The following is a 70,477-nucleotide window of genomic DNA, read 5'->3' as shown; positions in this document are numbered from 1 at the left end:
CCGCTGGTTTCCAATTCATTCCTAATAAAACAGGCCAATAAAATATCATACTTAACCAGAAACATACAGAACTTTTCAAGAGTGTTGCTTACCTGGCAATGGAATCAAGAGAACCAACGTTTCTTTTCTGTAGATCAAGAACTGATTCTTGGGCATTCCTTAACTGAGAAACACCCATTCTTGCCTTTGACATACTAAAAGATCAATAATAAAAATAAAAATAAAAATGGGATATACCAGAGCTCCAATAGAATGCTTAAGCTTAAGGAAATGCAGAAAGAAATCCCCATTTTATAATAATTGTTGTGATGTAACTAGATACCATTGTTGAAGGCATTTTTCAAAACCATCCTTTCCGTTATCCATCACAGCTGTAGCAACAAGATAGCTGGTTGCTATTGTTTCCATGTAAGTTGTCAATTCAGATTTAACAGAACAGGAAAAATCTTGCAGATTTGACATCTCGTTCTGTAGCTTGCAGGTTCTGCTGGCTGTACTCTCCAAAAGGCTATTAATTGCTGTTTGAACCTGAAAAGAAAGAACGAAAGAAAGAAAAGCCTAATTAATAAAATTAGTCCAAATATACATAAACTATACTTTTGAAGACGAAAAGGCCAGCACAAACTTATCTGTGAGCTAATGCCAAAAGAAACTAAAACAGTATTTGAAGAAAGAGGGGGAGGAGGCTGGGGTGATTTGGTTCATTCGCTGGTTTTTTCCTTTGATCCAATGAAACAGCAGAAGTAGGAAGCTGATGATTTCAAATGAATATATTTAAATTACTTCTAAGCTATGAGCCATGATTTGAAATTCAAGTTACAGCTTTATTGATTCCATTAAGTCTTCATTACTAGACATCCGACTTCTTTATCACTCTCTCTACAACATATAACAACAGAACTCATCGGTCTATTCTACAGTTGAAATCAAAGCATAGGCGCAAACCAGGTTTTTCTTCCTGTCATTTGATATATCCAGAAGCTCAGCTACTTTTTCCAAGAGTTGCCTTTTCTCAAAAGCAGCGCAATCCTACAGATGCAAGTCAGTTTATTAGATGGTTGGGTCAGTTAAGTAACCTTAAATGGAAGATGTTGCACCGAAACTAGTGCGTATTAAATGAAAGAAAAAACAAAGTAACCACCTCAAACTCCTTTGCAAGATCATAGAGTTTCTGCCCATTTATTTTTTGGGTCCCTTCCATAATTCGGGTCAAACTAGAAGTGTGTGTGCCTAAAGTCTCAAAGAACTTCATCATAGCTTCAGACATAGAACTTGTCAACTGCAGTGTTTTGGAATGACCCTGTAGACAATTTCATTTCATGGAGGAAAATAATTTGATGAAAAAGGGATTACCCACAGCTCAACAAATAAAAAAAAGGAAAGGAAAGGAATAGAAGAATCAAATAATAGAAACAACAATTTGGTCCTAATGCACATCACTGAAATAAGAATTTCAGTCAATAACCTGGCGTTGCTGTTCTGCAAATTCAGCAAGCTTTTCCTGTTGATTAAAGAGATCCCTTTGTACATCATCAAGAATGTCATTTATCTCCTGAAACTTCTCTTCCAAAAGCTGTATAAAAATAAAGGTAAAGCACACAGACAATAAGATTGCAATCAACAGGAGCTTCATTAACATAGCAATCAATACCTACACCAACAAGAGCAGAAGAATTCCTTGACATTTCTGAAGTCAAATTTGAAAATACTGATCGATAACTCATATCAAGCTCTTCAGATATATCATCCAAAGATTGAATGCTAGATTCATGCGTGTTTTTTAGATGTCTGACTTGGGTTGTGAGTTCTTGAATACCCTGCAAGTAGCCAGAACCACTAGCAAACTTATTCAAGTCATGTCTACTAAAAAAGGACATACACAAGAGACATCCTACCCCCATTTTTTTAGACAGAGAGTAATTGAAATCTTTTTCCATTGATTTCAGGTGCTCCTCCTGTTGTGTTACGGAGGCTGCAACAGTTAGATGCAAAACATCAAGTTGCTGAGCTAATTGAGTTTGGAATTTCTGGACAAGAATTTTGTTCCCATTTTCCAATTTATCCTGCAGTTCTGTAAAGTGTAAACCAGAGACAGAGTAAGATGTAAGGATTCACTTTTTGGCATGTATAACATGTAAAACTGAGCACAGACCGAGTTTGGAAAACAAGTTGGATGCCTCAGAAGCTGCATGCTCCAGCTCTTCCCGCAGCTCCAATGCCTGTTTTGTAAGGGATTTTTCTAAACAAAATATTAACAAACATTATTTTTGGAAAGTTGTCATAAACATAATCAGAACTGTTTTTTTTTTTCCATTAAAAAAATGTAGTTTTAGCTTCTAAACTCTGAAAGCAAACATACAAGTATTGGTGTCTGGCTTGGGACTGCTCATGAAACAGGTTTATTCAAGTTTGTTATACTGTTATGATTTCAATACTATATGCTCTTCCCATTCAAGAAATTGCCATGTATTATCAAAAAAGAAAAAAAAAATAATTTTTCTTGTGGTAATGTTATACCAAAAGAACAAAGGAGACAGAGAAGACTGACGAGCATGTGCTATGTTCCTAGTCTGTTGACCTAATATTTGTCCCCATAAACTCTTCTTGTGTCCTTTCCATTTGAATGTAAGAAATTAGGATAAAAATTTTATACAAGTGATGCCGAAAATTTCCTAAGAATTCCTGTGGCCTTTTTCTTACCGGATTGGAGAAGATGAGAAATCAAGTGCTCCTTTTCTTTTATCATTGCATTTGCCTTTCTATTTCTGCCTTCTATTTCGAGCAAAGTATTTTGAGTTTTCTCAAAATCTTTCTGCAGTTAAAAATTGTAAGAAAAGGGAGTTGATTAGTCCCGTCAGAAAACTAAAGATTTATCACTTTCAAAGGGTTCATTTACTTGTGTCATTTGGAGTTTTTCACTTAATTCAGCTGTCAAAGTTTGCTGCTTATCATAAAGCTTCTGAAGCCCGACGAGTTCCTGGTCAAAGCATAATTTGTATTATTTCCTACACCCTCTATATAATAAGGGTACAGCATATTTCTCCAAAATAAGGTGTTTACCTTGTCTTTAAATACTAAGTCAAATTCCATGTTCTTAATCTGCTCAACCAAGGCCTACACATGAACATGCAAGAGATAATACAGTGTCTCTTGAGTATGGAAGTCATAACAATGGTGAGAAATCAACAAAATTTTGTACCTTCCTCTCAGCTTCTTCACTTTGGAAACGGTTGTGTGGTATATAAATGCCATTCTTCTCCCTTTCAGCATATATTTCTGTCCATGGAAACAGAAATTATCCCCGACACATTGATGACAATTAGGTTTTTATCATAGTTTAACAAAATAGCTCTTAACAACCTTGCCTATGGCGGTCTATCTCTTTATACAGATCCTTGATCAACTCAGATTTGGCCACCCTCTGATTGACCTAGAGTAGTAACAAGATGACATTGTCATTGTTGGTTCGAAGATGAGAAGGAAAACTAGAAGACATGGGATGAAAAAACAGGAAACAAGTGAAGTACCTCTGGTCTGTTCTTGATTTTTTTGGCACGATGAGCATAATCTAGAGTGTTGAGTGTCTCTTCCAAAGAATGGATAGATGGTGATACTGTAGCAATTATGCACGTCTTTGTGTTCCCACCAAGCGAATCTCTCAATAATCTTGTTAACTTACTGTCCCTGTTGTTACAAGAGTAACAAAAAAATCATTATACTAAGATTTCAGCAGGGCATTCTCTGTTACATTAACTGCCAATATGATGTACCTGTATGGAACATGTCCAGAGTGTTCAACTAGTGCATTAATAACTCGACCGAGCGTAAGCAAGCTTTTATTGATCTCCCCAGCTTCCCTAACTCTTCCCTACGAGATTGTGTGTCAAATGAGAAGATGCCACAATATAATGGAAATAGATTACAATTACAATGAAAATGCCAGTCAAGCATACCTGACATATAAATACCACAGAAATCATATACTGAGACAGTAGGCACATCTAAAGCAATTAAAATACAAAACAAGAACGATAATGGTAACTTTATAGTGTCCATACCTCTTTTGCACCAGACCGCACTACATTCTCAGAACCAGCAAGATCAACAAGATTAAGTTTTCCGCACTTCATTAGCTCCTCCCCATTGGAAGAACTCTCTTTGACATGAATAGTGATGGAAAATATCGTGTGAGAGCGGCTGCTTTGCATATTGAGCAGAGAGTCAGCAGTGTGTCGTTTTGCTGACCCTTTCTCCAAGATTTTATATATTCCATCTGCAGTGCAAACAACTTCCTGCTCCAAACCCCTTATAAAAACACCACCTCTACCATCTTCCATGAGAGCTATTGGCTTTCTGGACTTGTCATCCGGGCCATTTAAACTTTCATCTGGTGCAAGCAGGTCCATTATGTCTTCATTGTAAAGCTCTAGAAAGGTAACTTTCATGCTATATTCCTCATTTCTAGCTTCAAGAACATCAAGAATTTGCTGAACTGCCCTTGGAATTATTCCTACATCACTAGGAAATTCTCCACTCTACCAAGGAAAAGGAGAAAATAGATTAATTGAGATGCAAAAGTACTCAATCAAAACTAGTAGGAAAAAAAAATTATGAAGGCCCCCATGTAGGCAAACTATTCAAGAACCTCTACTTCTCCTACTCTGCCGCCTTCCATTGTGTAAGTTTTTCCCGTTCCTGTCTGACCATATGCAAAGATAGTGCAATTGTAGCCCTCGAGAACTTCATTCACAATAGGAGAGATGGCTTCATCAAACAGCTCTTTTTGCCGCGATGTAGGACCAAAAACCTAAACCAAAATATCTAAAGTAGAATTAAAAATGGCAAACATAATGCATTAATCAACACAGCTTAAGTTTTCCAATTCAAGAAATACAATAACGAACCGAACCTTGTCAAAGGAAAAGGTTTTATCTATCTGCTTATAAGCTGTGTTTTGGACCACAGAAACTTCTCCTTTACCCTCATTGCATGAAATCACTACAGGCAACTTTAGCTGCTTCTCGTCGTCATTTAATGGCCTGGATTTTTTTTAACATTAATTATAGGTATTAGTATTATTTGAATACTCCAAGAAAGCATGCAACAACTAGCAAGAACGCGCCGAGTAGTTTGTTTACCTGCAACGCAGAATGACCTCCACATTGACTCCTCTATCAGGCTTGATATTCGAACTCCACAGGTCCATCGATAACGAATACCTCAAGCTCCTTCTCACGCTAGATCGCGGAGTTTGAGCTGGAGATAGCAGGACTGTATTGCATCTCTTCTGCTGCTGCGACTGCGAAAAGTCCATAATTGATTGATCTTCTACACAAATTCCTATCTCGCTGCAATGATATCACAAAAAAGAAAGTCCTGATTAGAAAATTCACAAAAAAAGTAAATAATTGATCTCCTACTAAAAAAAGTCCTAGTTCATGATCATTAACCAAACAGCACTAAATCTCTGTACCTAATAAATAAATTTAAGAAAGAAAAATCGGAACGATCAATCTAAGAAAGAAAAGGAAAAACTAATGTGAGAAAAGTGAATTAGAGTCTAAGAAATAAATATTGAGACCTGGATGGTGTTGTATACAAAATTCCACTCGAGAAATCAGCTTTCTATCATTTCACTGTCTGCGAGAGAGAGAGAGTTACGGGGTGAATTGGAATTGGATGGCGTTATTTTTGGGTTCAGCGGAGAGAGGAGGGATTTTTATTTTTTATTTTTTAATCCTTAGACTAAAAAGCAATAAATGTGAAGGATTTCACTCCTTTCGTTTCGCTTTGATATTGTGATGCGACGATGCTTTCAAGGCTGAGGAGTTGAGTTTTGAAGTGATTTCTGGTTTGAGGAGTGCGCGCGCTTCTGCTTCTGTTCTTCATGAAACGGAGAGTTTTGGTCAATTAGTGGCAGGCAGCGTGATAAGTGTGATTAATTACACTGATGTGCTCCTCAAGAATTATTTCCCATAATTAACAGCACCAGCAACAACTCCCGCCGAGAGAGCGAGAACACAGCAAATTAGGGATTACAACCGCAAATTAAGGATTTGCTACCGTAATTATCATTTAAAAATAATATTTCAAAAACAACATTAACAACAAAAACTACATTTAAAAAAAAAAAAAAAAAACAATTTTCAAAGTGTATAAAGAGAATTTGCTACCGGCAATACATGAGGAACGTCATGACTACTGATCCTTTTTGGCTAACGGAGGCTGCTCCACAGGTTTTCCGACATCAATGAAGATCGGATCCCATTGTTCATGAGCCACCTTCACGATAGTCTCTCTAATGGATTATCTATTATATAGATTCTATATCATTTTTTCTTACTTCGTTAAAGAAATTTGTTGTGTTTACTATTTTTTTTTTAATTTGTCTTGGTGCACGTTTTGACTGTTCTAGTGAACTTGTTGCTTAAACATACTTGAGATTCTGCCAATAAACCGAGATGCCTTTGGATAAATTTGTCTCCGTTGCCAAGCTCGTGTGTGTCAGAACCTGATTTTTTATTTTTTTTATTTCAAATAAAAACATAAGATCCAAAAAAAATGTGTTTTTTCGGTGAATTTGGTTAATCTTAATTATTTTTATTGTTTTTGTTATTTTATTCATTTTTGTGTGGGTTAGAAATAATCATAAAAAAACAATAAATAAATAACAAAGTAAAAAAAAACATAGATAGGGTTGAAATTGGACCAAAAATTAAGAATCATGGGGGAAAATGAGTTTGAGAGTTTCTGGGTCATAATTGAAGATTTAATCAAAGAAGAAATTAAAGAAAATAGCTTAATTTAGTTTAATTTGACTACAATTGAAAAACATTGCAAGTTAAAGGATGAGTTTATAACAAATGACCAAATTAGAAAATCAATTAGGAGCTTAATTGGAAAAGAAAATTGAAGTTAGAAGTCGATTTGACTTGAAAGTGATGGATTGAAGAATCAAGGACTAACATGAAAGCAACGGAGAAATCAAAAGATATATTGTAATTTGATTCGGGGTGAAATTAAAAAGTAAATAGAGAAAAAGGTGAAACTTTACCAAAAATAAGAGAATTGAAAATCTAGGGATCGAAGTGCAAAAGGCATTGAAATGGAAGGACAAATATAAAGTTTGGCGTAATTCTAATTGAAGAAAACATATAGCATAAAGAAATTGTTTCAAATAAAGTAAAACGGTGTGTTTTGCTTGGAAAAGGGGAGAAAAGAATTTGAACATTCAAAGAAAATGGTCTTAATTTTCCAGAAATTCAGGGCTTAAAAATGCATATAGAAAAGGTTGATCTTCTAAATATAGTGAAGGGCAAGGGGAGAAATTATAATTTGTTCAAGATTTTGAAGAAAAAAATGAATATAATTAATTTAAAATCAAAACTAATTTTAAAAAATAATAATAATTTCAATCATACCAAATATAGTGAAGGGCAAGGACATTGTGTGTGTGTGTGTGTGTGTGTGTGACATTATGTATGCTAAAAATCAATGTGGTAAAATGGGACTTATACTTAATTTGTTTATCCTCTAGTAATTCGTTAAAGCATAAAATTTTAAAAAAATAAAGGTTATTGGGTGTTTATCCCTATCCCTTCAAATTTAATAAATTTTGGATGATTTTAAAACTAAAATAATGATTTAATAAAATAATTTATCATGAAAAGATTAAGAAAAAAAGAATAGTCGACACATATATATATGTATATGGATAATTTGCTTGACAAAACCATCGATAACAGAAAACAAGAAGAACCATAACATCAAAACACTATTGTAATATTTTTTTTCATCGTTAAAAGCAATACACTTATTATGTCCACATATAAGTTGAAAATTATACATTTTTAATCTATTAGGTTTTTAATTACCTGACCTTAATATTAAAAGATGGAAATTAATAAAAAAAAAAATCAATTAAAAAAAATAATTTGACTCGTTATTCAGGTTATAAGATAGTGATAATCTCATAAAAAAAAAATTAAATAAAAAAAGAATAAATTAACCCGAGTAACCTGCCAAACATGAGTTAGAAGACCGAAATAACTCCATCGAAAGAGAATTGAAAAAAATTATAAAGTTTAATTCTCAATCAACTCAATGTTAAAGGATGAGATTAAAAATAACTAATTAAAAATGAACAAAAAATTACTCAAGTCAACACGACTAACCTGTAAAACTCTTGATCCGGATCATAAAATCGAGATAACTACATAAAAATTAAATCAAAGTAAATTATAAAGACTTATACCTTAAACCTAATGTTTGAAGATGGAATTAAAAAAAAAAAAAAAAAAAAAAAAAAACCAGAGTCCTACAAAAGTTTTAGGACCATAGTTAAAAAGTATTTGGCTATCCATTGTTCATTGTTAGAGGAAAATGTCAAGCTCTTTTAGTATATGTTAATGTTGATTACTCTTTTAATCGATGACAAAAAGCGTGAAAATATATATATATTTTTTTATTGAGAATTAGATTTTATAATCTGTTTTATTTTGTATTTTATGAGATTATTATGATCTCATGATTTGAGTTATAGGTTTGGTCGATTGACTTTTGGTGGTTTTCTATGTTTATTTTTATTGATTTTTTTTTTAATTTAACCATTCAACATTGAGTTGATTAAAAATTGAATTTTATAATTTATTTTGATTTTTTTTTTAAGGTTATCCTGGTCTTATTACTTATGTTTGGCAAGTTACTCTAAGTTGACTTGACATATATTTTTAGTTGAATTTTTTTTTTAATTTCGACATTCAACAAGTTAATTGAGAATTGAGTTTATATATATATATATATATGCTTTCTATAACGTTTTATGACCTAGGTAATAAATTTGATAAGTTAACTCAAGTTTAGCCGAGTCGATCTAACATGTTGTCGTTTTAATATTTTAAAAATAAAGATGTTGTCTTGATTAATTTTTTTTTTTTAAATCAAGCTATATTTTTATCAGTTATTCAGATGATTTTTAAATTTATCAAATCGACCGGGTTAACTTCAATATACTTTAATTTTTTTGTTTTGTCAAAAAAAAAATTACAACATCTAAATAATTTTTTTATTTAAAAAAAAAAAAAAAAAAGATTCAATCCACAGCGAGCAGATCTAATTTAACACCTAATAGATCATGAAAGATACACCGAGGATTAAACACAGTAGGGTTAAACACGAAAGTTAACAAGCATCAAGAATTGCTATGTTAATGGCAAGATGTAGAAACAGTTCAGAAACCTAAGCCAAGGAAGTGAATCAAACTACACTTAAATTGTTAGTGCTCCAAGCACAAGACATATAACTAAAGAATTGGCGCTCTTTTACTAAGCATTAGCGTTAGGTTTCGGCAAGTGTACAATTTCTAAGAGAAAACCACTGTTAACGTATGAATTGATAACTATAGCACTTTTGCAGTTTTGCTTCATAAACCGTGTTTCTAAAATTTTTTTAAAAAAAATTAAATAAAAAAATTATGTTTTAAAATCATTTTAATATACTAATATTAAAAATATTTTTTTAAAAAAAATAAAAATAATTTTATTTTAATACATTTTTAAATAAAAATTACTTTAATTTACTATCATTACTACAATTTTAAACAGAGCTTGAAGTTGCCAAAAATAAACACTAAGCACAACTCTTTGCAAGGGTTGTAAGTTGTAACAGACCTAAACAAGCGCACATTGCAAAGCTGAAAAATTAACATATTCAATATCATTCTCAAGTTTTTTTTTTTTTTTTATCTTTCAATATTAGGTTTTAATATATATTGGACTTAATAATTGTTTTAATTTATTTTCTATATAGTTATTCTAATCTTATAATTTGAGTTTGATAGATTAATCATAGTTGATTTGGATTATTTTTTTATTTTTTTAATTGATTTTTTTCAAAATTTTATTCTTCAACATTGAATTGATTAAGAATCTAAGTTAGTGTTTTTTTTTTTATTTGCTTTTCTTTGGGGTTATCATAGTCTCATGGCTTGGGTTGTAAGTTTTATGGGTTAATTAGGTTGGCTTGAGTTTTTTTTGTCTTTTTTAATTGTTTTTTTTTTCAATTTCATCATTTAACATTGAGTTAATTAAGAATTTAACTTCATTTTTTTTCCTTTCTATAGAGTTATCATAAACTCATAATCTAGGTTTGGAAAGTTAACCTAGGTTGACTCAGGATAACTTTTGTGTTTTTGATTAATTATTTTTTTTTCAATTTAACCCTCAATTATTGGAGATGATTGAAAATTGTGCTTTATATTTTATTTTATTTTGCTTTCTATGGGGTTATTACAGTCGCATGACTTAGATCGCAAGTTAACCTGATTGCCTCAGTTTGTTTTTATTTTTAATTTTTTTTTTTATATTACATCCTTCACTATTTGAATTAATTGAGAATTAGACTTCATAATTTATTTCGTTTGATTTCTATGAGGTTAACCTGATTTCATGACTCGGGTCTCAAGTTTTGTTGGTTAACTTAGATGGTTTTCCAACTTTTTTTTTTTAATTGATTTTTTTTTTTTCAATTTTATCTTTCAATACTAGCTTGATTAAGAATTGAGCTTTATAATTTATTTTAATTTTCTTTCTATTAGGTTATCTAAATCTTATAATATTTGACAAATTAACTCAACTTATTTTTCTAATTAATTTTTTAAAAAAAATTTATTTTTTACATATTAAATTAATTAAAAAATAAGCTTAATATTTTTTATTTGGTTAAATTGGAGATTTCACAAGTTAAACCTTTTAACAAAATCCGTTTATCCTGATACACATTCGGTTGAAATGCACAGGTTCCATTCAAGCCTGAAATCTACACATCTATCAGAACTTGAGCACTGCGAGTCACATCAATGGGGCAAGGAGAACGTTGAATACATTAAGCATGTCCACAAACTAAGAATCCTTGCTAAAACTCGATTGACATTTTTAAAAATTATGGTAGAGTCTACAGGTTGGAAACCAGTAAATTGAACCCAGTTCAAGATGAAACAACAAAATTCCCAGTTCCCACTCAAAAATGCCCTTGACAGGGTTGAACTTCTACTTCTTCTCTTCCTTCTCAGCTTCTGCAGCCCTCTTCAATCTGGCACCAACATGGCGTGCATTTGTGCGCTCTGCACGAAGCTTGTCATAAGCCTTGAATGACTTCATCTCCTCAGTGACCTTCACAAGCTCCACGGATGGCTTCTCACATGCAATAGGCATAATATGTCCTTGTACTTGAGTAGCAGTTGCCAGTTCCTCAGGTGCAGAATCACCAGCCTGCAAGAATACATGTATAAAAATGAAATTCCAAGTGGAAAACCAGTCAATCATCATATTAGTCAAGCATACCCAAGAACATACCTTGAACTTGCGAGCACGTCTTGGGAAGACAACCAATTTGGCCTTGTATGTTTTCAGCCTCTGAATGTTAGCCTGGAGTCCTTCCAGGGAGTGATTCTTGCGACGGTGATCGACTGCAATTCCTATTGTTGGAGCAAGTTTCTTTGGAATACCAGCAGCCTGGACAAGGACAAGGAAAAGGAAATGGGTTATTCATCCTACAAAACTAAATAAAAGTATCCAATGCCATTGAACCACAAGTACCTAATATCACATAGAAAGTGAAAACAATTCCCAAGACCCTTACAAGGCCTCAAACAAATTCACATATCCTCCCTCAAAAAGAAATGTGTAATGAATACTAAATGCACATATATATCCATCTCCAATCACAGTTATCACAAAACACTTCAAGTACAAATCAGAAACTTGGCACAGATAAACACAGATCTTATACAAGTGTAAAATAGAAACACCATAAACTAGAGCATTAAGCAAATGCATGCAATTTGTTCTTCAATTAAGCATTTTGGAGACTCGAAGATGATGAAACGTGAAAAGGTACTCTGCAGAATCAGGAAAAGGAAAACCAACTAACCTTGAGTTCTTCAAGAGAAAACCCCCTACCGGCTCTCACTTTCATGTTATACTTCAAAGTCTGGCCATGTACAATGGGTCGAAGAGGTCCAGCAGTAGGTCGAGGAAAGATTTTGACCGCCTTCTTCTGACGAGCTAAAAATGATTTCATAGATAGCACAGACATGAATATTGTTAATAAAGGTACTTCCAAATGAGGACCCTAGAAACAATGGGTGCAGCACATGGGTAAATTCCATTACAAAATAAAGGCATAAGTAGAAGCTACTCACCAATGCGTCTGCGAGTCTTTCGAGCTGGTTGGTTAAACCATGTCTTGACATAATTTTGCCAGTGCTTCTTGAAGTGCCCATTTGGCACAACATTGTTATGCTTAACCATGCCTTACCTAAAAGAGTATACGAGTTAAAGAGTTAGAAAAATGACACTGTCTGTACCATTCAAAAACTGATAGGAATCAAGCTGACAACATGAAAAAGGTAAAACTTAAGCTAACTATAATACAAGCAGAGTACAATCTCAATTAGTTTCCATTGAAACACCATGAGCCCTTAAGTTAACCAATACAAGTCTTCCTATTCATTGATAGATGAAAATAAGAAACCAAAAAAAGCATTCAACAGCAGGCTGCGAAGAAAGCATCATTGATGCAACAAATAACTCATAGTCACTACAGCCAGTTCCACACTCACTAGTAGAAACTTAAAATTCTAACCTATTGTTCAATCATTCCAAAGCATTGGGAGTTTAAATATTGAGCTGAGACTAGCAGTTAAAATCTCTCCAGACATTTTTTTTCTCATTATTTATTAGACAATAACAAGCCGCGCATCAAAATCAAAGCAGCAGGATCAGAGACGGTGAAACAAATGTACAAAAAGGAAAATAACATATAAGGTTTATCTTGTATCTATTCAACCTTTCATTTTATCAGCAGCCAAACATGTAGAAACGACTGCAGAGACCTAAAAAGTAAGCATATGTAAAACAGTAAGCAGTGCTTAAAACTCATCAGATCCAACAATGTCCTTCGTTCGTAAAGCAAACAAGATACAAGACAAAGATTACCCCAAGTCCTGGGTTACTTGCAAAATACAAAAAACAACAAAAAAAGAATTCAACAGCGCAAGTGTGTGGGAAGGGAAGAAGCTAGGAGATGTGTGAAGGGAGAGATACCTGTTCCAGAGAGAGACGCAGCGCGGCTGTCAATGAGAGATGAAGGCCTACGGTTTTTCAAGGGTTTGAGTAAAAAAGAAAGACCTATTTTTGGGCCCTAGGTTATGGTGTTTGCGGTTCGGTTAGCGCCTCTCCTCTCCGGAGTTATCGAGTTCGGCCCGGTTCACCGTAATCCTTTTGAAACTTGGACGCTGTGTGTTTTACTGTTCATGGTCCAAGTTGGGGTTCGGGTCGATCCTAAAACAGCTTGATTAACTTTTAGCTACGCTCGAGTTCTGGCTATGGGCTTTCTGGCCGGACTTTTGGGACCTTCAGAAAAATAATGAACAATTTTAAAATTTTCTTAATATAAGAAAATATCACGTCATGAAATAGAATATTTGTGAAAATATGAACAAACCAGACTGAATCCGTATTTGATTTTGTCTAAGCAGATAAATAAATATAAGGATAAATAAAAAAGTCAATTTAAAAATCACAAAATCTATAAATTTTAGGGTAGTTGGGGCTATTAAAGCATCTTCAACAAAAAAGCTAAATAAAGAGGCAAATTTAAAAAGATATACTTTTAGTTTTTGTTTATGTTTTTATTCACTCCAACGACGCTCAGGTAAATAAATAGCTAAAATAGTTATTCATCCTTTGAAGAACTGGTCATTTCTACATTTCTCCGTGGAAATGGCAAAAGAAAATGATCGTTGGCCAATGATTATTTTTATAGTTGTTAAAAAAAATAAATTATAAAAAAAGGTTACGCTTTTTTTTAAAGAAAAAAGAAGGAAAGAAATTTGTAAATTTTAAAATCTTGTATTGTGTCTCACCCTTCTCTCAAATTTAGAAAAACAAGAATAAATTATTCTCCTGTTAATTAACAATATCAGTTGTGTTAATTAGCTGAAATTAAAAAGGTAGGCTTGTTTAAAAGCTTTTTCTATTTTCTCTTTTATATCTCTTGATTTTTAGATTTTTTGTTGTTAATTTGATATTTGTGATGATTTTTATTTCTTTATTATTCTATGTTTTTTGATATGGGTTAAGGAAGATAATTTTTATTTATGTTGTTATCTTTGAGAAAATTGAAAGGAAGTAATAATGGTGGCTGATATTGATAAAAATATAGAGTAACATATTTAAATTTTATTTTTGATTATCTGCTTTAATTTAAGGTTAATTATATTTTGTCTTCTTGAAAATGCAATTAAACTAGTGCAATTAAACCAGTATATTAATCCTCTTTTAGTTTTCCAAAAAATGGTCAAATTGTAATGTTAGAATAAGTATAAGGCAATACTTATTATTAATTCACATATATGGAAACTACAAAATTGCTAGACATTGAATGTGAGCTTTTTTTACACTCTCTTATAAGGTTTTAACTTGAGGGTTTTTTTTTTTTTAATGTAGATGGATTCAAATTTTCCAAGCTCTTTTACCAACTTTCTTATAAGTGAGTAAGCAAATATTCTCTATCAATCAAGTGATTTTAATCAATTAATTAATGACTTAACATACTCGAATTTAAATGTCCATACAATAAAAAAAAATCACAAAGAAGTAAGAACTTCTCACTAGAGGAAGATTGTTTACTTGTCTCTACATGGTTAAATACAAGCAAAGATCCAATAAGTGCAGTTGAACAACAAACAAAATAGTTAAAGGCTCGAGTACATGCTTACTTTTTAGAGAATGGAGGAAACTTAAATAATCGTTCTCAAATAAGCATCTCAAGTAGATGGCAAGAAATAAATAGAGATGTCGGTAAATTTGTTGGATTTGTTACTTAAATTGAAAATCGTCAGCAAAGTGAAATGACCAAAGAATTAAGGATAATTTTAATATTCATTTTTCATATTAAATTGTTTAACACATATTTTAACATTATTTAATTTTTCTAATTTTTTACCAGATTAATGATGCTCGACAAATATATACTTCTTGTGTTGGCGAACGATTTCAATTAGAATATTGTTGGGTTATCTTAAGAAAAGAACTCAAATGATAATTTGAGCGTGCAAGTCAACATCGAAGGTAAAACAAGAAACAAAAAAGTTATGTCAATGCAAGTTCGGCTCCATCAGTTCCATTTACCCCTAATTCTGTTAATTTAAGAGAAGATAGTGAATCGTTAATTTATCGAGATAGACCAATTAGTCAGAAAAATTGCAAAGGAACGACTTAAACATAAACAAGGAAAAGATAAAGTTGGGGAGGTGACTGTAACAAATCTCTTACAACAATTCAAGGGATACTCTAGTTGCAATTGAGGATAAAAAAAAACAAGATAGAAAAATTATATTAAAATAACAAGCTATGATGATTCAACAAAGTCAAGAGAAACAAAAATTGGACAGAATTGATAAAGAAGAACAAATTATAAAAATAAATATTTCTAATTTAGATTTAATTTCTGCAGTGTATTTTTAAAATAGAAAATTAGAAATCATACAAAAAAGGGGTTTTCAATTTTTAATTAACTAGATTGATTTATTATTTAATATAATTTATTTTTAATTAAATATATAAAAATTTCTTGGTTATTTTAAATATATTGTTATAAAAATAATATCAATTTATAATATATTTTTGAAATTCTTCTAATACTTAACAACAATAAATAATATTAATTAACTACAACTCACTCAACTCGCAACCCTAAATTAATTTGGATTAGAAAAAAAATTAGTTGGTCCACTCCCTCACTTAAGCATATTGTGTGAAAAGGTACAGTGATCAAAATGTATTTTCAAATGACTTGGGTCATCATGAGCAACAACCCATTCAGCAGATTAGTTGGATATGCAAGAATTTCTCATGGGTCGGTATGAATATTGTTTCTCTTCAGACACGATTTAGGAAGAAAGTCCCTTATGCCACACACCTTTTCCAAACTCTATCACAGCAGAGGCCTTTCTCTTCTCACAAATTCAGACGCACAACTCAGACCAAACGTTTAGACAAGGCACTCAGGATTCTAGACATTATAACCCCCAAAACAACCGCCCCAACAAATGGCCAGAACCATCTTCGTGTCATTCAGGACTTCTTACAAGCACATTCAAATAGAACCGGTGAACAACGTTTGAGCAACGATTTCATATCTCCGAACTCAGATAATGGAGACTTCAGCGTGTTTGATGAAATTCTTGAATCTTCTTTTATAAACAATGATGAAGATTCTAATGCTACGAGCTTGAGTTTCGATGCGAGTGTTTTGTCGAATGCTGTGAGTTCTTGTGCGTCCACGCGGGATCTTCGCGGTGGTATTCAATATCATTGCTTGGCAATAAGTACTGGCTTTATCGCTAATGCGTATATTGGAAGTTCTTTGGTTACTTTTTATGGCAAATGCGGTGAATTGGATAATGCTTACAAAGTGTTCAAAGAAATGCCTGTGAGAAATGTGGTGTCATGGACGGCCATCATTTCTGGGTTTGCACAGGAATGGCAGGTTGATATGTGCTTACAGCTATACTGTTTAATGAGAAATTCAACACTGAAACCCAATGATTTCACATTTACTAGTCTTTTGAGTGCGTGCACTGGCAGTGGAGCTCTTGGGCAAGGTAGAAGTGCTCATTGTCAAATAATTGAAATGGGTTTTGTCTCATATTTGCATATAGCCAATGCTCTTGTATCAATGTACTGCAAGTGTGGGAACGTCGAGGATGCATTTCACATATTTGAGAACATGGTTGGCAAAGATATAGTGTCATGGAATTCAATGATTGCTGGCTATGCTCAACATGGGCTAGCAGTGCAGGGGATTGGGCTTTTTGAAAGGATGAAGAGTCAAGGGGTGAAACCTGATGCTATTACTTTTCTTGGTGTTTTATCTTCATGTCGACATGCAGGTTTTGTTGAAGGAGGAAGGAATTACTTCAATTCAATGGTTGAATATGGTGTGAAGCCAGAACTAGACCACTATTCATGTATAGTTGATCTTCTTGGTCGTGCTGGATTACTGGAGGAGGCTCAATATTTTATTGAAAGGATGCCCGTATCTCCCAATGCTGTTATATGGGGTTCACTAGTATCTTCCTGCAGGCTTCATGGGAGTGTTTGGATTGGCATACAGGCTGCAGAGAACACGCTGTTGCTGGAACCAGAGTGCGCAGCTACCCACATGCAGTTGGCGAATTTGTATGCTAGTGTGGGATTCTGGGATCAGGCAGCTAGAGTGAGAAAATTGATGAAGGATAGAAGACTTAAAACAAATCCTGGCTGCAGCTGGATTGAGATAAAGAATGAGGTTTATAGATTTAGAGCAGAAGACTGTTCAAACACTAGAGTAAGTGAAATACATAATGTTTTGGATTGGCTGGTAGATCACATGATAACTTTAGGACGTGAGCCTGAAATGCAAGAGGTCAGTGAAGCTATACACGATAATGTGTGTCCATAAGCTCCCGTCTTCATCTGTAGTACGCATCATGCAAAATGACCCTCATGTGCACTTGTGTTATACCTTGTTTGTGGGAGCTGCACGGCGATGTCAAGATAAAAACCTGGGTTCTAGGTGGGTGGCCAGCAACGGATTCTGCAGTGGCGATACCATTTTGTCCAAGACGTTGAAAGGTGAAAACATTTGTTTTTGCAGCAAAAGAATGGAGCTTAATTTGATTGTTCTCAACCTTCGTGGAGTCAGTTGCTTGAGATCTCTTTTCCACCATCTCACTTCCAATAAAACAGCGCTTATTTATGGTTTAGTCTCGTTTTTTTGAAGGCTTCACATCTTCCAAATTGGATTTGTAACACTTAAGGTATCTTATAATTCACATTTCAATTCTTCCATTCCTATTCAGCATACCAAAATTCGATATGGCGTCTAATTTGGGCACTTCCAATGAGATAAGGGATAGCCGAACAATTTTGTTTGCCTCAGGTAACATTCTGGGGGATTATTCTCCGTCATTGTGCATCGTTTTATGCCTGTTATCAAGAGGAACAAGAGGCAAAGAGGGTTTTTATTTTTATTTTTTTCTCTCGTTTTCTTTTCCATTTTTTTCTATAAAAAAGTTTGAATTCCAACAAATATATCAGAAAAAGACGAATATCCAAAAAATGAAGAGGATTTTCAGGGATGGTATAAAGGGCTTGCAAAAGAGAAGCAATAGGACTCTTGCTGGAATGGAGAAAGAACCTCCAATAATACTCTGTACTGGAAACAGCCACCGGTTAATATTATTCCATGCCAATTACAATCAAAAGGTTCACCTGTCGAAACTCTGGGAGAAACAAGAATACAATAGCTGCCAGCTTGTATTCCTTGCATGATAAAATTTGGAACGTTAAATAAATTTAAGGAATCGAAATGTTAGGTTAATTTGAGAATTATTAGGATTTGGACACCTGCAATCACATTCCAAGGAATGACCTCAAGAAATTATAGCAATTTTGTAGCAGTTAATGCAAGAGACAGCAATCTGTAAATGTCAAAAGAAGTTCCCTAATGCAAAATGCAACCACAAAATCTGGGTACCATATCAAACACCAAAGCAAAGTTCAGCCTATTTGTGGCTTGATTCTACCATGGCAAAAGAAATTAGCCAAGCACACTTTATTTTAGTCTTAAACTCAGATTTGGGCATCAAGCACTTACTGAAAAGCAGATAGGTGAAAAGAAACAAAAAATCAAACAAATCTCTGGTACAAGCAGGTCTACAGACATAGACAAATCCAATAGCTACAAGCCTCGATCAAGCTGCTAAAGGGCTCTCGGTAGTTCACAATCAACCAATAGTATATATTAATAATGTTTGCTGCTGCAAATAACTCAGAGTAGCAATGGCTTTCTGATGATATTCCTTAAGCATAAATGAAAACAAATGCATTCAATGTCGTCAACAAACAGAAACGACCTTCCTTTTTCCGCCTTCTATGGGCTGATATGAAACTGCTTACAGTAACAAGTACTAGAGTCTTCATATTTAGAACATAAAGGAATTAAGGTCCCAAAACTGCTTCAAAATAGTACATGCTAACAGGATCTTGAGACAATTTATTATGTTTTATCTCTAAAACTGAAAATCTTCAACAAGAAGAATTATTTCCACAAGCACCTAAAAATTGAACAATGCACTGCTGCATGAATCATTTAAAACTGAAACTGGCAAAGCATCTTGTAAATCTGTAAGGCTCGGAGACCTTTTAAAATTAAAGAATTGGGGCATCTCAGAAAATTCAGCTAGATGATGAAGATCACGCCTTCTTTTCCTTAAAAAGTCTGCATATTACTAAAAAGAAAAACAACAAAGAGAATGCAGATGATAAAATAATATATATAAGCAAAATAACCTGAACAAGGGCTTCCAAAAATAACATATATAATATTGCATAGTGCAACGGTGAATTCTATGGTTTCAAATACACATGCTCAAGTTTAATTGACTATTAACGCATAAAACCCCCTTTTGTACGTCAAGATTTTGATAGCTAAAGTTTTTCTAAAAGCAATTGAAAAGGGTTTTTGAAAAAAAATGATTTTTTTTAATTTTTTCTTTGCTTTAAATTAATTTTTTTTTTATTTTCAGATTATTTTGAAAAACATTTAAAAAATAACAATGTTTGAAAATAATAAAGTTAGAGCACTGGAAGAGCAAGGAAAGAAACTGGAAGGTGCATGAGGAATTCTTACAATTAGAGGCAATACATCATAAACAATAGAGAGAACATGCTAAGAAGAATGATCAGTTCAATTTGAGATTGGATTCAATAATAGTTACATTAAAAAGCCTATTAAAGACTCGTCCTTGCTCCGCCGTAGACACCACCCCACCATTAGAAAGAGCTCAGCAAAAGGGTTTTAACACCACTACAAAAGGTTACACATCGTCACTAAAAAAGACTGCATGTGCCATCAAAGCAATAAGTTGGAATGCAAACCAAATAAAATATCATGAAGTAAATATCTTATACTTATATTTAATCAATTATTTTAATTTAATAAAAAAAAATAAAATTTCTCTTAAAAATTACTAAATCTAACAAAAAATGACAAACTAAAAGACTTGAGATAACCCAAATCATTTTCCAAACGAGTGAAATTCCTATAAAAAACAAATAAAAAATAATTAAATAAATGTCAAATGAAGAAAAAAAAAAAAAAACCAAGCAAACCCTCATGAATGTCCTAAATATGAGTTAATCCTTCAAACTCACAACCTGTGAAATCTTAGACTCGAACTCAATCAAGAAACTCAATTTCTAACCAACTGAATGTTGAAAGATAAAATAAAAAAAATCAATTTAAAAAATTTGCTAAAGTTTAAAAAAAAAAATAATCAAAAGAATGAGGTTTAAATATGATAGAAAAAAAAAACCAAAGGAGGATGAAATCATAAAAAAAAAAAAATTTAAAATCACCTTAAATAAAACTAATAGCAATCAAAAGAATTTAAATAAAATTTGATAGATAAAAAAAAATGTAATTGAAAAAAACTCGAATTCTATAAATTATTTAAAATAAAAAATAGTAATTAAAAGAAAAAATACCAAATATAAAGGAAAAATAAATTGAAGGGTTGCTTTAAAAATTTAAAGGGTCATGTGTGGAAATCGAGGATGGGAGGAAAAATAAGAAAAAGAAAAGAAAATGTTATTGATACTGAATTGGAGGTCTATTTTCCTCATGCGCTGCCCGGGAATAGAGAGGTTGTCGAGACTCTTCGAATGTCACCCTGAAAACCATTGTTTGACCACGAAAGACCAAACTACGCGAGAACTGCCCTCACACTAATACATGTAATGCACATGTCATCAATTTTTTATATTAATATTTATATATTTTATATGACCATAATTCCTCAAAGGCAACTTGATTATAATGAAAAAAAAAATCATGGGAAAAATATGAAAAAGCCCCTGAGTGTTAGTTAAAGAATTCTCGCTTATAAGGGTATATTAGTTATTTTATCGTGCTTAAAAAAATGAAAAGATGAATAAGCTCAGAAGCCAGTTAATTCTTGCTTTCAAGGGTTTTTCAATCATTTTTATTGTGAAAACAAAATTAAGAATGTCGATTTATCACTGATCAATTTGCTAATGATTAATAAATCCTAAGAAAAAGACTGAATTGTCCTCAGTTAATTGTTTATAATTTTATTGTGAAAGGGCAAATGTATCATTAAAAATTCCAATAAATAGTAATTTGTATCTATGTACACAGTAGCTTCGCTAGGAAATTTAGTTTTTTATTTTATTTTTTTAATGTAATAGATCTAAAAAAGTTTGTCTCCTATATTTTATCAGCTATTCCACTTCGACCCTCGTGGTTTTGAAATAGTTGAATGTCAATGTTGAAATTTTCAATCTTAATCCATGTATTTGCAGAATATTCCATTAGAACTATCGCACGTATACGGTGTCACGGCGAATAACGTCCACTATCAGGTGTATTTATCTATTTGGCAAATATGGGGAGATAAGAAATTCTTGTCTTTTATCAATGGAATGATGGAATGAGAGTCACCACCTAGTATTTTGATTACCAGGAACCTTAACTAGTCTCAGAGATTGGGTACAGAGACTGGTTGCGTAAAGAGAAGGTATTAGCACCCTTAATACGCCCTACCTAAGGTAAGCTGCATTATTTAATTGTTCGATATATGCTAAGGTTTTATTATGTTTTTTAGTTGTTGGTCTGTCTACGGTTTAAGAAAAGTTCTCCTCGATAAAGAGATTCTTATCTCATCGGGTAAAACCTAAACATTCTATGTCAACTAAAGAAACTAATTTGAATATCAGGAGTACGTCTTACGTGTAAGTTCATAATCTCATATATTTAAAAATATATATATATATATATTTTTTTGAAATTTTTGAAATATTGGCCTAGTTCTCATTACTTTAATAAACTGGTTATTAAAGCAAAATGCACGCTAAAAACACACACACACACACACATATATGATTTTTTTAGAGACTTGGTTGTATGGAAGAAAGCAAGACATTTTTTTTTTTGTTTTTATAATTTTCTTTTTGCAACATTTCAGAGAAAGCCGGGTATTTTAATACCGAATTTGTATGTTTATGGTATAAAAATATAAACCAATATTACATAAAATTGATAGAAAAATACATGAGAAAATCACAAATTTTTTTGAAAAGATTTTTGGAATTAAATTTTTTTTTTTTTTAGATAAGGTCAAACCCGGCCCAATGCATTTTGGTCTGGGTTGGTGTTGTCAGGCCCAGTGAACTGTGGAGAGTGAATTAATTCACTCTCCACTATTCACACAGAACAGTAAAGCAACAGGGGAATGAAGAAGAAGATGAGGAGGAAGAAAGGGAAGGGGAGGAAGGCTGACCTGCGGTTGCTCGCGGTGCTGCTGGTGGCGGTGGAGAGGAAGAGCAGCGCAACAGATGAGGGATTTTAGCCGGTGGTTCTTCTTTGTTTTTTCTCTCTGTTTCCTTGTGTTTTCTTCTTCTTCTTGTTTCTGTTCTCCCACTTCTATGTTTCTTCTTTAGTCTCGGACGATGGTTGAGTTGTTGTTTATGGCGGTACTGCTAGTGCTAGTGGCGGTGGACTGGGGAGTGGAGGGTGGCTAGTGCTTCTTCTTCTCTTTTTTTTTTTTTTTTGTGTGTTTTCCTAACCCTTTGTTTCTGCCCTCCATACTTTTCTTTCTCCTTTTCTTTGCTTTGTTTTGGTTTCTCCTATGTTTTTCTACTAAAAAACTCTCCTCTTTTCCTCCTTGTTTCGTCTATTTGTTCCCTATGTGTTTTTTTTTTTGTTGTACTTTGTTTCCTTCTCTCTAAATTGTCCCTCTATTTTTTCGTTATTTTCCTCTCTTCTTTCTCTTTATTTTTCCGCCTCTATTCTTTCTTCTTTTCTCTCCCCCTCCCTTCTTTTTTAACCCTCTCTCTCCACTAGTATTTATAAATGAAAAACAGGGGAGAGAGGGCTATTACCCCTGTCCAGTCATGGCATAGGGGTAGGGTGGCAGGGCGGCCATTGGGCACTTACCTCAGGGTTGCCTGAGGGGCTTGTCCCCTCTGTTTTTTCATCTGGTGGTAGACCACGGGTTAGAGTTTAGGCAAGTAGGGGTCTTTTGTTGGTTTTTTTATTTTTTTGGGTTTTGGGAAAAAGGGGGAGAGGAGAAGATGCAGGGGAACAAATGCTTCTTCTTCCCCTACCTCGCGCGTCCAGGGGAAGAAGAAAACCCACAGTGCCGTTCAAAACGGCACTATTTTGGCTTCTGTGTTTTTTTTTTTTAACAGTGGCGAAACGACACCAATTTACCCAAAATGCGTTGTTTTATTTAAAAGGAAATTGCGTCAAAAACATGTCAGAGTCCAAATCAGTCCTCAATTTGTGATTTGTTCAATAAAGTCCTTAATTGCAATCTTGATTTTAAGAATCAACTCAATTGCATCCTTGCCAAATTCAATTGTCGGCCCTGAAGTTGGCTACCTTTTTCACTTTAATTCTTGGTTTTGAATTTGTGCAATTTGATCCTCAATTGATCCATAAACTTTCAATTTCTTCAATTTGACCCCTAATTCGGACAAATTTTAGCCTCTTTATTTACACGCCTTTCCAGTTTGGTCATTGGTTTCAGATTTCTTCAATAAAATCTCTAATTGGCCATCAAACTTCAATATTTATGCAATTAAGCCCTTGATTTGACCAAATCAACTCTCAAAAATTATAATTTGATCCTAGAACTTTAATTTCTTCCAATTAAAGCTCAAATTGACTTAAAAATCAAATTTTATTGCAATCAAACCTTCCATAAATTCAATTAAACCTTTAATAAAATCTAATTGCGTCAATAAACATATGGTTTTGGACTTTTCTTCCTTAAATTGAATTTTCTTTGCCAACAAAGCTCTCATCAATTAAAAATATACTGTCAAATTTCAAACTTTGTATTTTTAAACCTCCTTAACTAATTTCTAACTATTTTATTGTTGCTCGGGCATCTTCTTCTCACTGCTATCATTTTTGGATTTCTTTCAAATATATATTTTTTTGTATTTTTTTTTATAGAGATCTAAAAATAAGTTACAACAAGAACTTACAACAGAAGCTAGCCTAATATCTAGCTAGCCTAGATTAAGGAATAATTATGGGTGACCTTGACCCATACAATTTTCTATGCACCCGATCATCAATCAGGTCTTCCCATGCAAATATGTTAAATGTTTTCCACCTCAAATGCCTACTTTGTACAATAAAATGATGTTATTTTAAAGAGAACTTAACATCTTATGCCAAAGATTTATAGTGATTTTGGATAGGGTTTAATCGAGGATATTTCTATAAATTAGGGACCCAAATGATAAAAAAAAATATGTGAGAATTCAATTGTTAAACGGTAACTAATATTTTCTTACTATTAAAATTCTTGATGACAAGAAACAAAAAGAACTCTTGATCATGAAGTTTCACCCCAATATATAACAACCCAAAGTACAAGATCCTAATTCATTCTACACCTTCAACAATAATTAAGGGTGCCTGAGAGTATTGTAGTAATTACAGTTAAAAGTATATTTTGTTTTAAAATATATTAAAATAATATATTTTTTTAAAAAAATAATATTAACATATCAAAACAATCTAAAAACATAAAAAAAATATAATTTTAAATAAATAAAAAAAATTTAAATTTTTAAAAATATAATTTCAATCTCAATCTCACATGAATAACAAGGTGATCACATGTTCAAGAGGGATAGCCCCAGTAACTATAATATAAACAAGCAAGCGTGCAGGACCACAAGAAACGTCTACCCACCTAATAGTTGTCATGTCACATGCAATTGGGTATTTTTTTTTATTTTATTTGTTTTATTACAAAGGTCCGTATTGATAATGCAGGTTACTTATTTATGTCTCTGGCTCTGGACTTATCAGCAATAATTCGTATCTTCTGGGGGAATCTTGTTTGCGCAACTCCCAAGACAAAAATCCATGGTCGGTGGGCCCTAAAACTGGCAGGCAAGCAGATACCTTCACCTAAAAGACTCGAACTCACCCCGTTCTCACGTGCCAGAATTACTTTATTGAATAGCACAAAGAGATGCAGACAAAGTCTCCGATATTATTGTTTGAAAACATGTCACACGGAATTTTATGATTTGATTTGATGTTTTAAAAGTATTTTTTTTTTTTTATTTTATTTTTAAATAAAAAATATCTTAAACATAATTAATTCTTGCTTTCGAAGAAGCTATCATGAATGCTACAACGTAGGATTAAGATAGAGCACGACCAGTTCTAGCCTGGCTGGTGTCACCCTGTAATTAGTGATGATACTGGCTAGGTACTCTCTCTGCGCTATGTTACAAAATATGATCCCAAGTTAATTTCTAATATAAACATTATGAACGTATTTTCTCGTCTTATAAAAAAATTTAAAAGTCGATGAGTTCATTAAAATATTTGATCTCACTTATAATGGAAGGTGTTATTTTAATTTTTTTATTTAATTATATGATAATAAAAATGATTTTTCATAAAAAATATTTTTAATTTAAATTCTATAGAAAAAAATTAATTTTAAATTTTAAATTCTCTTTTTTACTATTAATATTTTTTTTAACAAAAAAATATATCTTACGATTGTTTATTACATAGAAACTATAAGCAATTAAAATCAATGTCCAAAAATGTTTTAATAGTTTAAAATAAGTGAAAAGTATATATATCTCCTTAATCAAAATCTTTTTTAATTAATGAGTTCCTTTTGTTTTTACAATTTTTTATATTACTTTTTTTTTAACAAAAAAGTATCATAATATTAAAAGTAATTTTTAATAAAAAGATAAATTGATAATTTTGACGTGAATATATTAAAAAATATAATAATAATATACTTAATAAAAAAATAAAATAATATATATTTCATCCATATGTAGAAAACCATACGTTTATATATAATTTTTTGAAAAACAATTGGTAATATTAACATAAAAATGCTGCTACTGTTTGAAAATAATGGAATAATTGTATAATTATTAAAACATCGTTTCAGTAAAATTATTTAAAATTAATTTAACTATAAAAAAAATAAAAAATAATGAAAAAAAAAAAAGATGAAGGGCCAAGCATGCATAGGATGGAAGAATGGGCATGCATACCTAGCCCATATGATAACCCATGCGCACCTTCTTTTTATTTTTATTAAAGGTTTTTAAATAGGTAGATGACTCATCGTCTATAATGACAACCGACACATCGTTTGCTTTTCATCTTTTTATTTTATTATTATTATTATTATTATTATTACTAGAGGTAGCTCCTGTGATAAAAAAAAAGAAAAAGAAAAAAAAAGATCCACTTTTATGGACCCAAAAAATACAAATTCTAATCATTTTCACTCAAAACATAAATAAAATACCATGAGCCTCTGTATGCTCATTTCTAACGATAAAACAAATTCTAATTGGTATAAAAACTTAAAATCAAATAAAAAAAAAACTTTCTTAGTTTTTTTTTTTTTTTTTTTGACATCATTAAAGATTATAATTACCTCCATTGAGTTCCTTTACCAAAGCTAAATTTATAGACACTAGAATAAAATTTATTGGTGGCTAGAATCTAACCACCCAAAAATTTTCTTTATCCTCAAAAGTTTTTATGATTTTTCTTTTTCTTTCTCAAGATTCAAAAACTCAAATGTAAAATAAATAAAATCAGAGATCTAATAAAAATACCCAAAACACAAGGGATCAAATGTAAAAATTAAAAAAAAGGGACTAGAATGTAGATTGATATGCATATTGAACATTAAACATAGGAAAAATGCTATCAACTTTTCTCAATGTCAGTTTTGGTCTTCTTCGATTAAATTAGTTTTTATAATTACTAAAAATTCTCTTATGTAAAATTGATTTGTCATTTAATCCTTGTTCAATCTTGTACATCTTCGGTCTTTGATAATTAACTATAAACTAAAAGCAAAGTGGGTTTTACTATACTCTTTCTCACAAAATACTATTTATTGGAATAGTACTTTGCTTTGCTTTTTTTTTTTTCAATTAATATATTTTTATGTTTAATTTTTTTTAATATTATATTTTTTTTATTTATTTATTATATTCTCATGACACGGATCTCAAATTTAATAGGTTAACCTGATATTTTAAAAAAATTGGTTGATTATTGATCGATAATATGAATCTTAATTTTCTTAAGGGATGATTGATTTCAACTTTCCATTTTGACTTCTTAAAAAATACAAAGTGAACAATTGTTGTTCTTGATTAAAAACACACGAGAGTTTATTTTTAGTATAAACAAAAACTAGTGCTTTGAAGAATTTGTTTTTTTTTACACCAAACTGATAAAAAAAAGGATGCATATAGATCATTTAAAAATATTATTATGACTAAAACATAATATTAGTTTTGATCCATTCATAAATTAATTTAAAAACTCTTATTACCCAGGAAAAAAAAAACCATCTTAAAGACCTATATATTTGTTTATCTAACCAAGTCATGGACAAATAACTTATATGACCACACATATTATAATATAAACTAAAAGAGATGATTTTTTTTTTGTAGTACAAACACTATATACTAAGATTCAAAACAATATGGATTGTATTCTTTCCATATAATTATGATAGGTCCCAATCAACAACAGATACAATATTAGCGTAATGTGACTTTCTTAGGGTGAAAGCTAAACCACAATTGTTTCAAGAAATTCTCTGTATATTTATTTCATGCTAACATTCCAATAAATAGAGTTTTAGCTTAACAAATCAGCCTTAACTTCAGGAACTAACTAGCCTTATTTTAAGGGAAATACGTAACAACTTTTGAATGAGTAAACAATGCAAAACAACAGCAATAAAAAGAAATATAAAAGCTAATACTTGGTCTTCACTTCAAGCTAAAAACTTGGGATTCTTCTTAGGGATTCTTTTAGATCTTCTTGGCCTATCAATATTCCCCCCACTGACAGGAACCTTGTCCTCAAGGTTCAATGAAGAAAACTGAGTATGTATCAACGTGGTGTTCTCCCAGGTAGCATCGTCAGCATGCAATTGCTGCTATTTGACCAAACTTTCTTCCACAAATTTACCCCCTGTTTAATCCAACGTGTCTCAAGGATCTTCTTTGGAATTATAGAAACTGCTCCTTCATCTGAAATTGGGGGTAGCTCTAAGGTAACCTGCGGAGGATCCCCAATATATTTCCTTAAAAGAGAAACATGAAAGACGGGGTGGATCTTTGTGTTGGCTAGTAATTGTAAATGGTATGCAACATTGCCAATCCTCTTCTCAATGCAATACGGGCCATAAAACTTACTTGCAAGTTTCTGGTTAACTCGTTTGAATGCGGTTTGTTGGCGATAAGGGTGTAACTTTAAGAGAACCATATCACCAACTTGAAATTCAACAGAGCGTCTGGATTTGTCCGCTGTTTGTTTCATGCAATTAACAGCTCTGTCCAAATTCATTTTCAAGTGCTAGAGTAACTCATCCCGATGTAAAAGGCTATGATCAACTTCATTCACTCGAGATAATCCATCTGAATATAAAGGAATGGAAGGAGGAAGTCGGCTATACAATGCTTGGAAGGGCGTCATCCCCGTGGAGCTATGGTAGGTAGTATTATATCAATATTCAGTCCAAGGTAAATAACTATACCATTTTGTTGGCCATTGATGGACAAAACAACGGAGGTATTGTTCAACACAATGGTTCACAACCTCTGTTTGTTCGTCCGTTTGTGGATGGTAGGCAAAACTTAATTTGAGCTAAGTACCTGACATTGTGAAGAATTCTTGCCAGAATTTGCTAATAAAAATGGAATCACGGTCACTAATGATGGATTTCAGCATGCCATGAAGTTTGACGATATGTTCAACAAAGTGTTCAGCTACAGTCTTTGCAGAAAATAGATGGGACAAAGCAACAAAATGAGCATACTCACTGAGTCTATCGACAACCACCAGAAGACTATTTTTGCCATGAGAAGAAGGAAGACCTTCAATAAAATCCAAACTGATATCTTCCCACACCTGACAAGGAATGGGCAGAGGCTGAAGCAATCTTATTGGAGCAAGAGTTGCAGTTTTGGCGCGCTGACAAACTTCACATTGCATAATGTAATCCTGCACTGATCGATACATGGATGGCCAATAAAACTGTTGACTTAATTGCTTGAAGGTTCGCAACACTCCCGAATGTCCAACCATTTTATTGTCATGAAATTCTTGTAACAGCAGGTTGCGGATAGGTTGTGGAACTATCACTCTTTGTTTATAGAAACATAAACCATTTTGGATGGAGTATGGACCAGTGGGGTCAGTAGTTAGTCGCTGTGTAACTTGTTGCATATATGGATCATCTTGTGCAACTCTTTTGATGTCCTCCCAAAGAGTAATCTGAGGAACAAATAAGGAGTTAAGGAGAGGACCATCAGGACGCCTTGATAGAGCATCAGCTGCTGAGTTCTCACGTCTTGGCCTGTAGATAATTTCATAATTATAACCCAATAGCTTGGCAACCCATTTATGTTGCTCTAGAGTAGCCACACGCTATTCCAAGAAATATTTGAGGCTCCTGTGATTGGTTTGAATGAAGAACTTTTATCCTAAGAGATATAGCCGCCAGGACTGAATTGCTTCAACAATTGCCAACATTTCTTTAGCATAAATGGACCATGTTCGTTTGCTGATGCCTAAAGCACGACTCATAAATGCAATAGGCCGGCCCTACTGAGTAAGAACAACACTAATTCCATCACCTGAAGCATCAGTTTCAATAACGAAGGTGTCATTAAAATTAGGCATAGCGAGAGTGGGGGTCGTTGTCATGGCTTGCTTCAGCAGGTTGAAAGCAGTTCCTGTCTCTTCAGTCCAGTGAAAGTTGCCTTTTCTGAGGAGATTGTTTAGGGGTCGAGCCAACATACCATAATTTTAAACAAAATTCCTGTAGTAACCTGTCAAGCCTAAAAATCCACGTAGCTCAGTAATGTTAACAGGCTGTGGCCAAGCTACCATGACCTTAATTTTTTTGTGGTCGACCTTGACTCCTTGGTGTGTCACAATATGACCCAAATATTCTAGTTTTTTCTTGCCGAAATCACACTTGCTGGCTTTAATGAAAAACTGATATTGCCACAATATGTCTAAGGTAATCCTAACATGTTGTAAATGGGATTCCCAAGTAGGACTATAAACAAGAATGTTGTCAAAGAAAACTAGTATAAATTTACGAAGATGAGGGTGGAATATGGAGTTCATAGTGGCTTGAAAAGTGGACAGGGCATTGTATAAACCAAAAGGCATAACTAGATATTCAAAACGGCTGTTATGAGTTCTGAATGCAGTTTTTGGAATATCGAAAGCATGAACTCGTACCTGATAATAACCAGCTCGCAAATCTAGTTTGGTGAAATAGGCTGCACCATATAGCTCATCAAGCATATCATCTACGGTGGGTATAGGAAATCTATCTTTGATGGTGGCTACATTCGATGCTCGATAGTATGTGCAAAATCGCCAAGTGCCATCTTTCTTTTTCACCAATAAAATCGGGGACGAGAAGGGGCTGATACTGGATCGAATGACTCCCATGGTGAGCATTTCGTTGACTTGTTTTTCAATCTCTGTCTTTTGAAAATGTGCATATCGATACGGCCTCATGTTGATGGGTTCAGTGCCTTTTTTGAGGTTTATGTGATGATCAATGTCTCTTTGAGGTGGTAGTGTTGTTGGTTCTTTAAACACATCTGTGTACTCCTTCAAGATTTGTTGCATGTCAGGATTGTTGTCTGCCCTGGTGAACTTCTCATTGGACTGTATATAGATAGCAAATAGTAGTTGGCCCTTACGCATTTCTTTAGTAATTGATGCCAATGTTGTTGCTTGAATGGGTTGGCTGATTCCTTGTAATCTTCGTGCTTGATTATTCCAATGGAAATCCATGGTTAATTGTTTCCAATTGCAAATCACATAACCAAGCATCTCTAGCCATTGAATGCCTAACACCATATCCAGTCCTACTAAAGGTAAAGAATAGAGGGAGAGTGAAAACTGAATGTCTTGCATATTTACCTGTACGTCATCAAAATGACATTGATAGAATAGTTGTTCTCCATTTATTATGCGGACAGCAAATGATTTCGTTGGCACCACTGGAAGTCTCAGCAATCTAGCTATCTTCTCACTCAAAAAATTATGGGTGGATCCACTGTCAATCAACACCATCACATGTTAAGACCCGATGGTAACTGCTACTCGCATGGTTTGAGGTGATGTCCAACCTGTCAATGCATGTAAGGAGATTTCTGGTTTAGCTTGATCTCTCATGTTATCTGATATCTGAAATTCTTCTTCTTCTTCTTCTTCTTCATATTCTGCAGGTTGGCACTCAAGAAGCAGAAGTTGAGGCCCTTGGCACTTATGTCCAAGAGTGAATTTACTGTTGCAGTTGAAACATAGTCCTTGTGCCCTTCGTTTCTGCATTTCATCCCAGCTCAATCTCTTCGTTGCACTAGCTGGAATAGAATGATTAACTGGAGTGGTGGCAGTAGATATGCGGTTCAATAGTTGAGGTCGTGTAAACCTCCTTGTTCTGGCTAATTGTTCATCTCTCATTCTTGCTAGGTTGATGGCTTCCTTCCGTGTTCTTGGTTTAAACATTCGAATTCCATTTGCTATTTCAAACTTCAATCCTCCCATGAATGTGCCAACAAGAGCCTTTTGTGTCCAACTGTGAACACGGTTGCCTAATCTTTCAAACTCTTTTTGGTAATCTCATAGGGATCCCACCTGACGAACTCTAAACAGTGCTTCATCAAAGTCCTCACAGTCTGTTGGTCCAAAATGAGCCAACAATTCTTCTTCAAAGAACTCCCAGGTTACCAATTGGCCTTCCTCTCGGTATGTTCTACGCATCCATTGCCACCATTGGTTAGCTTTCCCTTCAAGGTGAAAAGATGCCAGTGATACCTTCTGATTATCATTTGTGCCATGAAATTCAAAGAATTGGGCTACCCTGCTCAGCCATTCGATTGGATCTTCTCCGGAGTATTTTGGAAACGCCAGCTTTGCTATAGTGGATGAAAAATTCTGCCTGTTGCTATTGTTCCCTTCTCGGATTGAATGAAAAGATCCTTCTCGCTGGTTGTTACTAGACACTTCTCTGGTTGACAGAAAAGCTTCTGATAACCTGTTGATAGTTTCTTCCAAATGGTGCAACTTGTCTGCTACACCTAACTCCAGCTGCTGCATTCCATCTTGGACTCCACCAAGTCCAGCTTCCAAAGCTTCAATCCTCTCTTTGTTGGACACCATTGTAACCTTGCTCTGATACTAATGATAGGTCCCAATCAACAGCAGATACAATATTAGCGTAATGTGACTTTCTTAGGGTGAAAGCTAAACCAACAAATCAGCTTTAACTTCAGGAACTAACTAGCTTTATTTTAAGGGAAACACGTAACAACTTTTGAATGAGTAAACAATGCAAAACAACAGCAATAAAAAGAAATATAAAAGCTAATACTTGGTCTTCACTTCAAGCTAAAAACTTGGGATTCTTCTTAGGGATTCTTTCAGATCTTCTTGGCCTATCAAATTACAATCTTCAAAAGTTAGATTTAGTCTCTTTAGCTTTTGGAAAAGTTTAATTTGGTGATGTTTTCTTTTTATATTTTTTGTCCTATAATTTTAGGTGTTTACATTTTGCTTCTAAGGAGAGAGAAGCGAGAAAATTGTTAAAAGAAAAGATGAGAAAGAAAGATTTTAGCTTACCAGATTCCAGCAACAAAAAAATCAATCTTGGTATTAATGAATTCTTCTTAAATATGAGAGTTCAACAGAGGTGGTTTTGCCTTTTAACCATATTAAAAAAAAAAAAAAATTGGGTCTATAATTGGTTTTTTTATGTAGTTTGGTTTTTAGTTTTTAAACTAAATTAGAGTTAATTTTAGAGTTGAAATGAGGTTATTAAGATTCCTGTGATGTTTCCCGTGAGGGGTGGGGGAGTTAGATGAAAACAAGTCAAAATTTATGGTTTAGGGGTCTTAAAACTCAAACCCTGATTTTTCAATCTTGATTAAAATATGTTTTAATTGATGAAATGTTGTTTTCCCACATTAATTATGTGTTGTCTATTCTATTTAAAAAAAACACAGTCCAATCATTAAAAAAAATAATAACAAATGCGCCTAAGCCCTTTTCTTTTACACTAGGTGCAAAAGTTTGGTCTATCAAATTTAATAACGTCTTGCCTCACCTTATAAGCATAAACATACATTTGTGAGAATTTGGTTGTTTTTTATTATAAATTTTTATATAGTTTTTATGAATTAATTATTAAAAAAAATTATTTTCAAATTTGATAAGTTATTTTTTTTTAAATCATCTTAAAAAAAAGATATGTTTCTGTCAAAGTAAGAAAATTAAATGAATAAGGAAAAGAGGATTTTGACTCAAGAAATACTTTTTTTTCTCGAATTTAAATTATTAAAATTCTTGCAAATATTTATTATAATTACCTTAATATTTTATTAAAAAAATCATATTGTTATTAAAGAAAACATGTTTTATCAAAATAATAAAAAAAAAAACCTCATTAAAAAAAATATGAGAATTTTGACTAAAAGAAAGTGGCATACATTCGATGAGCCTTCACAAGGGGAAGAAAAGCAAAAAAAAAAAAAAAAAAAAAAAAAAAAAAAAAAAAAAAAGGCTTTGTCATGTGACGGGCTCCGCCTCCGAGGGATCAGTTACGTGTCTTATTAAAGACGGAAAATCCGACAGAAAGGACAAATTCTTTGTGGACTTGGCCACATTTTCAGGACCCACAAGTCCATCAAAATCAATCATCCGTATTGATCCCAACTACCTCACGCGCGCGCGCGTTGAGCATTGAACCTTTTTACTGGTTCGTATCAAACCGTACGGCCGTCACGTGACTTTCGGGGGCGGAATCATTGAAGGAAAAAAAAGAAAAAAGCAAATAACCCAAAACTGATATCACAAATAAAAAAACAAAAAACCTTTCCGACTATGAAAGCATTTATCCACCTTTTCCTTTTTATTTCAAAGTTTTACGACATCACAAGGGTATGTTAGTTTTATGGGAAATATTTTTTATGAATTTTTTTTCTAGAAATTAAAATTATTTAATTTATTCAATGTATTAAAATATTTTTTATAAAATAAATATCAAAAGTATTTGTCTCGCATTAAAAAATAAATGAAAAAAGTTTCTGCCAAAACATGATTATTTTAATATTGCTACATAAACATTATTAACTTCACTATTAATTCTTAGTCAATTTCTTTGATTTACTTTTTAATAATATTTTTGATTAAAAAAATATTTCGACATTTATTTTTCTTTTTTTGATTAAGGATGTTTTGAATATAATATAAGCTTTATTGAATTTTCAAAGTCTTCAATGATTCTTATAATCTTATTGATATCTCAGAAGAATTATTGTACTTTATTCTAAAATTTTAGTTTATTGAAAGGCAGCCCATGCCTTAAACAATATAATGAAAAGTTTTTTTTTTTAATTGTAAGTTTGATTCATTAAAATAATAATAATTTCTTAGTAAAAAGTTATTGGCACGTTTAAACCGCCACATGCTTTAAAATTTAAATTTTTATAATTTTTTTTAGATTCAATATTTTAAGTATAATAACTCGGGCTACAAATTTAAAAATATTAACATATTTTTTAAAAATAAATTATATATATATATATATATTTTTTAATTTTAATCGAATTATTCAACTTATATAATTTATATTCGTGTTGATTTGGCTCTAACTAGCCTTCATATATATATATATATATATATATATACATACATACATATATATATACACACACACACACCATATAAATAATTTTTTTAATATTTTTTTACTTATTTTTAAAATCTAAATATTATATTTTGATAAAAAAATTATCTAGTCCCGCAGTTAATCACGGGCCAGGAGGCTAATATACACTGTTACTTAAGCAAATCAACAGCATTACAGCTCTATATATATATTATATATATATATATATATATATTATATATATATATATATATATATTAAAAAACTCTAAAAGACGTGGGAAAGCACGCCTTTTAATTATACTTATATATAATAATAATATATAATAATTATAATTATATTATATTATAATATATATTATTTTTCGTTTTCATTTTTTTTCTGTATTTTTTTTGGTTTTTTATATGCCTTTATGGGTTTTTTTTTGCTTCTTTCTTAGTTTTTTTTCCTTTTAATTTTTTTGTTTAATTTAGTTTTGTTAATTGATCCCGAGTTTGACGGGTTAACCTGATTTGACGAGTTAACTATATTTTTTTTTTTGCTTTTTTTCTTTTTAATTAATTTTTTTTATTTAGTTTAGTTTGTTAATGTTAAATTTCTTTCTATTTAATTATTAAACTTTCATGACACGTATTTCAAGCTTGACAGGTTAACCCAGTTAATTATTGGTTGACCCGTCAATTTTTTTTTTCTATTTAGTTATTAAACTTTCATGATGCGAATTTAAGGTTTGACGAGTTATCCTGGTTTGAAAGGTTAACCCAGTTAATTCAATTTTTTTTTCCTTTTTTTCATTAGTTTTTTTCTTCATGTGGTTTTTTTTCTTTTTAATTATCACACTTTTATGACACGACTTTGCAACCAGACCCACATTCAAGGCTCTTGGGTCTGGTGTTACAACCAAACTCACTTAAACTTAAGTCATATAAGTTTAATGTTATTATAAATATTACTCTTGGATCAAGCATTGCAGCTAGACCAAAGACTCTTGAGTATATCTTTGCAGAAAGACATAACACTCTTAGATCTTAGCATTTTTTGATATTTTTTATGTAAGAAAAAAAAATAACCTGTGGCGTATGCCTTTGTTTTGTTTTCTTATTTTTCCTTTTCCTTTTTAAGCTTTTTACTATGGATTGCACAATGCTGTCCATAGTCTGAGTTTTGTTTTTTGCAGTTTTTGTTTTTGTTTTTTTTTCTGTCGCATTTTTTTTTGTTTTGGTTTTTTTTTCTGTAGCAGTTTTTCCTTCTTTTTTTTTTTGTTTTTTTTTATATGTTTTTTTTTAACGCGTGGGTTTTTCCACTGTAGCAGCTTTGTTTTTTTTTTTTCCTCGCTTTTGTTTCTTCTGTTTTTTACATATAATGTATCACAGTGCACACAGTGAAACACTTGACTTTTTTTTTTCTTTTTTTTGTTTTCCTTTTTCTTTATGTTTTTTTTTCTTTAATGAAAATTTTTTGTTTAATTTAGTTTTGTTAATGTGAAAAAAATTTAATTTAGTTATCATACTTTTCATTACACGGATCTCGGTTTTTTTTTATATATTAAGTTGGTTGAGAACTTAGCTTTTAGCTTTTTTTTTTTTTTAAAAAAAAAAACACTATGGATTTACTACAATGTTTCTCTTACATGATTTTTGTTTGGCTGCAATGTTTCCCCCACATGTTTATTTTTTAAATTATCTTTGTTAAATTTATTTTTTTAATATTGAGTTTGGTTGAGAATTTAGCTTTAACTTTAGCTTTCCCCATGTTTTTTCATTATAATTATTATTATATTGTATTATATTATATGACTGTTTTTTTCCTTTTGTTTTTTTTTTTTATTTTTTTAATGAATTTTTTTTTGTTTGATTTAGTTTGTTAATGTTAATTTTTTTATTTTAGTTATCATATTTTCATGATACGAATCTCAGGTTTGATGGGTTAACCTGATTTGACGAGTTATTTTTTTCATTTGGTTTAGTTTATTAAAGTTAATTTTCTTTCTATTTAATTATCAGACTTTCATGACACGAATCCTAGGCTTGACGGATTAACTTGGTTTGATGGGTTAACCCAGTTAATTTTGGGTAAACCCGTCATTTTTTTTTTCTATTTAGTTATCAAACTTTCATGACGCAAATCCCAGGTTTTACGGGATAACCTGATTTAAAGGGTTAACCCAATTAATTCAATTTCTTTTTCTTTTTTTTCATTAGTTTTTTCCTTTTTATTGATTTTTTTTCTTTGTTTTTTTAATTAATCTATTTAATTATCACATTTTTTATGACACAACATTATAGTCAGACCCACATCCAATAATTCTTGAGTCCAGTGTTACAGTCAGACTTACTTAAACTTGAGTCATGCAAGTTTAATTTTATTATTAATATTATAAATATTACTTTTAGGTTAAACGTTGCAGTCAAACCCAAGATTCTTGAGTATAACTTTGCAGAAAAATCTAAAATTTTTAAATTTTTATTTTTTTTAAATATTTTTTTATAAAATAAAATGACATGTGGTATCGCGCGCAGGTATCAAAGCTAGTGTATATATATATATAATATATATATATATATGTGATGATGATGATCAAGGTTGTCAAAATCGCGTTTTGACTCGTAAATCGTACGATTTTACGAGTCAAAACATGCATTACGAGTTGAATCGGTTGAAAAAATCGAAATGGGTAAAATCGGATTGAAATAGGATAAAATCGTAAAAATCGGATGATATCGCGTAAAATCGCGATATCAGGACCGATTTTACGATTTCAACATAAATTTCTGAAGGCCCCACTCCCAATTATAATTGCCCCCCTCCCAATATTATAATTGACCCCCCCCAATATAATTGCTCCCGCACCCCCCCTCCCCCAATATTATAATTGTTTCATTTTGCTCCCCCAATATAATTGCTCCCCCCCCCCCACCTGAAGTCCCCCCCCCCAAATTAAGCCTTGATTTTTTGTGATTGGTTTCTCTCTTTTTAGGTTTTCAGTAGGTGGATTCATTTTCGTATGTTTGTACAAGTAAAGTATTTTTTTTAAGAGGCTTTTTTTCTTGGTTAGAAAATGTTTTTATAAAAAAATATTATTTTTATTTTAAATTATTTTTAATGTTTTTTTTATTTTCATATAATAATATCAAATTATTTTTTCTAACATGTAACTAATTGTTTTGCGGACTTATAAATGAAGTAACATGTAGTGTATATATATTATTGTGGTGTATGCTGCTTTTTAAAAATTAATATTTATTTAAATATATATACTATAATAATGCTGAATTTTATATTTTTTTTTATTTTTTATATCAATATTATTTTTTTTATTGTGATGAATGCTTAAGGAATGATGAGTAAGATGAAGGGAATGAAGCTGGTTTTAGTTTACATTACACACCAGCAGATTGTTTGTTTTAAGTTTGTTGATTATTAGTTAATGAAAAGTTATTTTATATTATATTATGACTTTTATTTGAAATCCTGTATTTTAAGATGCTTGAAACTATATATAAATTTTTATTTGAAGGCTTGAAATATGTATGAAGTTTTATTTTGAAATATGTTTTTTAATGTGCTTGAACTATGTATGAATTTTTATTTGAAACATGAATTTTTTTTAATGTATTTCAAAATTCCTTACGATTTTTTACGATTTTACGATCCGTATTTTTTACGATCCGATTTTGTGAAGGGCTTTCCGTTTTCGTTCTAAAAAATCACGATTTTAAACAACCTTGATGATGATGATGGGAACGATGACTGTGGGCTCTCTCAAGAAATAAAAAAAATAATAAAGACGGGATGTACCTGTGCCGTACTCAGAAAAGCACGAAACTTGCCACTTGACAAGGTGGTTTCGATGATCTACATATACATATTCCTCTAATAGGGACTCCACGAGATATCTCATTTTTATTCGGGGAAGGTCGTGTCTGCCACCATATGGATAACCACCACCACATGCAAGAAAGAACCTTTAACTTCTTTTTTTCTCTCTACAAACAGAGGACTTTAGCTCGAGCTAGTTAGTTAATTTGTGGTTTGAGCGGTAGAAATTAATATTAGAATGGCTTTCGACCTTGATGAATTGCTGAGTTCTGGTACTGGTAATTATGATTTTGAATGGCTGTTGACGTTTCTAAAGGGTATGATAAAGCCACTGGCTGCTACAACAGTGGTGCTCATGGCGGTGATTCTGTCCTATATGCAAAAGCTTGGTTTGGGGGGAGAGATGGTGTACTCCATCGTTAGAGCCTTTTCTTCAGCATCTGTTATTGGGTTTTGTTTTGCAGTTTCATTTTATTTTCAGTCAGGACCACGCTGTATGGATCATCCTTGCTTACATTTTCATGGTTCGTCTTAATTTATTTTTATTTCTTTTCTTGATTAACATTTTTAACTTGCAAGTTCTGTATATGTTAGCTTGGTAAGAAAGTTCAACCAAGAAGGAAAAAGCCGAAGGGTTGTGTGAATTCCTCGTTTCTGTTTTCATATTTATTTATTTTTTACTCCCTTTCTCGTTAACGAACAGAGCTTAATTCAGTTTGAATATATTTTTTCTGGATCAATTGATTATTTGTATGTCTCGGATTTGTTTTGATTTCTTTTTGAGCGGCCTTTCCATAATACAGCAGACATGTGATTTTAGCTCATACAGAAGAACATAGAGAGAGAGAGAAGAAAAGAGGTATTATTGGAGACAAAAACATGGAATTTCTAAGCCATTTTTGTTAAGCCTTGATTTTTCTCTCAACGAACAATCCTCGCTACATACCTAGAATTGTCTGCATGCTGACAGCAACAGAGTACAGGCTTTCTGTTTTCTTATTTTAATGTTGGTTTTCAACTCTACCGTCGATGAACTTGGCTGCCTGCATTTTACAACTTGCAAGTGTCAAGAAAATCTTGATCTGTAATGGGCTTTTTATCCCGGAAAATCCCAACAAGCCGTCTCAAATTTGTGATTCTTTTTTCTAGATTATAATTATAGGAGTTTGGCAACTGATGCAAGACTTCAACTAGGCTTCTCTCTCAAATTATTTTTCCTAGTTCTTGACATTATTATTGAACCCCTCGCAGGTCTCTGTCGCTGGATATACAGCAGGACAACGTGCCAAACACGTTCCTAGAGGAAAATTGGTGGCTGGTGCTTCTATCCTTGCTGGTACTGCAGTGACAATGTTCCTATTAGAATATGTAAATAAATCTATTATGCGCCACCTAGACTCTCCACTATCATGTATTTATATCAGCTTTCAAATGAATGACAGCAACGGGGAAACATTCAAATTAATTCCATCATGGTATCAGAGCAACCCTAAATCCATCTTCTTCGCACCAAGCCGCCGCCAAGGAATTTTGTTCTCTGTAAATAAATCTTCTCTACACACGCCACCCCAGTCTTATGCCTCCCCAGTGACCTTCATTTTTCAGACCCAGCTATTTCCACCTTTCCCTTTTCCCTTCCTTCTCCCTTGGCTCAAAAGAGCTGCTAACCGTTTCCCCCATCCTCTCTGCTGTTCCCCCACTCTTTGCCATCGAACCAGTGCAGCCTTCCTTCTCTCCCTCTCAGCTGCTCTCTTTTTCCAGCCGCCAGCTCACCATGACCCGTTTCCATGCAAGACCAGCCACCCGCACACTCCATTTCTGAAGCTGACAAGACCCAGCCTTCGTCATTTCTATCTCCTTCCACCTTTGTAATTTTTTTTTTCCCCTTCTTCTGGCCAGCTAAGAGTTGAAGCCCCCGTCTCCCCCGTAGCTTTCCCTCTTCTTCTCCTTCGGTCCCAGCATCTAGGCTGCCTCAAAACTGCCTCCCCACAAAACACCAATGACAGAGCACACATCCGACCCAGCACACTCCCCCCCTTCTCCTCCTCCTCCTAGACAACCTCCCAAACCTCATCCTTCTCATCCTGCTCTTGCAGTATCCAACATCAACACCTTCATCAAAGTCACCTTAGACATTGAAAAGGGCCAATACATTACGTGGTCGGAGCTATTTAAAATCCATGCTAGGGCTTATCAAGTTCTTGATCATATCATTCCTTCCTCAGCAGCAGAGATGAAGCAGGACACATCTCTTCAAGACACGGACCCTGACCTCTGGTCCCGGGTTTGATGCCATTGTTCTACAATGGATTTACAGCACTATCTCTGAAGATCTTCTCAACACCATCCCTTGAACGTGACTCCACCGCTGCACTTGCATGGAACAGATTGAGGGACATTTTCTCGGACAATAAAACTCTAGGGCTCTTTATCTAGAAACAAGAATTTTCAAAGTTCAAATGGAGCATTTTACAGATGCCTCATCCTACTGTCAACATCTTAAGTCCCTCTCGGATCAGCTGTCAAATGTTGGAATCACCCGTAACAAATGAAAGGTTGGTTCTTCAACTTGTTTCGGGTTTAACTGATGCCTATGCCAGTGTTTGGTTCCCAGATTCGTCATGGTGATTCTCTTCCCCTTTTACAAAGCACGATCTATGCTGGTTTTGGAGGAGACCGCAAGGATGAAAAAGGCTTCTCAGACCTCTTCCAACTCTGCCTTCTTTGTCTCTCAGTCGCCCATTTCCAGTGGCCATACGGCTGGAAATCCATTCCACCACCGCTCCAAATCACACTTCCAACCGAAGCTCCTCCACCCGTAATAGCAGAGGAGGTGGCAGTGGTGCCCGTAAAGTAGCAAAGGCAGAGGAAGGGGGTGGTGGCCGTGGAGGCCAGTTGCACCAGCAACAGTACACTACACCCTGGCAGCCAATGTCCTCACAGCAGCAGCAATGGTCTTTTCCTCCTTGGGCTGGGGCCGTGGCAACCTTGGGCTACACCCCCATGCCCATACCCAACAGCAAACCACTTGTCTCACCAGCCTAGCTCTCAACGTCAGACAGGCCTTCTTGGCCAAGGCCACAACAGGCCCACATGGCAGCCTCTACACAGCAGCCCCATCATCTTATGCTCCAACCGACATTCAAGCAGCTATGCATACACTCTCAATTACTCCTCCTGACAATCAATGGTAATGGACACGGAGCCCACATATCTCATATGACCGCAAACGGAGTAATCTTACGTCTTATTTCAATATGAGCAACAATCGTAATATTTACTGTTGGTAGTGGTCATACTATTCCAATTATTGGTTGTGGAAACGCATTACTACCTAACCCCAACCCTTCTTTCTCTTTGAATAATGTCTTGCATGCCCCAAAATTGATTAAAAATCTTGTCTCTGTGAGAAAATTTACCATTGACAATGATGCTTCTGTTGAATTTGATCCTTTCGGTTTTTCTGTGAAGGATTTTCAAACAGGGATGCCTTTACTAGAGATGTAACAGCACAGGTGACCTATATCCAGTTACCACAAACACCACCCATTGGAATCTCACCACCATCAACTTTTTACCGTTTTGTCTCCTGAAATTATGGGCATAGTCGTTTAGGAACACCCAGGAGCTCCTGTTTTTAAGCTCTCTTCGTAAAAACAATTTAATTGTTTGCAATGAAATTCCAAGATAATTTTGTTTGTCATTCATGTCCCTTGGGAAGCAAGTTAAATTACCTTTTTATGACTCTCTCTTCATATACCTCTTTGCCTTTTGATATTGTGCATAGTGATATTTGGTCATCCCCTACTCTTAGCTCGGGTGGTCATCGCTATTATGTTTTGTTTCTTGATGATTTCACGAATTTTCTATGGACCTCTCCAATTGCCACTAAAATCTCAAGTGCACTCCATTTTTTCTATCATTTCGTACTCATGTTAAGGCACAATTTGAAAGGGAAATCAAATGTTTCCAATGTGACAATGGCGGGGAGTATGATAATGGACCATTTCACAAATTTTGTCAATTAAATGGAATGACCTTTCGATTCTCTTGCCCTCATACATCTCCTCAAAATGAAAAGCCGAGAGAAAAATTCGTACCATCAATAATATCATCCGCACTCTCCTCGCTCATGCCTCTCTCCCATCCTCCTTTTGGCATCATGCACTTCAAATGGCCACCTATCTTCTTAACATACTCCCCAACAAAAAGCTTGCTTTCCAACCACCCACAAAAATTCTCTATCAAAAAGACCCGTCCTAACTCTCACCTTCGAGTTTTTTGGGTGTTTTAAATGCTATCCTCTTCTTCCATCTACCTCTAGAAAATAAAAATTGCAAGCTCGGTCAACACCATGTGTTTTTTTAGGGTATCACATCTAATCATAGAGGTTATAAGTGTTATGAGTTTTATCGAGCTCGTAAAATACTTATTTCACGGCATGTGACTTTTGATGAACATACATTCCCTTTTCTAAAATTACATGCTCCTCAATCTCCTACTTATGATTTTTTAGATGCAGGAATTACACCTCTCTTTCACTTCACCTATCAACCAAAATCCATTTGAAGCCCAAGTCTATCCCACCCCACTCGTTGCTCCACCGGCCCAACTACACCTCCTCTACAAGGCCAACAAACACCACTTCATCACTTCCAATTCTTACTTCTCCAGTTAGGGACCTCTCCCCGCACCAATCCGCTTCCCCTAAGAATCGAAACGCTACCCAGCCCATCCAGGGAACTCCTCACTCCCACGCAACCCATATCTCCTTCTCCACCGATCAACCAAATTCACACAGTCCACCCTCCTCCAATGGACACAACCCAAGCCATTCCCACTTGACCGTCCACCTCACTCTCCACATTAATGACAAAACACGATCCCAACATGGTATTTTTAAGCCCCGCAAATTCCTTAATCTTCATACCTCATCTGATACTTCTGTGGTTTGCCCTTTTACTTTCATTTCTCCATTGCCCACAAATCCCGTTCTAATGCATTCCATGATCATAATTGGAAATGGCCATGAAAAGAAAGACGAATATGATTGCTCTTATTGACAAATAAGACGTGGGACTTGGTCCGGTCTTCTTCCCTGCCCGTCCAGTTAATGCTAATATCATTCGAAGTTTGTGATTTTCAGGCATAAGAAGAAATCTGATGGTTCTTTTGAGCGGTATAAAGCCCGTCTTGTTGGTGATGGTGCAGGTCAGCAAACGGGTATCGATTGTGGTGAGACCTTTAGTCCTGGTGTGTCAAACCGGCCACTATTCGAACGGTACTCAGTATTGCTTTATCTAAATCTTTGGTGTCTTCATCAATTGGATTGTAAAGAAATGCTTTTTTTGCATGGGAATCTCGAGGAAACAGTTTATATGCATCAACCTCCTGGCTTCCGAAGTTCAGAACACCCAGATTATGTTGCTTGCTTAAGAAGTCCCTTTATGGGCTTAAGCAAGCCCCCCGTGCTTGGTACCAACGTTTACGGATTATGTGACTACATTGGGTTTCTCTCACAGTATTTCAGATCATTCTTTATTCATTTATCGTCAGGGCAACGATATGGCATATATTCTTCTTTACGTGGATGACATTATTCTTACTGCATCTTCAGCTGCTCTTCGCCAATCCATCATGTCTAAGCTTGATTCTGAGTTTGCTATGAAAAGATTTGGGTCCCCTAAGTTATTTTTTGGGCATTTCTGTTACCAGACATTCAGGAGGTCTCTTTCTTCCCAAAAGAAATATGCCGAGGAAATCATTGAGCGGGGCCGGTTATGTCTTCTTCTAACCCATCTCCTACACCGGTGGACACGAAAGCCAACTCAGTATCTCTTCAGGAAATCCTTATCATTGATCCAACTGAGTATCGTAGTCTTGCTGCGCGCCTTACAGTACCTGACATTTACAAGACCGGATATTTCTTATGCTGTTCAGCAAATTTGTTTGTTTATGCATGACCCCAGAACTCAACACATGTCTGCTTTGAAGCGTATCATTCGCTACATTAAGGGCACTATCGAATTTTGGTCTCCACCTTTATCTCTCTTCAGTTTCATAAACTTATTTCCTACACCGACGCCGACTGGGGTGGTTGTCCAGACACCAAGACGGTCGACTTCAGGTTATTGTGTCTATCTTGGGGACAACTTAATCTCTTGGTCTGGCAAAAAGACAGCCGACCTTGTCCAGGTCTAGCGCTGAGGCTGAGTATCGTGGGGTAGCTAATGTAGTGTCTGAATCTTGTTGGATTCGAAACTTACTCTTGGAGCTACATTGTCCTATTCCGAAAGCCACTTTAGTATATTGTGATAATGTCAGTGCGGTGTATTTGTCCGGTAACCCAGTTCAACATCAACGCACTAAGCATATTGAGATGGATATACATTTTGTAAGAGAGAAAGTCGCTCGTGGTCAAGTTCGAGTTCTCCACGTCCCTTCACGTTATCAGATTGCTGACATCTTCACTAAGGGACTTCCGCTGCAACTATTTGATGATTTTAGAAATAGTCTCAACATTCGATCACCTCCAGTTTCGACTACGGGGGTGTATTAGAATATGTAAATAAATCTATTATGCGCCACCTAGACTCTCCACTATCATGTATTTATATCAGCTTTCAAATGAATGACAGCAACGGGGAAACATTCAAATTAATTCCATCAGTTCCTGCTCGTTATATTGAACGTTTTCCCCTTCACTCCACGGTACATCATCCCCGTTGCAGGCATGATGGTTGGAAATGCAATGACGGTTACTGGTGTTGCAATGAAAAGACTCCGCGATGATATCAAAGTCCAAATGAACCTGGTATGTTAAAGACAAAACTCATCACCAAGACTTCACCATGTTAGGACCTTTTTGTTTAGAGGAGATGCATGGGACTCGGTCTTTGTGTTAGGATTGCACCTTTGACCCAAAACGCCTTAGAGTTAGGGGTTGAGGGTCAATCTTAGATAAAAATACCTCAATTTCTCCATTCATTTTCGTTGTAGGATATTTACAACTTTTATGTGAACCCGACATGTCATTTATTGCTAAGAGTAACTAGTCCAATTCTGATTCATTTTTGTTGTTTGTTAACAATTTCCATGGCTTAATTATTCGAATTGGGTGGTTTCTGTTGCAGGTAGAGACAGCATTGGCACTTGGAGCAACACCACGTCAAGCCACACTTCAACAAGTGAAAAGGTCTCTTGTTATTGCGCTTTCTCCTGTACTGGACAATGCCAAAACTGTTGGTCTCATTTCACTTCCTGGAGCAATGACTGGGCTTATCATGGGAGGGGCTTCTCCACTAGAAGCTATTCAATTGCAAATCGTGGTGATGAACATGCTCATTGGTGCATCAACTGTTAGTAGCATTATGTCCACTTATCTTTGTTGGCCTGCTTTCTTCACCAAAGCTTATCAATTAGAAACCAAGGTATTCTCTACTGATTGAGGTTTATTGATACTGTTGCAAACACCCTACCGTATATGTAACACTTGAAATGGCAAGGGAGCAGTATCAATATCTGAAAAATCTACTGTGTGATGTGATAATTTCTGATTGTACAATGCGTAATGCGCAAATGAAATGATAACACAGTGCATCCTTGTGGTGCGCACTTGAAGCGTTATTGCATTATATGGGTATGGGATCGCATGATTCGAATTACACCACAGCTTCTAGCCTACAGTTTTATCTGAAATCATTAGTTAGCAATGGAAATGCCAATAAACATTTACCCTTAGTTGAATTGTTTGCTAGGATTATATATATCTATAGCTCTACATTTATTTTTAATCGTTTGGCCGTGTCATGACTGAGGTGTTATGAAGCAAGCATATATATGAGGTTGGCTGGTTAATGGTGATGCTAGTTTTCTCCATCCTTTCCTCATCTTTTCCCACCCTAAAAACCAACATAATCACCTATAAGATGTACCTGCTTGAGGGGAGGGGGACTTGGCTAAATCTACTTAGAGCAAAGTGATAAAGAGCAACTTGGGCAAGTAGGCCAACCAGCCATGTGTGATTAGAGAATTAACCTGAACCGGTTCAGCCTACCTTGTCTCGGATTCACCATAATCCTGAACCATTCGCGCTTTTGAACCATCCCCATTGAGAATCAGAGAGATTTCCATTGGTGATTGACAGAACCTGTACTATAATCCTGGTAAAATCTCATTTTGTATCCAAATCAGCAAAATTGTCCGTCAAAGGACGCGATTTACAATTCTCATTGCCAGCAGATCTGAAGTCAGAACACAAAAAAGAAAGAAGGAAAACACAACGGAGAAAAGCTGTCGATGGGTTATATGTTTATTACATGCTATATATCTTATACTCTTATATGGAGGAATACATGCAACTCACAAGCTAACCAGGCAGCGTGCCTGTGAAGATGGTTAGAATGCATATTCTCAATATTGCCATGGCAGTGTCATACATTGTTAAGTTTAAATTTTGAAGGGGTCAAATTAGCTGGATGCCCAGTGGTGCCTGAGATGAAATCCCTGTTATTAGCTGTAATCACGGTGAACCCCGTGGGGGCATCTGGGCTTTCTGAAAGTTGTGAGCTTGATCGATCGGGCGACGGAGGATACACAATACTTTTGCCGAAACGACCACCAAACGGGCCCTGATAGTAAATATTCCCCGGAGGATCATAGGAGCAAACAAATAGGTGACCTCCATTGTTATTGCATAAAGCATGGGCGCAGCCTACAGCCTGAGTCGTATTCCATACAATCTGTGTATAATGCCCACAGACACTGTTGTTGAGGCACTCATTTGTTAATGGATCGTAATTTCGCACTTCATCACCCCAGTATTTGACCACCTTGGAAGCATTCCAGTGATCTCTTAGACCCCAAAACAAGTTCTCCCCAAAAGGGCTATTGGGAGAGTGTTCCAGGTTCTTGCAGTCATCAAGGCGCGTGTTGGCCCACCGGCGAGCATATCTAGCCAGCATTCTGTTCCAGGACAAGGACGTTAAGTTGTGCATTGCCCTAATCTTGTTGTGAGCCGCAAGGAATTCGGTAGGCCTTGACAATGGTCTTCGTCCGGTTGAATCCCTCAAGTCCGATGACCTGGTAGAGTCAACATGGTCTGGAAGGGATAAAAGGAGAATGGTTGCAAGAATTGCAAATCTCCACATTGGTCCTGCGTGATGTTGTGTTGTATACCTCAGAAATATGAGAATATGAAGTTAGAAATATGGATTCAAGCAGGGCGACGAGCTAAATTCCCTCCCAGCAATGCGAGAGCAGCTGCAGGAGAGGGAAAGAATGGGTGTCTAAATTAGCCGCCTGCAGCTCTCTCCTGCCATCAATTCCATAATTAGGCATTGTCTGTGTAAACCACTCGATTTTTATCTCGGAGTGTGTGATTTTCAGAATAGCAAATTGACTGTTTCCGAATCTGATTCTGACCATTTCCTGCTTAACCTCTGCCATGAAATTCAAAGTAACTAGACTGGTTAAATATAGCACTCCCATTTTAATGTTGTCGGAATATCATCCGATTTTACACGCCGGCTCAAACACGCACCACCACCGGAAAACTAAAACAACCGTGATCATATTTTCATGCCTTCGTTCTGTGATACAATTAGATTTCCAATCCCTTCAAATACCACTGAAAACAGATACTTATGATGGAGAAAATTATAACCCACAGGTTACATTTGTTTTCTTTTTTTAATCAGTATTTTTTTTTTTCAAGTTGTAATACGGGTCTGCGATATCATCAGTGTTCCTTTGACCATTACACGGAGGTCATCGTATTCTTTCATCTTGTGCTGTAGGCCTTTACCACATATTACAAGCTACAAAACTTTCATTAAATTAAACTCTCAGTGTAATTGAAATGTCATCGTTTTAAGGTGTTTTTGTGTAAGAAATACGCCATGTGGTACATCTCTAAAAAAATAATAAATATATTTTAATGTGGTTGTTCGTAATCAATTGAGGCCAAAGTAATCATTTTTGGTTTAATTTAGTTGTTATAAAAAATAATTAAACTAATTTTTTTTTAAAAAAATCAAAATTAGTTCAAACCGATTGATTTCAGTTCAGTTTTTTAGAATAAAAACCAGTTCAAACCGGTTTGGCTTGATTTTTTTTATTTGACTCGGTTTTTTTTGTTTTGGCTCGATTTTTTCCGGTTTGGTTTGGTTTAGTTCGATTTGATTTTTTCGGTTTCTAGTTTATAAAACTGAAACCGAATCGAACCCGTTATTTTTTTTTAATTTTAATCAGTTTTTTTTATGATTCAATTTTTTTCAGTTATTTTTTCTAGTTTTTTCGGTTATTTTAGTTTTTTTTGTTTGCCCCTAATTGAGGCCACAACAAAGGTAGGGAAGCTTAGTATTATGGGCAAGATAATTTTCAAAAGTATTTTTTAAAATATACATTAAAATATTTTTTATTCATTCGTTTTTTATTTTTTACATTAATGGTGATAATAATCAAATAACAAAACATTAATATTTTTTTTTTTTCATGTAAAATATATCTAAAATAAAAAATTATCACACTTTTAAAAATTATCTCCATTAATAATACATGTCAGAAGTGTGATAAAAATAATAAATAAATAAAAAAGGGAAGGAGAAAACTACAAACATGACCTCTAATTATAGGGAATTTTCTTATAGTGTCTCTAAGGAATTTTATTTATCTCAATTAGGTCCCTAAATCTTAGAAGATTTTAATGTAGTCCTCCTATCCATGTCTTCCAGCCAAATAAGTTTTTTCTTCTTCTTTTTTTTGTTTTTGTTTTTTTGAATTTTTGTATAAAATGACATCGAGAATTTTTTAATAGTTTGAAAATACGACTAAGATTAATATCCAACAATGTCATAATCAATGGGCTAATTTACCACTCCTTTTTTCTTGAATAAAACGAGAGAGAGAGAGAGAGAGAGAGAGAGAGAGAGAGAGAGAGAGAGAGAGAGAGATTTTCTACCGCGTCCTCATGGCTCATACCACTAGCACAGCATGTTGAAAATGCCCTTCAGCTGACGTAAGAGAGAGAGAGAGATTACTCTCGTGATCCGTGCTGCGCACCCCAGCGTAATCTAGACACCACCCCCCGTACAGTATAGCGCAGCACGAAGCGGTCAGCTCACGCAAACGAACTATTCTTATTTTTCATTTCTACCAGAAGCTAAAAAAACCGCCATAACTAATTACTCTCACAAACTCACACCATCTTCTAAAAACCCTGTCGATATTTACAAGTGCGTACCAATCAATCAATTTATTGATTTATAACTCAATCGAATATCGAAAGCCATGTCGATTTGTTGCCATCTTCAGATTCCCAGGGTTTCTTCAGCTAGTTTTCTCGTCTCTTTGATTTTCCTCATCTACTTTCCAGGTACGAATAGAAGAAAAATCTCATCTTGTCAATCTGGAGTCTTACATTAAGATTGATTGGTGTGTGTTTGGTGACAGGAATTGTATTACCCGCTGTCGTAACATTGGATTCGATGAAAATATACCGAACACACGAGTGGTTTAATGTTGAACCAGCAATATATTTCAGCTGTAAAGGAGAGAACCAAACAGCATTGCCTGATGTTAAACAAGTTAATGTCTCGTATACTTTTAAAGGCGAAGAATCATGGCAGGTAAGGTTTGCATTTTTATTTTTTTAAGTTTCTAATTAATTATTATTATTATCATCTTATTTTTTGTGTGCGTTTGTGTTGTTTGTAGCCTTTGACAGAGTTTACGAGTGTGAAATGCAAGAGATGTGGATTTTATGAGAAGGATGACTTCAAGTCTGATGATGTTTTGGATGAGTGGGAGTTTTGTCCGTCGGATTTTGCGGGTTCTGATGGGAAAAATGAGCGAATTATTCACGGGGAATTTGATGCTACTTTTTTGTGTCCACAATGTGTGCCATTAGCAGCTGGTGAGTGTTGTTGGTATTTCATAGTTCAAAACTTGTAACTATATTGTGTACATAATGTTTCAAGATGTTGTTAGCTTCTAGCCTACGATGGATAACTGGTTTCTTTACTGGAATGTTGAAGTTTGGAGTTTGAGTGTCTGTATATATAGAGCTAAAGGATGCCATTTTGCATCAAAGGTTAAAAAAATATTTGTAATGCTATTTTGTGAGGTCATTGAATTGTGTTTGTATGTGCATCTGTCAAAAAGAAAAAGAATGCGAGTAATTTGGAGATGTGTCGCTTCGATGGATGACTAGGAAATGTTGCTTTTGAAAATTAACAAGCTTTAGTGATGTTGGGGAAGGTGTAACTCTGGTTTGGCTCCGTGGTTGATGACCAACTCGTTATATTTTCAGATGTTTAGATGCTACTATACCTGTATGATATACATTTAGCAAGTGGGTGTGTGAATTATGCCATCGATAGGTAAATGAACTTTTAGTCAGAAACAAGGTGGAGGTGGGGGGCTTAGATAATCAAGGGACTTTGATTCCTGTTTGGCTGTACAACAAGAGTCATGAGGTGGGATTTTTGCTGTCAGAAGAGTGATCGTGTACTTGTTTCAGCTTGCATGTTGCTGCTACACTAATTCTGCTTTTGTAGTCATCACAGACCTTTAGATGCTGTTGGTACTTCAATTATACTTTCTAGCTTGTTTGTGTGTGAATTTTCCATCTGATTACTAAGTTGACCAACCTTGCCGGCTATTGTAAAAACAAGGGACCTGCCTTATGCGTGTTATGTTAGTTATCTGTGTTATATGATCATGTATTTTCTGTGTATCTATGTTTCAAGTGTTTTTAAAAGCTTCTTGCCTATGATAGTTTAGTGGAATGTGGTTTGAATTGTTTCTTACAGAAATGTAATTATGAAGGTGAAGATGCTGTTATGCATCAAAGAATATTGCCTTAATGGATGGCTAGGAAGTAAGAACTGCTGTTTTAGATAATTTAGGAACTTAAGCAGCTGTAGTTAAGTAAGAACTTAACTCTGGTTTGACTGGACCACTTTGATTGATGAGCTGAAATTTGTGTGGAACTTTGATTGTTGCTGCTATGCGAACTCGTGATTTTTTCAGATATTTAGATTGTACTGATAAATTTATGATACTTATGGCAAGTTGGTGTGTGAATTCTTCTACTGGTTGAATAGGTAAATGAACTAATGAAAAAAGAGGAAGAGAAGGGTGTTAGGTTTGCAAGTTGCTGCAACAATAAACTGCATTCATGCTCATTTCAGCCCTCTAGATACTACTGGTACTTCAATAACACTTTTTAGCTAGGTGGCCTGTGGCTAAAAGTTTAACCTTCAGGGTATTCTTTTGATAGGGTAAAAGGTTGTAGTCGAAAAGGAAATAGGATTTTTATTTGAACACTGTCTGTTAACCGGTTTTTTCAGAAATTCTGTTTCTGATAATTGAACTCCATTATAGGTGCATTTAACATGCATTTCTCTATTCCAATCCTTTAAATCCTTGGGCCATTCAGGAATTTGAAATAATAGCATACGAATGATATTTTTAGCTATTATTAATGAAGGCAATAGAATATATTTTCGAAGAATCGATAGAATTACTAAAACACAACCTCTTATTGCTTGAGCAAAACTAATGCTATCCCAGGTTTCAGCTATTTCTATACAGACCTTTTCTTGTCTTTTGTCTTCTTCTCGTCTGTTTTGATCTCTTTTTTTTTTTTTTTGTCACTTTCCTTTGTTTTTCTTCTGTAGAAGTAGAATCTGAAATTGTGAATTTTGTGTTTTTACACATCCAATTTATAAACATAATTTTCATCAGCTCAGAAGTATAAAAAGCAAAAAAAAAAATGAAATTTGTCTATTCTGACCAAAAAAGGGGAGAATGCAAATTTGCTTGGAACAAAGGGACATGCCTTGCGGATGTTTTATTAATCCATCTGTGTGTGATCTGCATGTCCCTGTGCTTGTTGATGTTTCAGTGCAGACAGCTCTTTGTTCAAAAGTATACTCATGAGTCTGTTGTCCATTTGTCAATAGATTCCACCTCTGCCTCAAAGCCCCACAAAAAAGGGAACGAAACGCATCTTGCTGTGGTCATAGTGATCAGTGCTCTGGTTTCAACTGTGTTTGTTCTTGGAGTAGTAGCAGCATACAAGTACTGGCAAAAGAAGAAGAGGGAGCAAGATCAAGCTCGGTTTCTGAAGCTGTTTGAAGATGCGGATGATATAGAGGATGAATTGGGGCTTGGCTCTGTACTGTGATAAATTTTATTAGCTTGACCATCATCTGTATAGCACACTGATCATACATAATATTTTACAACGTCAAAAGAAAGAAGTTTACTCTTAACTTCCTCCTTCTCTGTGATTGTTGACGTGTTAACATTAACACTTGCGATGCACATGTAATCTAGGTCTTAATGAAGGTCAAGAAGACAAGATTAATTGTCTTAATTCCCAACCTAGAAGATTTTTTTTTATTTTTTTTATCCCCCTAATGAGACTATTCAAACAAGTAGATTAGGGATGGATGACAGTACTCACCACAGGTTGTCAGACAAGCGAATCAAACCAACGGTTTCGGTTTGATCTAAAAGAAGTTTAATTCAGATCTTCATGCTTACACTGGATGAATTTTGCTGGGTTTTGCAGCAGCATTGACCCATGCTGCCAAGTGGTAATTATTTGTTCAGGAGAAGGTTCCGTTGAACCCTGCCTCTCTGACAACAAGTAAAGATCACTACTATTAACCATTGCTTTAATACAAAAGAAACTCTAAACTGATGATAGTAACAGAAGCTGGAGAATCTTTATTCACTAGAAGCTGCAAAATGTTTGGGTCAAGCAAGGCAAGTAAGCGAAGAAACCTTCACAGATGCTGCCCATCTCATCCTGGCTGTAGCTATATGCATATCTGGGCTCATGCTTGTCATCGTAATTGGTATCTTCCTTCCTCTCATCAAACCAAGACTCGTAGCCAGACCAATTATCATAATACGAAAACTGGGTTTCTTCACTTTCATAATGGCCAGAATATATGTCTCTCTGTTCTTCACCTTGAAAGCATTCTTCTCTGCTGTGCAATCCACTGCCATTCCCGTTGTTATCAGTAATATTGCCATAGGAGGAGAGGTCATCATCCCAACAATCACCAAAGGTGAATCAAGATTCGTATTCACTTCCCCAATTCCTCCAATTGTTGCATGGCAGCTGCCCTTCTTCCTAAGGGTTCTTTGCGTCCTCTTCACTATATGGTGAGGAATTGAAATCGTGGAAGGAATCACCCTGGTAAGGAAAACCAGAGGATAGCATATGGCTTCTAACAATGGAGGGAAATCATCATATACTCCAGGAATATCATAACTGTCAAAAAACGAAGTGGGACAATCTTCTGCGATGAATGCTTTTGGTTCTTGCATATGATAATTAGATAGAATTCAACCAGCAACACTTTCTCCGGACTTGGTCTTACTGAATTACCTGCAATTAGTCCTCTCTACAAATGGTTCCTTCTTTATCCTGTTGATTCCTGTATCCTAGAGGTGGGTTTCAGGGAAAGAAAGCTGGTTGTTTGGGCAGCGGACACCAGCCTTTTAGGGGATTGCCCTGTCTAGCACCGCCCTTGTATCGATGAGATTCATTCTATAGCAATCTCTGCGTTCCTTTCACCAACCTTGAGACCCCTTTTGAACCGAACCAATACCAGACCAAAAATAAAATTAGAAAAGCAACATAAACATTGGCGTCTTTAAACCAGTGTTGTCGACTAAAGCAGTTTCTGTTCTAACATTAAATTTCTATTGAAATTCACCACAGTTCTTGAGGAATTCTATTATGGGGCCTGAATTTGTTTCATTTTTATTTATTTTGAGAGATTCTAATTTCCAAAATTCACAGATCTTTAGGAGGCATGCAATCTAGAACAAGCTTCCCATTTAACACTTGTTTGTCAAGGAAAAGAACATCGATCAAATAACTTCACCAGTTCGAGAATTTTGTTTGAGCATTCCTCGAAAACATGGATATGCATTTTCAGTACAAAACGAAAGCATGGATATGCATTCCTCGAAAACAACGAAAAAGGAAGGCGTGGATAATCAGGTGGAATGTCTGAGCATTCATGATAACTGAATATTCATTCACGGCCAACCATTAGCTTTTTGATTGTAGGAGCGCAACCAGACTCCATAGAGATAGGAGGGAAATTCATCTTCCAAAGCTATCTGATCTCATGACCAATCTACTACACAAATTCTGGTCCTTGAGATCATTTATTCAGACACATCACAGCAAATGTTGCCAAAAGGGGGCTCCATAGATATTTTGCACGGAAAGTCTGAAAGGAAGCCATGCTTTTCCCTTGATGATCTTGCCAGTATCTAATATCCTTGTGGTATCATACTGCTGCACTGTTGAATGTACATGCAATGAACTCCAGTTTTCAACTTTCTTCAAACCCTTTTCCTTGTGGCATAATAGGATAATAGCCCAAATCCTGTTCAGAAGTCAATATTTCATCGGATCATCCACGAAAAGCTTTCATACCTTTCTGAGTAAAAAAGTAATAGGATAAGGGTTTAAATGACCTTGTGCAGTACAAGCAGGGCAAGTTGGATCAACGTAACTGCTCAAAACTTCTCAAGGAGCGATTGAAGTTATCCAATTCCTTGGAATGAGAACCATAGATTGCCTTGATAGTTTCTCTACAGCTACTGCAAACAACATAAGAGAACAAGGAAGAGAAAAAGATGAGTCTTGCGTTTCGGCCAACAATGATGTAAGTTGTAAAAATTGTGAAAGCAAACGTCAATGTCGGAAGGGTTTGTGAAGATCTCTTCAGGAGAGGCAACAGCAGGCCCTTGGCCAGCTTGCAGTGCCACGACACTCCATGCACCGCCACAATGGCTCTTTCGTACTGGCAACAAAGCCTGCAGTGGGCGTTGCCCCGAGACCTTTTGCATTCTTCAACTTTCCTTTCTGGGGTGACCGTTGCGCTGCAAAGATAGTTGTGTTGAAGTAAGATGAGTGTCATGGCAGGTGACATTTTCAGTTGAGAATTAGATGGATTCCTAGGAGCTTTAAGAGCTCGGGTTTTGACAGTTCATGACTTTAGAACTCCACAACGAATTTGCAGTTGATTACAAAATAGCTTGTAGATCCACATAATTATTCGACATCTATTTAGGGAAAAAAAAAACAGTGATTCGACATTTTCATGCTATGACTACTCTAATTTTGTTGGTTTACAGCCGTCGCCGAGAACGCAGAACCCAACCCCACGTCATGCTTGAAATTCCAAGTTGATTGGAACCTGATACGCAAATTCTTTTCTCCACCATAGAATTTGCCGAAACAAAGAACCCGCTCCATCCATGCTGAAGTTCATTCATGACATTAGGTCATCCAGATTGTCGGTTCTAAATCCAGAAAAACAAAACGAATTTGAAACATATAAATCCATACCACGGTTCAAAATAGGCCTAAATCCAAATCAAAAGATTCAAATTACATATCTCTACTTATCATATAAAATGCTTATGATCATCTAAAATAGAACAAACTTAAGGTCTGGGCGATGATAGGAAAGTGCAAGCAGGCGTCCTAATTCCATTGCATTGCATTTCAACGTGACACATCACTATCTCTTGGTGAGCGGTTGTTATCCTCATAATCATCATCAACAGGACTTCTATCATCTCTTGGACTAGGGCTGCGGCTGCGGCCATTAGTCTGAGGAGGACTTCTATACCTCTCACCTCGAGGGCTTCTGCTTCTTCCCATGGGGCTGCCACTGTACTCTCTATCCTGTTCATCATCCATTTTCCGAGATTTAGGAGAAGCACGTGGGCTGCCTTCATCAGGTGTTGGGCTGCGCTTCCTTGCCTTGGTATTCTTTGGCTCGGGGCTCAGTGACCTGTTCTCATTCTCAACACTTCGCTCCCTCTTTGGTGGTGATCTTGATCGGCTGACAAAAGAACAGAAGATACAGTTACCACAATATACAATAAATTGCACAAAAATCCATTATGAAAGTCGCACTGTTACAAGAGAATATTGCATCTTCATATACTTTCAAAGAAAATCATAAACCTGTAGCTTCGGCCTCTGCTGTAACTTGGGCTACGGCTTCTGCCACGGTGAGGAGAGGGTGATCTATCTGGTGAACGAGAGTAACTCCTCCCACGCTTACTGGATAGAGTACACAGTAAAAAAGGAGTAACAATGAGCATCAGTGGGAAATTATCAGAAAATGAAAAGAAAGCAGGTGCAGAAGCAGAAGTGAAGATTACGTAAGTTTCTTGGGGCTATTCTTGCAGTTTCTCTCTATATGACCTCTTTCCCCACAACGGTAACACTTGTTCTTCCAGTCTCCAGCTTTGCAATCTCGAGCCCAGTGACCATCAATGCCACAGTTGAAGCAGCGTCCAGATCCTGGAGGAGGACCTCTGCCCAAATATTCTCGAGAACCACGAGGTACCTATACAAACTCCCAAGTAACATGAAACAACATTTAAATTGGTACATGAGCAATAATAGCCTTCACAATTATATGAATTGAGATCTTATCATGCTTTTAACAGGAGCCATATGAGAAATAATTAGCAATCAACCCGCTCAATCTTCTTCAAGAGATAGAATCAAGTTCAAAAATTAAGGATCAAGAACCTTCGTGAATTATAAAAAAAAGGATGAAATGAATTGGATGCTTTTTGGAAAATCAAACTTTGGAAGGCCACAAGACTAACACGAATAAAGTAGTTTGTTATCTAACAAAATCTTAAATTAGCTTTGATTTGGATTAGGATTTGGACTTGGTCCCATCTTCAAACAACCAATTAGCTTCCAGTTAACCCCATAAAACAAAAGACAAAGCAGACTTAGTCTACTAATTTACAGTTGTAATTATACTATTCGAAAGCATTAACTAGAAAGAACTTACCCCCTTTGCAAATTCCACGATGATACGACTTCCATCAAAATCCTTACCATCTAAGTAATGCCTTGCATCATCAGCATCTCTGGGATCACTAAATTCCTGTTTAAAAAAGGTGAGAAAAAACCAGCAAAACAAACCATATGTGTATCATAGAACATATAAAGCAGTTCTCATCAGGGGGAAAAAAATATGTGTGCTCAACCAAAGCTCTGAAAAATTACGTTCAGTGAAAATCATGAGAAGAACGAGAAAGACTTACAACAAATGCATAGTCACGCTTCATATCCACATCTCGTACTCTGCGAAATGGTTGCCACAAACAGTAAGGCCATCATTACTTAAGTACTGCAAGTGTATGATACTTCACCCCTCATAGACGAACTAAACACCAGTTTGAGATTGTTGCCAATTCCATAAAAACACGCAATAACATAATAGAAAGAATCGCCAAAGTCTCCTATAACTCGGCAAGAATTTCCACCAATTCCATCATGGCAACCCCCTCACCATAGACCTCCAGGTTAGGCAATAGGCCAGAAACCTTCAACAAGATCATTCAAGTTAAAAAAATGACACCTAGGGCCACCCACACAGATAACACAAATCAACGAGCAAAACAAGCTGTTGAAGACCTAAATGTTTCCTAAGTATTCACAGGGGCAAACCGCATTTCTCTATCAATCAATGGCAGTTAAGCAAAGGAAACGAACAGATAAACTGTTACTTTACTGCAGGGAATACATCAATGGTGTTAAATTCATGTTGCAGCATCATTCAGCAGAAACTTGAAAGCCCAGGAATAAATTGTACAAAATACATTTGGACGAGTTTTCAATAGCTAGCTATAAACCAAAAAACCCACAGTGCACAATCCACCGGTGTGTTTGTGAAAGAGGTGACCCTAATTACAACTTAGGACCAATATGTCAAACATGTTAAACTTAGAAATAAGAGAGATTACCGCCCATATTTGCTGAAAAGATGTTCCAGATCCCGTGATCGTGTCCTAGCAGCCAGGTGGCCAACATAGAGGCGAGTACTCGCATATCGGTCATCATAACGTGGCATTTTCAAACTGCAACAAACAAAACAAGTCCTTAATACCTAGAAAACCACTAAAATGGAAAGTCTATTCTCTTGAGCTCCATAGAAATCAAATAAACAAATTAATTGGCCAGAAACTTTACAAGATATCAAATCTTTCAATTATAGTTGGCTTTATAGCAGCGCATCATTTATTTATGTAAGAACATCAAGGTACGAAGAAATCAGAACAAAAAGGCACCCAAATTGAAAAAAGATAACATCTTTACCGCAACAAAATCTGGATTCAAAAAATTGCAAATTTTTCACATGGATTAATCACTTATTAAATAAAACAAACTCAAAATTGAATTGAAACAGCAATAAAAAGACTTAAATAAACCCTACTTTCTAATAAAATCAATTATATTAAGCAATTCGTACCTTGAAAACCCTAACTTTTTGAGAGAGAGAGGTGGCTGGTTTAGATTTTATATAAAGCTAAGCAAACCGACGGGGATTCCTATGTTTTTATCTCTTTGATGACGACTGAAAAAGGTAAGAGACTTGATTTGGACGGACAGCATATGTTGATGTTAATCCAAGGGCTAGGAATTCAAGACGAAAATTCTTTCACCCACAACTGGCAAATTGATTGGATTTGTGGGCCGAGATCCACATCTTTGAGGCCCATTAGTGCCATTTATTGCTACACGTTTCGCTTTTGTTTTTTTTTTTTGTTTTTTTAATATAAAATTATAAACAATTTGAAAATGTGGTAAGAATTATTTGTTAAAATATTTTTTTATTTTAAAAAAATTATTTTAAATATCAGCATATTAAAAAAATTCAAAAAATATATAAAAAACAAATAAAAATTATATTTTAAAAAAAATATTATTTAAAATACAATTTCAAACTGCCATGCAATGTGAATTGAAAATAAATGGATAGAAAGGTCCATGGATAAATTGAGATGTGTGTTAAAAATGAATGTGCATACTTTTTTTAGAATGAATGTACATATTTATTAATTTATATTTTATGATTTCTATGGTATTGTATTTTATTGATCATCATCAATAACTTATATTTATAGGTTTCTTTTCCCTTGTTCTTGATAAAAGTTGATGGAGATCATTGAATGTTTGGGATGGTAGGGAGAGGACACCGCTCAACATGATTGAATAGTCATTAGATTTGTTACTTAAAAGGACATACATTTTTCTAATTTATTCTTATTAATCATTAATAAGTTTTTAATATTTTAATTCATATTTTTGAGTGGAAGTTTTGAGTCAGCTTTTGTTACTTTTTTTTTAGAGCACATTGACATTACTTTTTTTTAGTCAGGTTTATTTAAAAGTTATTTGTGAGGTAGCCTTGCATTCTTAGATGATGATTTGTGTGAGCAGGAGTTGGAAGAAAATGGAGCCCAAATCTCTAGGAATACAAGTTGGGCAAGTTTACTTCGACTGGTGTGATCGCCGATGATTAATTCCGAGATGGCATAGAGAGAGTAATTAAGCTTATTAATACCTTTGTTATTGTGATGAACAAGGCAAAGGTTAGAAGAGAAGGAATACTTCAAAGGGGACAAAATCAAAAGCCTACAAACTCACTGTTAAATAATCATCTTAATCCAATAGCTTAAGTTTTTAGGTGAGGTCTCATAATATAATTTATATTATTCTCTAACACACCCCTTTAAGTGAAAACCCTTTGGGCTTGAAACTTGCACAAGCCTACATTACCTTGTGCTTGATTTTTATCAAATAAATAAGGGTAGTGAGATTCGAACTCATAACCACTAGGTTATCAAGGCTCTGATACCATGTCAAAGAACCATTTCAACCCAATAGCTTAAAATTTTAGGTGAAATCCCAGGATATGATTTATATTATTTTATAACACTCACAACCAAACAATTTATTTATTTTTTCTTAAAAATTAAACACTTATAGGTCTCCATGGCATATTAGAAAAAAATAGAAATATAGCTTGTTTTACTACCTACTTTAGATGATGTGTTATAATGTATTTTATGTATTTATTGTAAAATATGACCAAAATACAAGTTGTATTATTGATCTTAATTTAGTAAGGATTGAGTAGAATTTGATGAAAAGGTTTATTTAAATTGTAGACAAGAAAGTTATAAGCCTAATGGTTATCCATAAATCCTTTATAGAATATGGGTTGAGTTCAATGAGCCCAATATAAACCCAATAGTTATTCATGTGTATGATTTAATAAACTATTTATCATAAATTGTGATCAAGAGTCATTATTTATAGACATGTCAATTCACCAAGTATTATCAAAAGATAATAAATATAAGTGGAAAAAAGGAATTAGACCTTAGAATGGTTAAGCTTAAACCAACCACTCATGGTTTAACTCATTATAGGAGATTCATTCTCACCGATGTATATAGACTATTAACAGAATAGGTATAACAACCAAAATAGCAGGTAATGATTTTTTTTTTAAAAAAAAAAAAAAAACATAAGATCTTTTTCCCTTCTACACAAAAAATCATTTCTTGCGATCGTCATAATATTGGGTGTGACAATTCTAACATATTATTTTATTTATTTAATTTTATAAGATCCTTTTTAGGTATGTCAGGGGGTTTAAAGAGCGCTTCAATTTTATTGAAACTTCATTTCAAGGGTTTTTAATTGGTAAGATGAGTGAATGAAGAATTTCAATGCGACCTAATTGTGAAACTATTTTATAAAGCAATTGATTAGTATAGTTATTTTGATATTAGACATTGTTTTTTATAAATATATTTAATTGACAATAGTTTTTTTTTTTATTGCAGGCTATGGTTTTTGAACACGAGCCAAGCCTAATGGAATTTTTTGTTGAAATGCATATGCAACGTGATAATTGCCAAAAAAAGGTGTAGTTGTTCGTTGATAGCCAAACTCAATATTTTGTGATATGTTGGTTTTAATCTTTTTTTATTATTATTATGTTATTATTTCCTTGAATTTGATGAATTTATTTTTTCTTTCTAGGATACATATAACAATCAGTTGAATGAGAGATACAAGGACAATCATTTGACCCATCTGAATTTATGGTTGAAGGTAGGATCGTTTGGTGGATTCGATAGAAATCGGGTGTAAGAACTCTCTAACACTACGACTGATAATTTGTGGATGACCTGTAGTGCTATGATAGTTGGATGCTCACAATCGATTCCAAGAGTTCAAACTTGGAATTCATGGCAATGTTAGACTAACAGGTATAAGATCGAACGACCTATCTTAATGATAAATATGAACAACTCATTACTGATTATGTAGAACTTTACTGATCAGATATGAAATTATGAATGGATGGTTCATATGCACCTCTTAATTGGCCTCACGATTCTAGCGATGACCAACCTTCTTCTCCTCTAACACCACAACTATGTTTTTTATTGCTTTTAAATGTATAAATATTTAAATTTGTAATAAATATTTGATTTTTATACTAATATATTTTAAAATTATAAAATAAATTTATTGTAATTATTTTCTACTTTTGTTCAATATTGAAAAAAAAAACATATTTTTAAAATATTACTAATGGGGTTACCGACGGCACAACTCCATCGATATATTTCATAGAGCTGAAAAAGAATTAATGCAAATACCACTATTACTGATAGGGTTACTAGTGGAACTAGATTGTTAGTATATTCCAGAGAGTTGGAAAATAATTATTGTAAATGTCATTGCTATTGTTAACGCATCGACAAAACTATATATTTCTTGATGAATATACCAACAAAAAAAAAAAGCAGAAATTTTTTTAGACACACTTTGTTTGTCTATAAATTTATTGGTATATTTATTACCAACAGTTCATAAATTACCAACAAGAGTTTTTTTTATGGATTGTTTTCGTCCGTGAGTCCGTCGGTAACATATATACCAATGGACTATCAGTGTAAATATTAACATAAATTTCTGTCGGTAAAAAGATTAAATTTGGTAATGATCTAATCAATCATCCTTTATTATTATTATTATTATTATTTAAGTATCAATTCATATCCTACATCAAACATATCTGTTTTAATAGTGGAAAATGCAAAGGGATTATAATCCACAGATATGGAAGAGTTTTGACATGCTTTTTGACTTCTTGGACTATGAACGTATGTTTTTAAGACTACAGTGAATGATATTTTCTCTCATATATAAGGATTGACATATTTCTCCTAAATATTTGTTTTTTTAAAAAATTATAACATAATTTATACATTCCAATAATATATTTCATTGACTTTTATCCTTCAGTTTCTGTAAAAATATATCAACAGACTTTATTTCTCTACTGATTTTAGGTTATTTACACATGTTAAAAGAGGGTAAGGCTTTCAATTGCTCTTATATGGCCACACAAGTCTCTATAAGGATGTTTACTTTATAAGCTACATGTTGAAAATCTTGAAACACCTGGAGTTGAAAGGTTCATGACTCTTATAAGCCTAGGATTTTCATAGTTATCAACCATAGAAAGAAACAAAAAAATGTGTGAAAAAAATAGAAAGAATGAAACTAGTCCTTTATTCAAAGATCTCTATAGATAATGCCGCTAATGAGGTTGCTAGAAACCTCTTATAGATTATAGTATTTCTATGGCTGATATGGTCTGTAAAGCATAGGATATTGGGCTTGGATAATTGAAACATCAACAAAGCAGCCCTTTAAAAGGATTGGAGATCTTCTAATGCGTATGTTAATTTAGGTAAGTAGTGAGAGCCTTAAGAGGCTGTATGTGTGTGTTTAGTTGCAAAGAATATTTATAATTAAATAAAAAGAAAAAAAGAGAAAATTTTCCTCTAAAATAACTAACCTTGGGGTCAAGACTATTCATGTAGCCTTGAACTAATATGAATGTGTTCATAACCATCTAGTAGGTGGTCCAATGGTAAGAGTTTGAAATCAAGAGGTTTGATCCCCATATGTTTTTAGATTCGAGTCTTGTGGTTATTAGTATGATGGTCATTGGAGATTTACATGGTCATTAACTTCAAGACTCGTAGGATTAGTTGAGGTGCGTGTAAGCTGACCTGAACATTCACATATATATATATATATATATATATTGTGTGTGTGTGTTTGTATTGTTTTAAATTATTTAATTTCTTAAAAAGTAAATATTAATTGTTGGAAAAAAAAAAGACAATGAGAGTGGGTTTGGTGGCCCAATACATCCTAGCTTTTAAAAATATTCATAGGCACGTGTGCTTGCTAACCCAAACCCATGTAACTGAGCCTATTTTTTTTATTTTCAAGTTGGGAGGATGACACATCATGTGCCCAATTGTTTTTAGAAAAAGAAGTAAAAGATGCATCATCTCCATGCTCAAATTTCGACCACCACGGAGGTGGCCAAAAAATCAGAATTTGTAATTGTTTACCCTAAAATCTAATTTTAATCTATTTTCACTTAAAAATATCTTAAAAAGCACTCTCATAACCTCAAGAAACTAATTTCCCAACAAAACAATCTCTTAGATTGGTTGAAAAAAAAACAAAAACAAAACCCTCTTCAACATTGATCTATTTTTTTAGACAAAATAAAAGTCTAAAAAAAATCTCAATAACACCTCTCTTATCAAGACAGACACTTCGAAATCAAAGGTCATCTTTGTGAATAGAATCGAAACAACTAACCTTATTCTCTTTTATTCGCCTTTTTTCAGCGACTCTCTCCTCTACCAAATCTACAAACTAAAATATAAATAAAATGAACTTTTGTACTAAAATATATAATTTCCAAAATAAAGGGTTTAAAATAAAAATTGTAAAACAATCCTCGGGCTAGAAGGCACATCCACCATATTTTTTTTAAAAGGACCACTATTTGACCAAGCTTTTAATTTTGGTCCTCTAAATTTTTTTTTGCTAACAACAAAATTATTATTATTTGCAAAATCAAGAATCAGTCCAATATTAGAGAATTTCTTAAGAGTACGATAACCCGATAGGAAGCAATATGAAACAAATCATCAATCAGTGCAATGTGAAAGGATGAAATTGAAGAAAAAAAGTTCTATGGCTGGAGAAAAAAATAAAGGAACAAAAAAGTAAATATATTCTTTTTAGATAAAGGGTTCTCATTTGACCCTATTTTCAATTTTATTACCCTCATTTTTTATTTTATTTTTGCAAATAATTAAAGCAAAATTTTTTATTGTAAAATCAAGAACCAACTCAATGTTGAGATTATTTTTTAGATCAATAAAACCTGAAATAAAAAAAATATTAAATAAATCATCTAGTCCAATCACCAATCATATAAATAATGAAATTGAAGAGAAAAAAAATTTGATAACTAAAATAAAAATAAAATTGAAGGAAAAAAATAAATTAAAAATATCATGCGAATCAATTGTGTTTTCACTTATAGGCATGTTTGAGAGCTTTTAGTTATTTTATTTTTATTTTTTTTAATGTCTTCCTAATATTGGATATGCTTTCTTAGAAAAGAATATAGAAGTTGAATATGAGGAAAAGAAAAAAGGCTTCCTTCTTTTAGAATCACCTAAAGTTTATTTATAAGTAAAAGAAAGGCCAAATATATTTTATTCAATAAAATTGGGTTTTAGTAATTCTTGTAATTTATAATCACCACAAGTAAATGTTGAACCTGAAACTTCATTAATATGGAGTCCCAAGTTTTACCTCTTGACTGATCATAACTTGTAGCTAGTTCTTGATCATAAATCTAAGTAATAGTTCTCAATTATTTTACAAGTTAATTTTAGGAATTAGTTCGGGGACTTAGGTCAAATCTCACCAAAATCCCTCAGGATATAGAAGTAATTCAACTTGTTGTTTAGCCCATGAAAAACAAAAGGTTTATTTGTTTAAGCCCGCACTTGTTCATAAGTACGTAAAATTTTGTCATCTTGAACCCTTTGTTCTTTGCTTTGTCTTCTAAGGCAAGGACAAACGGGCCGGCCTGCGAGTTCCAACAATCTACGAAGCAAACTAATATAAAATTAGGTTTCACCACCCCAATCCCTGGGTAAATTAATGTCAAGAACTTGTTTTTCATGAAGACTTGGTAAGAGAGAGAGAGAGATTATTTTGCTTATTTAGCATGGATAAATGCTTCCCTCAACGTGATACTCGATGCTTATAAATTTAGGCAGCAGCAGTTGAGTTACATGATTACCCCATCCAAGTCTTGGAATTTGAACACGTAAATGACTTTTTGTAGGGATGTTACTGTCATTGAAAATATTGATCGACTTTCTTGCCCACCACACACACACAAAAAAAAAAAAAATCACCCTAAAACACATTCATTACCGATGATGATGCTAAATCATAACTTGATACAATTTCTAGTCACCCACTATAACCAAATCCCATTAGCAATTCGCCACCTCTCTCTCTCTTGCTTCTCCATATATCTTTTCTTGCAATCTAAGCCTCGGAAGCTATAACAATATATAGTCCAAAACCCAGAAGAAACCTCTGTAACCAGCTCTGATCGTATCACACCATCAAACCCGCGAATAAAATGAGCTCAGTTTGCATATCAAACTGTGTCAACGATACACGTGACCCCCGGGTGCCTGTCCGTGCCAATTACGTGAACCTCTACAAGTGGTCAGAATCTGATGCTGAGCTCATAAAATCTGTCCGCCGTGTAGCTGGCCATGGGTTGCATGGCCACCCAAGAGTGGTGGACAGTATCTCCTGCAGGCAGTTGTATCTGAGGAGCTACACGTTTTCAAGAAAAGAAAGCATGCCTGAGAAGACCAAGAAGTGCTTTGGTAGAGTGAAAGAGAAGGTGGCAAATCATGGAAAGAAGAGAAAAGATCAGATTAAGGGTGATCGTAAGAGGAAGTGTTTGGTGTTTAGGAAAGCCAAGGAAGTATCTTGCAATGCCTTGTTTAGGATCTTTCACAGGTTGCTGTCTTGTACTGCTACAGTAGATGTTGTGGATCAAAAAGATTAATCAAGGTCCACGACCAATAATAATTAAGTTGATGGAATTACTCACTCTCGTCTGTTTTTCTTTTTTCTTTTTATTTATGTTTAAGGTGCTATGAAGTTTGCTCTACTGTATTGCTATGAATTTGCTGAAGGGATGTCGAGTGGGAAATTAAATGTGGCAGAAATCACGGGTTGTATATGTGCTTATTTTGGTTAGAAACAATATTTGTTTAGCTTTCCAGTAATGGTAATGAGAAATGATGATGTCACTTTGCATATCTTGTTGTCTTTCCTTTCCTTGTTTTCAGTTTTGCAGGTAGGAGACCTTTAGCAGTGACTGTGGAAGAAAGACATGTTCGTTTAAGAATCAAACCGGTGGTTCATCTAATCGTTCCTGCTCTTAAGCTTTTTTGACTGGGAAATGATTATTTATTTATTTCCTCTAACATAGCATTGCATGGTCAAAAAAGCTATGGTGTTACCAGCTAGCTAGCTGTATGCCTGTGACATCTGCGATCATATCAATCATGGAGCTTGACGTCCTTTATACTTCTCAACTGTTGGATTCTTGATTTTGACTTCTCCGGTCCCTCTGGGCAGTCAAGCGTCACGTAGTTTATTTAATATACTTTTTATATTAAGAAAAAAAGCTGCCTGTTTGGAGATGGATTTCACAGATTAAAAGCTTAATCCTAACATCTATTATTTGAGATACTGTTTACGCTGATTAATTAGCCTCGGATTCCATTCTCACTTTCCAATTAATTAGCAAAGTAGCCAGCTATGAACGCACAGTGAAAGGGGCTGTAAAGGTCCGTTTAGGTCAAAAAAACAAGTGCCTGTCTGGTAACTGGAAGAAAAAGCCTAATGTAGCGGCAAGAACTTTCTATATATCAAACAGTCATGATCCCTTATTTCTTGAATGAGTCTTGATTCTGATACAAGCTACTGTATATCTACCACTATTCTTCAGGACTTTCCAATGGTCCTAGACCTACCAAGAAAGCGTGCTCGATAACAATGGGGCCAGGCCATTATGGAAACCATGTATATATCTCTTGGGTGGGGCAAAAACAAAATCTGTCACCATTTTTAACAAGGAATGTTGAATGGTTTAATGCTTTCATTATGCTGTGAATTTGAGTGTGCAATTATAAAAGATAAGAAGAAGGCCGGGACACAAGCCCAGGCTAGGAAAAAAGATGGAATAATGATAACATCCACCAAACACAGCATTAGCTTTGCTGAAACTTGGGTTCTACGGGGCTCATCAGTATGCTTCCCAGACATGCGTGCTTTCCATGGGCCTCATCATGAGTTTAGATTTTCAGAAAATGTCACTCTAGTAATCAGCAATTTCAGATATATACTTCCAGTAAAACTCGAGCTTCAGCGTTTCATTTTCCGGTGGCCTCATCGCCAATTCTAACAGCCAATTTGTCCTTGATTTCCTTGTTGAAGCCTGTCAGTACTGACATGGCTGGCTATATGTAACCAAAACAACATCAATTTCTCTCCTGCAACAAGCCAAATATTGAAGTTGATCTTCTGTGGATGGACTGGAAAATTATGCACGAATTAGGTTGCCGTGGATTAAGACTATCTAACCGGTTGGTGCAGTGATCCATCTTTGTTATTATTGGCATGAGTTAGAAAGAAAGAAAAAAAAAAACCTTCTTTACAGATTTGATGAGCGTCGGTGCTAGACTAGACAATCACACCTTGCTATGCAATTTTTTAACTGTAATCACTCTGCAGTTCCGTGGTGGAGTCATTCCTTAATTGATTATGAAGCATGTCCAAAACAAAGATAATGATGCCATGCTACTTGATTCCCCTCTAAAATTAAGAGGAGAAAAATAAATAAACAGTAGCTTTCTTCTCAGCTATCATTGCTACTTTTGCCAATTTTATAAAACCATGCTTCTCTTTTTTCCATTTCCTCATCAGTAATCTTAACCCCCTAGCCAAAAGGCCATAATTCAAAATCATGCTTTAGAATTCGGTGCGCTAAGCCATAAAGCTCACCATGCCAGGTTCAGTCTTGTGCTTGTGTAATTTAATTATAAAAAACAAGGATCACCTTCAGCACAATCAACTTCGTAATCAAAACGGTTTCCATGTATAAAAGAAACAGCACACTTGTGCTTCTTTATAAGTTTGTTTTTCAGAATTTTCAATCACCTTATAAATCATACAATACAATGTGTATTTACAAAGTGTTATTCATGACATGATGCTATGATTTACTTAGCATTACAGCTATGATATCATGTAGTTAATTTGGAGGATAATAAGCTTATGATCATGTGCTATAACCTGCCGGGACAATATGTTTTCCTGGATATAACTGCAACCTAGCTACGTAATTAATTGTTGGAATTGCCTGTAATCTTGCTGGAATTGCAGGCTGTGTAATCATGGTATTAGTGTTGAGATCCCTTGAACTGACAGGTAGTGACCTTGATGTAAATGTCGAAACTTCAGTTGTAACTACATGCTATTATTTGAGGTTGTTGCTGTCGCGGTTACTATCCTGTGATCTTGCTGTCTTAGGTCGTTGTAGGTGAACGATTATTTGCAGGAGATTCCTTTAACATCATGCCCTTGCAGGATCGTCTCACCATCGGTGATGCCGATCTTCGATCTGAGCATTTCAAGAAGAGATCGAGTATGAGCTTCTGTCAGTCGATCCTTTTGCAACATAATCACAAACAAAATGTAAATCAACGGCAATATGTTTCATATAAGAACGATGATGAACTGGATTTAAACTCAACTGAGTTGCTCCAGTATTAATTATCACTTAAAATGAGTGGTGGTTCTGAATAGGGTATACGAAGCTCCCTAAAGAGAGAGGAGAGCCACGTAGTTTCGGAGGTTGTGGCCGCTAATGCGTTGCTTTGCTTTCTTGTTTGTACTCCAGAATATTGGGTTGGACCCTAAAAATACCATATAAGCACTAGTGGAGATTCCGTCATCCATAATTCCAGTTCAATCCACGTCAAATATGCGGTGACTATTGAGTTTTCTGAAAGCATGTAATCACAGTGAAATCAGTAATTTTTTTTTTTTTTGGGAGTCTAAATAATATCGTTACATATATAATTTAAAGGTGGTTAGAGTTTAAATAAAAATTATCTAAATATTATATCCTATTTCTAATATTTGATCATTTTCTTTAAGGCTAGGTTATGTTGTTACAAACCGCAAATTATTTAATTATTTAGCTTCTAACAATAATTCATATAAATCACCAATGAAAAATTTTTAAGATCCTTTTATTTTTAATGTTTTTTTATACATAAATTTTGTAACTTATATTTTTTTTTCTCTCTACTTCACTCTGCATAATATAAAGTACAACATTATATTTATAGAAAATCCTAATAACTTTATAAATGGCAAAATACTAATTTTCTTTTAATGATACTACATATATTATATCAGGAAAATTCTAGATATTTATTCAATCAATGTTCTTATTTGATTTTTATAACTCTAGGATTGTAATCCTTGTAATAATTATATTGTAACTCTTAATTTCTAAAACTTATTTCTAATCAAGTCACAATTGATTAATTATCTCAATTTAATTTCTTATCAATGATTTTTATTATGTGACCCATTGTGTTTCTAATATATTATTCCAAGTATAAATTATAATACTAATAAAAATATAATTAAATAAATTAAATAAATTAATTTATTATCATCTCAATATATAATTGATTGATTTATATTTAAAAATCAAGTATAAACTATCTAGCAACGTGTCATGATCCCATAAATATTAGAAAAGTCATACATGGATTGACTTAAACTTTCAGTGTAATTATTATCCATTCATCAATAATGTTTCAATTTTGATGTTATAGGATAGAATGTGTCTGCTCTGTCAAATCATGTTTGTTTTCAACACTTGCAGTAAC

The 70,477-nt window shown here is 34.2% G+C and overlaps 7 protein-coding genes and 1 pseudogene across 9 annotated transcripts in view; 4 read left to right on the top strand and 4 right to left on the bottom strand.

Annotated features, from left to right (window-relative positions):
- The window catches only part of LOC118063030 (kinesin-like protein KIN-5D), a 7,192-nt gene extending 1,186 nt beyond the window's left edge, over positions 1–6,006 (bottom strand). The window contains exons 1-21 of one of the 2 annotated variants that reach the window (XM_035076942.2): positions 5,582–6,004; positions 5,139–5,348; positions 4,910–5,039; positions 4,646–4,807; positions 4,059–4,535; positions 3,771–3,868; positions 3,528–3,684; positions 3,361–3,430; positions 3,200–3,276; positions 3,061–3,114; positions 2,897–2,977; positions 2,701–2,812; positions 2,153–2,239; positions 1,896–2,071; positions 1,656–1,817; positions 1,466–1,573; positions 1,142–1,300; positions 946–1,029; positions 323–528; positions 93–194; positions 1–21 (exon numbers count right to left, since the gene is read on the bottom strand). The exon at positions 1–21 is cut by the window's left edge and continues 89 nt beyond it. In XM_035076942.2, the coding sequence (XP_034932833.1) occupies positions 1–21; positions 93–194; positions 323–528; positions 946–1,029; positions 1,142–1,300; positions 1,466–1,573; positions 1,656–1,817; positions 1,896–2,071; positions 2,153–2,239; positions 2,701–2,812; positions 2,897–2,977; positions 3,061–3,114; positions 3,200–3,276; positions 3,361–3,430; positions 3,528–3,684; positions 3,771–3,868; positions 4,059–4,535; positions 4,646–4,807; positions 4,910–5,039; positions 5,139–5,314 (2,699 nt within the window). In that variant the 5' untranslated portion in view covers positions 5,315–5,348; positions 5,582–6,004. Of the gene's footprint in view, positions 22–92; positions 195–322; positions 529–945; positions 1,030–1,141; positions 1,301–1,465; positions 1,574–1,655; positions 2,072–2,152; positions 2,240–2,700; positions 2,813–2,896; positions 2,978–3,060; positions 3,115–3,199; positions 3,277–3,360; positions 3,431–3,527; positions 3,685–3,770; positions 3,869–4,058; positions 4,536–4,645; positions 4,808–4,909; positions 5,040–5,138; positions 5,349–5,581 lie in introns of both variants that reach the window. The other variant, XM_073405246.1, reaches the window with a different exon arrangement.
- A 4,848-nt stretch (positions 6,007–10,854) lies between these two features.
- On the bottom strand, positions 10,855–13,255 carry LOC118062863 (large ribosomal subunit protein eL13z). Its single transcript, XM_035076728.2, has 5 exons — positions 13,104–13,255; positions 12,200–12,315; positions 11,929–12,062; positions 11,352–11,510; positions 10,855–11,267 (listed from the first exon to the last, which is right to left on the bottom strand). Exons 2-5 carry the CDS (start codon positions 12,306–12,308, stop codon positions 11,046–11,048), a joined length of 624 nt encoding a protein of 207 aa, XP_034932619.1. The 5' UTR covers positions 12,309–12,315; positions 13,104–13,255; the 3' UTR covers positions 10,855–11,045.
- A 2,553-nt stretch (positions 13,256–15,808) lies between these two features.
- LOC118062853 (pentatricopeptide repeat-containing protein At2g37320) lies at positions 15,809–18,076 on the top strand. Its single transcript, XM_035076717.2, has one exon. It carries the CDS (start codon positions 15,925–15,927, stop codon positions 17,503–17,505), a length of 1,581 nt encoding a protein of 526 aa, XP_034932608.1. The 5' UTR covers positions 15,809–15,924; the 3' UTR covers positions 17,506–18,076.
- Positions 18,077–38,686: 20,610 nt separating this feature from the next.
- Positions 38,687–46,326, top strand: LOC118062836 (protein ALUMINUM SENSITIVE 3-like; annotated as a pseudogene).
- A 798-nt stretch (positions 46,327–47,124) lies between these two features.
- On the bottom strand, positions 47,125–47,841 carry LOC118062843 (pathogenesis-related protein PRB1-3). The gene has a single exon (XM_073405417.1). The coding sequence runs from the start codon at positions 47,839–47,841 to the stop codon at positions 47,125–47,127; it is 717 nt and encodes a 238-aa protein (XP_073261518.1).
- A 1,871-nt stretch (positions 47,842–49,712) lies between these two features.
- LOC118062828 (uncharacterized) lies at positions 49,713–53,103 on the top strand. Its single transcript, XM_035076685.2, has 4 exons — positions 49,713–50,066; positions 50,144–50,319; positions 50,408–50,606; positions 52,660–53,103. The coding sequence occupies exons 1-4, from the start codon at positions 49,982–49,984 to the stop codon at positions 52,881–52,883; spliced, it is 684 nt and encodes a 227-aa protein (XP_034932576.1). The 5' UTR covers positions 49,713–49,981; the 3' UTR covers positions 52,884–53,103.
- Positions 53,104–56,062: 2,959 nt separating this feature from the next.
- On the bottom strand, positions 56,063–59,157 carry LOC118062817 (serine/arginine-rich splicing factor RS2Z33). 2 transcript variants are annotated; one of them, XM_035076664.2, is made up of 7 exons: positions 59,026–59,157; positions 58,520–58,633; positions 57,818–57,857; positions 57,562–57,657; positions 56,912–57,099; positions 56,712–56,810; positions 56,063–56,586 (listed from the first exon to the last, which is right to left on the bottom strand). In XM_035076664.2, the coding sequence occupies exons 2-7, from the start codon at positions 58,624–58,626 to the stop codon at positions 56,244–56,246; spliced, it is 873 nt and encodes a 290-aa protein (XP_034932555.1). In that variant the 5' UTR covers positions 58,627–58,633; positions 59,026–59,157; the 3' UTR covers positions 56,063–56,243. The 2 variants fall into 2 exon arrangements, with proteins under 2 accessions (XP_034932555.1, XP_034932564.1); XM_035076673.2 differs by lacking the exon at positions 59,026–59,157 and having other exon boundaries at positions 57,818–58,099.
- Positions 59,158–65,925: 6,768 nt separating this feature from the next.
- LOC118062806 (uncharacterized) lies at positions 65,926–66,823 on the top strand. The gene has a single exon (XM_035076656.2). It carries the CDS (start codon positions 66,127–66,129, stop codon positions 66,565–66,567), a length of 441 nt encoding a protein of 146 aa, XP_034932547.1. The 5' UTR covers positions 65,926–66,126; the 3' UTR covers positions 66,568–66,823.
- The last annotated feature ends 3,654 nt before the right edge of the window (positions 66,824–70,477 follow it).

This window comes from Populus alba, chromosome 16, assembly GCF_005239225.2.
Source record: "Populus alba chromosome 16, ASM523922v2, whole genome shotgun sequence".
NCBI lineage: Eukaryota > Viridiplantae > Streptophyta > Magnoliopsida > Malpighiales > Salicaceae > Populus > Populus alba.
The sequence above is the reverse complement of the archived record's forward strand: the minus strand, read 5'-3'. Positions and strand labels throughout refer to the sequence as shown.

What these genes read in the sequence shown, in the direction of transcription:
- LOC118062828 (XM_035076685.2), top strand. Translation starts at nt 49,982, where the DNA reads ATGTCGATTTGTTGCCATCTTCAGATTCCCAGGGTTTCTTCAGCTAGT. An exon ending in TTTCCTCATCTACTTTCCAG is followed by an intron (nt 50,067 to 50,143) that starts GTACGAATAGAA and finishes GTTTGGTGACAG; the next exon opens with GAATTGTATTACCCGCTGTC. An exon ending in ATGTGTGCCATTAGCAGCTG is followed by an intron (nt 50,607 to 52,659) that starts GTGAGTGTTGTT and finishes ATTTGTCAATAG; the next exon opens with ATTCCACCTCTGCCTCAAAG.
- LOC118062863 (XM_035076728.2), bottom strand. Translation starts at nt 12,308, where the DNA reads ATGGTTAAGCATAACAATGTTGTGCCAAATGGGCACTTCAAGAAGCAC. An exon ending in TTTCTCTTGAAGAACTCAAG is followed by an intron (nt 11,511 to 11,928) that starts GTTAGTTGGTTT and finishes GTCCTTGTCCAG; the next exon opens with GCTGCTGGTATTCCAAAGAA. An exon ending in GACGTGCTCGCAAGTTCAAG is followed by an intron (nt 11,268 to 11,351) that starts GTATGTTCTTGG and finishes GTATTCTTGCAG; the next exon opens with GCTGGTGATTCTGCACCTGA.
- LOC118062817 (XM_035076664.2), bottom strand. Translation starts at nt 58,626, where the DNA reads ATGCCACGTTATGATGACCGATATGCGAGTACTCGCCTCTATGTTGGC. An exon ending in CTTTTCAGCAAATATGGGCG is followed by an intron (nt 57,858 to 58,519) that starts GTAATCTCTCTT and finishes ACCATTTCGCAG; the next exon opens with AGTACGAGATGTGGATATGA. An exon ending in AATAGCCCCAAGAAACTTAC is followed by an intron (nt 56,811 to 56,911) that starts GTAATCTTCACT and finishes TACTCTATCCAG; the next exon opens with TAAGCGTGGGAGGAGTTACT.
- LOC118062843 (XM_073405417.1), bottom strand. Translation starts at nt 47,841, where the DNA reads ATGTGGAGATTTGCAATTCTTGCAACCATTCTCCTTTTATCCCTTCCA.
- LOC118062853 (XM_035076717.2), top strand. Translation starts at nt 15,925, where the DNA reads ATGAATATTGTTTCTCTTCAGACACGATTTAGGAAGAAAGTCCCTTAT.
- LOC118062806 (XM_035076656.2), top strand. Translation starts at nt 66,127, where the DNA reads ATGAGCTCAGTTTGCATATCAAACTGTGTCAACGATACACGTGACCCC.